At 32.2% G+C, this 72,089-nt stretch overlaps 1 protein-coding gene across 1 annotated transcript; it reads right to left on the bottom strand.

Annotated features, from left to right (window-relative positions):
- Positions 1-33,672: 33,672 nt before the first annotated feature.
- Positions 33,673-34,551, bottom strand: LOC129216756 (protein GVQW3-like). The gene has a single exon (XM_054850973.1). The coding sequence runs from the start codon at positions 34,549-34,551 to the stop codon at positions 33,673-33,675; it is 879 nt and encodes a 292-aa protein (XP_054706948.1).
- Positions 34,552-72,089: the final 37,538 nt, after the last annotated feature.

Raw genomic sequence — 72,089 nt, forward strand, 5'->3', positions numbered from 1 at the left:
TTCGCACAAGTTTTAACCCGAACGTTAATCAAAATTAATTTGTGTTATTAGAATATTAACATTTTCGATAATGTTACTGAATTCATTAAATTATATCATTTTCTTTCCCTTCAAAAAAATTTTGGTCACATTTTGGGGATCCACAGAGCTGCGGGGGGGGGGGGGGGCGGCTATGAATGCCTCTCCTGACGTGCCTGTTAGTAAATCAGGCCCTGCACATATGTGTCTCATAAAAAAGATTCAATTCAAAACTGATGAACCTTTATTTTTGTTTTGCACTTAGCATCCTTTTCCTTGAGGAACCAATTTATATTTTCGAAGTGAAGCAATTTTAAACTAAAAAGTTACATTTTTCTTCATTTCTGCCCGCTCCTTTACTTTTAGTACTCACCCATATTTTTCTGGAAACAAAAAGAAGCATTTGCAATAAGCCATTTTCCTTCGGGCTCCCTGACAACCTCTTTCCAAATGGTAATTCAATTTCTTGAAGAAAACGGAAAGAAATTGTCAAATTTTGTTCCTGATAACTTCTCAAACCTGGAGGGTAATTCCAATTAATATGTACCTGGACAGCATTTTTTTTTTTTTTCTGAAGTATCTACTGAGGTAGAGTTTTTATTTCGTAAAAGTTTCGGTCCTGACTCTATTTAGGTCTAAGTATTATGTCGCTGTATTCTCCATGATGCTGCGACGCTTCAGCGTTCTTGGTTTTGTTCTTTGGGAGTAGAATATCGCGATGCACCTGAAGGTACTGAGCTAGTAATATAATTTCCTGAGATGCTTTAAACTAAAAGCTTTTCGTGATGCAGCATATTCAATCTTATTATCTCCGGGTGAATTTTTGTACAAAAAGCAATATAATTTCTTTGTAGAAATTGTTGCTCGGTAGTCTCTAATATAATACGACGCTAGCTTTTAAAAATGGTTTAGTTATGTCATACTGAGGTTTTTTTTTTTGACGTATTGTCCATTTTAATTCTAAGAAAGAAATTTAATGCATGGAAATGTATTTCACCTCCATCGTATTTCACCTGTATATTTATGTGAGAGATTATACAGTGAAATTATACTTAAAGACAAATGAACAAAAAAAAAAAAAAAAAAAAGAAAGAAAAAAGCACAATTGAGACAGAGAGAAACAAATGGAAGAAAGCTCCAAAATTAAAAATGTGGAGATTACCAATACAAATGATAATAAAACCTCTTTTCTCTGTTTTGGCGTAAGATATACTAGTATCTTCTAAGATTCTAGTAAAATATAGTAGAAGTACTAGTATATGTTGCTATACATCATTACTTTGTAAAACTTTTTAATGATAGCCAACCTAGGATCGGAAATTTAAACGAGTTTTACTCAAAACTTGAAAGAAAATTTGCACTTACATCGCTTTGCTTCTCACTGATTCAATCACGGTATGAACTGTATACTTCTTTTTTTTTAAATAAATATTCCAGTTTAACGAACGATAAGAGTTTTCAGAATTTGCATTTGTTTCAGTGTATTATTTTTATCTTCAACGAATTCAGGAGAAAATATTATAAAAAAAGTTAAAATGCATCGTTTGAAGTCATATGAAACTGCGAATCTTGTTTTCTTTATCATATTCTTACTAATAATAAAGCTGAAAGTCTCTCTGTCTGGATATCGGGATCTCTGTCTGGATATCTGGATCTCTGTCTGAATCTCTGTGACGCACACAGCGCCCAGACCGTTCAGTCGATGTTCATGAAATTTGGCACAAAGTATGTTTGCAGCATGGGGGTGTGCACTTTGAATCGATTTTTCGAAAATTCGATTTTGTTCTTTTTCTATTCCAACTTTAAGAAAACTCTACCGAGCATGTTATCACAACGTGGAAGAGCTAATTACGAAATTTTCATAACGTGGAACCGTAATATTGGCGAGCAAATGAACACAGCAAATTTACGTGAAATTCGTCATCTATTGTTTGTAAATATACAGGCGAACCAAATGACCTATTAATTTTCAACTACGGGCAAAGCCGTGCGGGTACCACTAGTACTAATAAAAAAAGCGAAAAGTCTCTCTGTCTGGATCTCTGTGACGCGCTTAGCGCCTAGACCGATTTTACTGAAATTAAGCACACAATTAGTTTGTAGCATGGGAGTGTGCACCTCGAAACGATTTTTTGAAAACTCGATTTTGTTCTTTTTCTATTCCACTTTTAAAAACATTTTACCGAGCAAATTATCATTCCTTGAACGAGTAAATTATCATAACGTGGATGAAAAAAATTACCATAATAAGGGCGAGGAAATTAAGATAGCAAATTGGCAATAAATTTATCATCTATTTTTTGTAAATATACATGCGAACCAAATGACTTTTTAATTTTCTACTACGGGCAAAGCCTTGCGGGTATCTCCAGTAAAGAATGTAAAACTTGACGTTAATAAAACTTAGAAATAATAAAACTTAGATGTTCATCCATTCAGTGGATGGATAAAATGAGTACCAAATGTACTTGGGAACTAAATCCTTCGGGTTCCACGTTCGTTCAACCACCACAACAGAACATCTGTCTCGCCCAACAGAGCCCTTTTTTCTCGCAAACTGAGAAGAACATAGTAGGCTTTGGCCCACATGGGTTTAGTTTAGCTGTTGCACTACTGAACACTTAATTCAGTCTTCCATCAAAATCTGCTTGACAGTAACTGAGTAGCTCGGGCTCTTGCTTCAGAGAAAAAAAATTCTAAAAGCCGATGTTGAACAAAGTATTTCAAAAGCATAATTTCTCAATTACACTTTACCTGCAGTTATTTATGAATGTTTTTCATTAAAAAAAATTATAATATTTTAATTAAATATCGATAAATACTTTGGAAAATATCCAAGTATAATAGGTGAATTGTAGCACATTTAATTCACAAGTGTTACAATAATTGTAAAAATTTACTTTTGCTTCATTATAGAATTTGAAAAGATCAGTGAGGTAAGGTGCAAAAGTGTTTTGAAAATTTGATTTGCATGACTAAAGAAACCCATAATCCTCATCAGTATTGGCATTAAACCTTTTTCTGAGTTTGGTCTTATTTAGAAGCCTTTCCCATTCCCTCTCCTTCTCGAAATGTACCTAATTTTTAGAATGGTTGAGTACTCCGAATAACACCAAATGTAATGGAGTGAGTATGCAAAAACTCAGCTTTGGGATTTCATGAGAAATAATGTATGCAATTCATACCATAATTCATACCGTAAAAAATATGGACCAAAAAGTCATAAAGTTAGAAATTTAAAAGACAATTCGTATCTTAGATTAGAATCTGGCTTAAAACAGTAGTAATTTTACCTAAATAGTCTCTCAAATTAATGAAAAACGTAACCCTTTTCAGGTACTAATTTTACAAAATCAGTAAAATGTCAGTGATGTTCTTCTAATAGTGAAAAGAAATTTGATCGATTATGTTCTTCTAATAATTAAAAAGTACAAATATCATGGAGAAATGAAAGATTATCACTCACAGGATATCAGGAAAATTCGATATAGTTCTGTTATTTTAATTAAAATACTTTGCAAATCTAATAAGTTTTGACTTGCAATGTTGAAATCGTACATAAAAAAAAATCTTATTAAGCATGTTTTTGAAAATTTTATCATACTTATTGGTCAACGATATCGCAAAGAAAAGATAATACTGTTTTGTATTATTGTGTATTTCGTTGTTTAATGAGTGATATGTATTCGCTTTCCATAGTTAAAAAAATATATTAATTTTTAAGGCTCAATATAAATATTGCAAGAATATATCGTGCCCTCAGAGCAACAACAAACCATCTAATCCTAGGAATAATAGTAAGATATCATACTGCTGCTTTGAGGCGATGATACATGTATCAGTATTTATATAACTTTCGCAACCGTATATTGAGTTTATATAGATGAATGTTTAGCAAAATTTTTATATAGAAATTAAATAAGAACACATTTTAAGTTAACCGTTGTATTTTGAGAAAACATCGCGAAACTTAATAAAATATGTAATCGTATAAAAAGTAACTAATGCGTTTTTAATCTATAGGTGGTAACAAAATAGTTCAAACAGTTGATAACTGCTTTAAAAGTTTCAGATCAATTTTAGCATGAAAAGCTTATTTACACGCCTTATCAGAACGAGTTGGAATATAATTTGCATTTGAAAAGCATACTTCTATCGGTAAATTCTTAAACAATACCATCAAAAAATCAAAGTAATGTAAAAACAATTTCCTCGCCGTTTCAGAAGAAAAAGCGACAAAAGAATTTTTAATAACGTCCTACGGCTTTAACCACTTTCCAGAGAGATGACATTTTTCGTTCTTCAACCATCAAAACTCTCCAAGGAGTAGAGGGGAGGTAATAAAAATCCATTGGGGCATCTGTTGGGTATATATTTTGATTCTAGGCCTAATATTTTGGGTCGGAGGGTGAACATTGTCGCCTCTGCCAATAGATGAAATATTTATGCTGTCGCCCGCGGACGCAAAATAATAGGAAGATCTTCGGAGAGCAGGGTAAAATATATTTCTATTCAATGTTGGCAACAGGCAGGAGTGAAACGATGTCCACATGCCATCCGCCATCTTTGGTGGATTGTTTGGTGAACTAAAGTGGAAGTTTAAACGAAAGAACGTTCTTTTAAGATTAAGAGAGTATTAAATTAAAAGAAATAAAGTCGCCGAAGCTTATTTGCATAGAACAATATTTACTTTTTCCACAATTATTTTAATGCAAGATTTTACTTCAATTTGCCTTAAAATTCTTAAAATTTTTGCCCTCTTACCGTACCATAATAACTTCTTAAGAAAACTCTGTGCAATAATTTGACATGTAATTATATGTTTGTCTTATTTCAGTTGCATCTTTTAGTATTTAGATATCCCTAAATTTAATCATTAAACAGCAAAAATGAGATAAAATAGTTAAATGAAAGTAACAAAAGATAAACGCTCACACCAATTTCTTCACTTCCATTTTACACTAAACCGATTTCCCTGTCAAATGAATAATAGAAATAATTGGCCCTTGAGATTGTGAAATGCATAATATGTAAATTTTATGAATATTTTCTTTAATTAAACTGTGCACATAAATAATGTACTGAAGCCTAGCATTTTCTGTTACAATATTACTTTTACTTTATCATAATTAAATCATTTAACGAGTTATTTTTCTAGAAACATAAAATGAAAAATATTCTTTCTACAAAAATATAGCTAATCATTTTTAAGGTTTGTAAAAAATATTTTAAACCTAATCTCAGAAATTTATCATCGTAATTTTTTTTTTATTTCTCCTGGGAAAAAAAAAATGTAGTTTGGTTCTGAGTACCCAAAGGAAATAAATGCACACGCAGTAAAAACTTCTTTTTCTCTTTACTAAGCTAATTTCTGCATTATGCATTGATTGACTTTCATAGCTCTTAATACTATTACTGCTCAAATATTTATTTCAAAACATTACGTATTTCAAATATGCTTCCATTTTACTCGAAATAGAATGTCGGAAAGCGTCAAAAAGAACGACAGAACAGTCGAAACGCGGGAGACATCTTGGTTCCATTAATCTATAAACATCATCGAATATTCTTTCTTAACCCTTGCGGTTCGACTGGGACTCTGAGATCACGAGGCATGGAGGAAATTTACATAGATATATCTCGGTCCCTTCTTTTGATAGTTATTTTGCGTTAGAGTGTATCTTCATTTACATAAACGTGCGCGAAAGTCAATCTATTTCAAATTCCCTGTACGTCATTTTATACGCATTTTCCGTAGTATGTCAGACGGCGGTATTTGGTTAAAAAAACAGACGGAATATTGAGACTGTATGTTTAAGGAATATGGAGATTTAAATGTGGAAACTTCGGGTGGATTTTTGATACATAATACAAGATCAAAGACGCAAAAAGAAGCTGTTCAAATATATTTTTGAAAAGATATTTTGTGTAATGTATGCTGTAAAAACATTTTTTGGTGAATATTTTATTATTTTTTTTAATGCTATGAAAATGTCGTTTTTGCGTGTCGTAGAGTATCGATCAAAATCAGCGGAAATGTACTTTATCTATACAATTCTTTTTGAATGACTTTTTAACTAGCTTTTCTGAATACGATTCATTACCAGTGGCGTACCGAGGAAGGAAGAGAACCCAGAGGGCTCTTATTTTTAACATCATTGCCAATCCTAATCAGATGTTTCACATAAATATAAGGTCTATTATGTCTCCTCCCCCTCTCCGAGTAGGTAAACTCTTGCCGGTTATGTGCTCATTACTTATTTAATTTAACAGTTACTAACACGGTAAAACAAAATAAATAAATAAATGAATAAATAAAAATATAAATATATTTATGAGATATACACCAAGATAAAATATTTATTAAATATCTGCATGTACTACGTAAATTTATAACAGTAAAAATAAAAGACGGAAGAGATTCTTTGTACCTTACTTCATTACTTCGTTCATCTTTTCAGCATTTGCATGTTAGACTCATTGTTTTTTTCTAGTGAGATCGTTATTGGTTCCTCACCATGGTTGAGGTTTTTTTTTTCATTTACATTAATTTATTGATACATTTTTGTATTGTTTAAATCAATTTTAGCTCTTTAGCTTTGGCAGTTCATGTAATACAAGGTGTTTTATTCAATACTAAACTAGCCAACTTCCTGGTTTACAAACATCGACTTTCTAGCTTCTGGTCAATATTCTCTTAATTAGCTAAGGCGAAAAATTTTGTCACACATCTTTTTGTCATTTCAAGCTAATTTATACATGCAAAATGCGCTTATCTCATCTGATAAAATATATAAGTAAAAAATAGACAAACGAACAAAAAACTAAAAGCACCTTTTAAAAAATGCAGCTATTTTTTTTTTCAAAAATAAATAAATAAATAAATAAATAAAATAAAATAAAATAAATAAATAGATAAAATATTAATAATAAAAATAACATAAAAAAAGACTCTTAAAATAATTACATATTATCAAAATAATTTTAAAAAAAAACTTTTTTTCCCTTTCTTTTGAGTAAAAATAAAGCGCCTCGCGATATTTCCCCCCAAAAACGCTATTTTTCGCACAAAATTAAATCGTCTGCAAGACTCTATCTTCCTGTTAAAAAGTAAAGCCCTCAGAATTTTCTTTTATTTTACGCATAGACTAATAATAAGAGTAGACCGAGCTTTCTCATTCTTGCTGATGAAGAAAATTGGTTCATAGATGTATCATGTGACTAGTGGAAGGGCTTGGCGAAGACTTTGGCAGCATGGTTGCTAGATGGCAGCATTATTTATAGTTTGGCACTCGACATGTATTTTAAGACAATGTGTTTTCATTAAAAAAATACTTCCAGGTGCAGAGATTGAACTGTTTTTCTTTTAGTTATGCATTATTTTGACATTAGTAATAGTTTTTGATCAGTTTTCGGTAACTTTTACTTCATTTGGAGCTGTCAGCGTTGGCGTGAACGAAATGGCGTAAACGTTTTGCGTTAACGCAAAAATGTACTAATCGGTATCTTAAATTGAAACTGTAGGTAAAAATCTTACCGTTTGCTGATTCTTCTTGGTCGCTTGCATCTTTTATTGCTTAGAGAGTTATTGAAATTGACTAAAGAAAATGCACAATACTATCTAAACGAAAAACTCACTATATTAACAAAATATTTACAACTTAGAATAACAAATTTACAAATCGGACTCCATAAAAGATCATTCTTCCGTGTTCCATCAATTCTATTTATTTTATTTCGCGCTGGCGTTGATCGTCTGCTACGATTACGCCCGCTGTTGCTAGGATATCCTCCAGTCACATGGTTTGGTTTATGAGCAGCAAAAGGGTTGCCATAGCTCGGTCTACTATTATTATTAGTCTATGATTTTACGTTATCAAAAAGGAAACAAACTATTTAAAAGCTTGGAATGAAAATAAGAGCAAATCATCTGAGAATCGTTATTTCACAGTAAAAATCAGGGCAGTGGGGTCAAAGTTGGAAATGGACTAATTTTTGGCAAAAAAGTCGAAGTCTCGAAAATTTTCGGAGTTTGATTTCGACTCCGCAGTCATGGTAGAAATATTCGCGTTTTGATTTCTTTTTTTTTTTTTTTTTGCATTTTTTTCAGTCATATTTATTTCTGAGTAACGTCAATGTTAAATTTACGAGCGATGGTCTTCGCTTCTTATTCATAATTTTTTTCCAACTTCTTCAAACTAAAAATTAGACATAATTAGATTTTGATTTTTTTTTTAGTATCTTGACACCTTCTCCCGTACACGTCAGTGTCAAAACTTTTAAATTTTTCGCAAAAACCCTTAAAATAGCTAAATAAAGAAAGCATTCTCTACACATGGTCTCCATCAAGAGGTTTTTCCAACAAAATTTGTTTGAAACAAATCCGTATTTAAGTTTTGGGATCTATGTTTGCCTTAAATTTCCTCGTAGACGGACAGGGAACACATTTTTCCTATCTCAAAACCTAACATTCCAATTTTTATTTTTTCGATATTAATTTAATTATTTTATTTTTATTGTTTTTATTATTTATTGGTGACTAGCTGCGTTGCCCGGCTTTGCCCGGTCTATTTTAAAAACAAAAATTGTGTCAAGTGACGTATATTCAACAATCAGGCATAAATAAAAGAAAAAATAAATCATCATGCAAAATCCCCCCTCCAAACAACGACGACAGATATTAAAATACTTTTAAGAAATTAAAATAAAATGAGAAAGATGGATTTAAAAAGCGTAACCATGGAAACACAAAATGAAATAAGTTTCAGAATTGAAAATGAGAAAGATGGAAATGATGGATTCAAAAAGCGTTACCGTGGAAACGCAAAATAAAATAGTTAAAAACTTGAATAGAGAACAGATTTTTGAACTTCATTTAATTCGCTTGTAACTTTTTTTCTAATGGAGAGAGAGGTTTAAACTTCCGACCACAGGTCGCGTTAAATCTGGAGTAAAAAAGGTAGCTCTTTTCAATGGTGTCAAAAAGAAAACTGTAGGACAATTCCTTCACTTTCTTATTGATAAATTTAATGAAGAAAGTAGTGCCTAAATTTCAGCTAAGCCTAAACAAATTCGAGCTAAAAACGTAAATAACTCCCGCCGCAATTAAGTTAGAGCGTTGGAACAAATTGCGTAGAACGCGGACAATTCTTCCCTTTCCAACGATATGTAATATTAATATATGCAAGTAATTTTTCACCCTCATATTTGAGAATTTATGTGAAAATTGGACGTAAATTGGGATAAAAAAAGAACTATTCATCGAATTTTATTCGAACTGGTCTGCAAACCTTTTCAGGACTTAAAGGAACAAACTGTGAAAATTTCAGCGCAATCGACCGGGTAGTTCTCGAGTTTTGCGAGTTCAAACACACAGACGCTTTTTGGGGACTTCATTTTATACTTTGTAGAGATATTTTAAAGACGTATTAAGCCTTCTTTCACGCTTTTTTCTTTTACTTATCCAGGAAAGTCGGCTGAAAATGAGTATTTAAAATGCGTACAAAATACGGCAATCGAGAACATCGGTAAGTTGGGAAGTTTTTTTCTTTTGTTTGCTTTCACAAATTCCCAATTTATATTTTTACCTAAAAAGGTTAAATATGTATTCTGATGCCCTTTCATGCTCCTATTAACGTATAAAGAGCCCAAGTGTTAAACTGATATCATCAATTTACTTAACGATGCAAGGTAAATTATACAAAATCATCATGATCCTCATAAATTATACGAAATTTGCATTTTATAACCATAAAATATATTCCAGATACACAAATTTGAACAAAGTAATTATTGTTATGTCATATACATAAGATTTCATCGTGATTTTTGTGACATCATTCTCATATGTTTTGAACATTAAACACAAATAACTCTTTAAACATCTTTATTTACCGGTTTCATAAGAAGGTAAACAGGGATGCAATATTTTGATCCCTTTTGTGTATAATCATAAAGTATTCTCGCGACTGTTTAGGCCATTTAAGAACGTTGTTCAAACAAAGGAACGGAGCAGCTAATTTCAATACCAATACACATTCAAAGCCGATTTGCTTTTGCTGGTAAATATTTAAAAATCTTCATACGTAAACCGAAATGCATTAAAATATACTTTTGTCGGGGACGCATTTTTGAGTGAGGAGATTGACAATCTGTTCAACTTTAAACAAAATTTCCCTCGTCCGTTGAAGTGCATTGAATAATTTCCATGCGTCGGCGGTCTTAAATAAAAAGAAACATCCGTATCATATTTCTCCTAATATGTACGTCGCAAAGCGTCTTCCAAAATACATTAAAGAACCGAGAAATTTAAACACGGCGCTGGCTGTTTTCCCTTATTCCAACAGCAATCCTTTGTAAATGAAAAATAGCAAGAAGGGAAACTATTCGGGGGAACCATTCAAAACCACAGATGCCGGAACAACTCCTGTCGTGAGTTTTAAATTTCATAGATTTGTCTCAGAATCCGATTTCGTTCATTCCATGACACATAATCGGTGAAATTCTTGTTCCCCCGCTTACATTCTTCGCCGCAATTCTCCGCATAAAAGTTTTAGCCGAATGTCAGCACGCTTTCATATTTATCGACAGCCGCCTCGAGTTCGATCTGTGCGAGGATGCGTCATCTGCCATGTTTGCCCACTTCCAGCAAGCAGCCATAACAAAATCGTTTCAAAAATATAATTTGAAAATCAATTGAACTTTAATTCCAGAGTAGTTAAAACGAGTAGGTACCCGGAAACTTAAAAAATTAATAATAAATTTTCAGTGTTTATATATTTGAAATTTTTAAACAAAGAGCTTTCAAGCGACACCAAGTTGATTTTTCTATGTAGACTAAACACTAATATGGTAAGAATGCATTAAGATGTACATACTCGATTTAACTATCAATAGCAATTTGATCAAAACGTCAGTCTTAAAAACTCATGTTCAAATTTCTGGAAACTGATTACTGAGAATTTTTTTCCTTTCAATTTAAACTTTCATAATCATACTAAAATAAGATGTTTGTTGACCTTTTCTTTTTTCAAAGCAACTGATTTTATGGTCAAAAACAGTCTTCAGTTTTATTTTAAAACTGTTTAAACTGAAACAAACGGAACTGCACTTAAAATTTCACTTCAATAAAATCTTAGATATCTGTTGAATATGCTAGAAATTGTACCATTTTGTCATTAATACTTTTTGAGTAAAGGGTACATAAAATGTTGCAACTAACCATTATTCGTATGACTGGTATCGAGCTCCCATAATAAAAACAGAAGAAAAAATAATGGCGTAATTTTGGATGCAACTACTCAGCCAAATTGTCAAATCAAGTTTATTAGAATACTAAATCAAATGAAAAGAATATTATGACTGCTCAATAAATATATTCAATTTTCAAAACATTTCAATAATTTCAGTAAAGAAGACTTGACCTTAGACCCTTGCCAAAGGTTGAAATCTCAGGTTTGTTTTTTACCACTGAAAAGTATCTAGATAAAGTGAAACTATAGAAAACGGTGAAAGTTCTTTGAAAACATTTACATGGGAGTATTTAATCGGTATTTCAAAACAAAATTTTTAAGTGATAAAACAATTATAACAAATCTTTCCACTAAATATTTAGGAAACAAGTAGCAGAGTTTGTCCAATTGCCAATTGCCGAAACACATCTCAAACTAGACACTCAAATGCACATGTTTTGTAACGATAAAAAGCATACCTTTTAAAAATTAAAATGAAGTACCAAATTTAACTCAAAATAAAAAGTAGCTACTTTAATAATCGCTTTCTCAAAATGTTTCTGAGACTGCTGGAGAATTTATATAATCAGCAACCAGCATCTGAGAAAAAATAATGAAAATTATAAAATCAAATACATAGGTTTGTTGGTTTTTTAGAAAAAGGAAACCAATTGCTTTAAAATTCAAATGAAGTATCAAGTCCAACGCAAAATAAACCAAAACCAGTCTAATGATTTCTGAACAAACTAATGATGCAAATGCACAATCCGATTCAATCATTCGCAAGGAACCCGTCATTGACACCAAGAAGTAATCGAAGAAGTCTTCGGAACACCCACGAATGAGTGGCTAGTTGCAATTTGATAAATATTCCACAGTATTCTGATGAGCGAACGCCATTTCAACGACTCGAGCATCAGGGTATTCCACAAGGCTCGTTAATCACCCGTTCGAGCACGAGTTGGAAATTTATCATTCGCTGTGAAGACTCTCGGGATCCTCTTTCGATGACTAAGTTGGCGACTAAGTTAGCATTGCTTTCTGATTTCGGATTTCACAGTTTTCGATACACGTTCGAAGTATCGTGTGTGAGGACGATGATAATGGGGTCTTGGGCAGAGATCTGTTCGCAAGGTTCGTGGTATTTGGTGGACCGTGACGGAGTTAGTGTTACCATTTGCATTCATCAAGTTGATTGCAGAAATTGGGTTTGGACAGCGCGGACGCAATTCCCGGTCGAATGTGGGAAACAATCGTCAAAGTGAATCAGCATCAGGTGAAAATTATGTGTTTGTGAACAGGAAAACAAAGGGATGAGCGAATGTATAATGCATTTGGAAATTTGTCTATAAGATAAGCCAATAAGCCATAACGATCTTGGGGGGTATAATTTATTAAAATGATAAGAAATTTCACCGAATGAGTTATCTACATTAATGTTATAAGTAATGAAGTTCATTCTTGGTCAATGGAATATGAATAATGTTAGTAGTAAAATATTTGTTGATTCACAATTGTTGCATTTTCATCATTATTTATTTTTTCTGAAACCATACAATATTTCTCAGTTTTTAAACAAGTTTCAACTTCTCATTTAAAATAGAAGTATTCTCGTTATCCTACAAATAACAGCACAGCAATTTGAAAGAGTTGCTCTTCCCCCTAAAAATTTTATTTTAAAAGTATGCCAATCTAAATAATGAATTTTAACATTGAAACGTAATGAAAGTGGAACTGTTAGAATATATTCACCTTCCACAAACAAAGTTAAAGGCATTTAAATCAAGCTCAGCTTTACATATAACAGTGTGCTCCTGATGTGGCGGAAACCTTTGAAGTAAATAGAAGATTATCAAAGTAATTTGTATTCCCGCACGGCAAATTGCGTAAGAACGAATAAAACCACGAAAATATTATAAACACTTTGTGTATACTGGTAATAACACTAAAGAAACGGGTCCTAATGCATTAACAATTAATAAGATTCCCCATTTTAAACCAATTCATAACTTCGTAAAATCATCTGGCATTCTTCATTTAAAACCTTAACACATTATCATTAATTCAATTTAGCCTAACTACATTTCAAGGCTTCACAGGAATAAAATTTTATCTCATTACAGCATTTTCAAAGAATAAACCTTGTGCATATATGAAATCCTTCAAGCAACATAGCAGCACTTACTACGGAATGACACCATAAGAAATACGCGCCGATATCCTTACTCGAGCCTATGGATTCTTCTTATTTCTGTACTGCAATTATGTAAGCATTAAGAGTTAGCAGAATGGCTAATCTTTAACAAATCTCGGGAAAAGATATTGCTCAACTAGGATTCTCGTAGTCTGTACTCATTATCTGTAATCTGCGGAGATGTTTCGTCTGCTCTCTGCACTCTAGTTAATGTTCAGTGCTCTCTTAGTTTGGTTGTTGATTCTGCAGAGGATTATGCTTTCATTTACTGGCTCGGCTCGTTCGCAGCCAATGCATTCCTTCTGCGCTCTAGAAAATTCTGTTAGGGGTAATTTTAATGATGATGTTTTTAGTGGGAACCTTATTAAGAGAGTGAACAAAAATTGCTTCAATGAGCTAATATACATGGTAATTAATGTTTTAATTTGAAGGATTTGTTAAAACGAGATACCGTTAGAAAATTTTTATTTAAGTGCAGAAAAATGAATATTTTTTTTTATGTATTCGCCTTTATATATTTATACATGAATTATATATTTACAGAAATATATATTTATATATACATATTTTTATATTGCTATTTTTTTTCTGTATGAGTACTTTTTATTTATTTAGTTATTTATGTGTCAGAAAGAACTTGTGTGTTTACTACATTTTATAGAAAAGTAACGTTATTTAAAAAAAAAATAATGGATAATTTAAAAAATGTTCTTTTTTTTCTATTAATATGTGTCAAGGGGTTCTACACTGCTACTTACAGTGTTTGTGCAAAGTGATAAAATTATTATTAAAATTAATGTTTAAGCAGTCGCTGAAAGTAGTTCCAATTAAAGATTCCAATTAATCTAATTTTATTTTCTAGTAAAACATGGATCATTGCTCTACATGTATAATGTGTATCACTTTATGTCACTACAAATTTATAAAATTAGTCTAAACCTCCATTATACTATATTGCTATATTGAATAGTAAAATAGTAATTACTGCAACTACTTTAAAACCTCTTTACAAATCTACATACATAAGTACATCTCAGCAAAAGGGAAAAACGTATTTTTTCTTCTAAAAATTGCAATGTAGTATATAGTACCGTTAAGAAAGAATGTATACTTTAAGACCTTGTTCATTAAAAGACAAGTGTTTTCAACCATCATCATCATTAAAATATTACTGCATATTAAACGGAAGTCTTGAGGTCATTAAAACTCATTATATTAAAGAATATATACATACAACTATCAAAAACATTTTACTGCACTAATTGCAAAAGAAGAAAAAATAAAATTGATTGCTGCATGTAGTTTAGTATACGAAGTTTGAGCGTTACTATACATAAAATAATCACATGTATATTTTCATGTTTTTTTCTTTTTTTTTTTTTTTGCAATGATACACGTGCTACTCAAAAGCAGTTAAGGGTAAATATACGTTTATAGCAATAAATCATTAACTAATGTAATCATGAAGTTTTACTCTTTTCGGCTTACGGGGGTATTTTAGTCTAGAGGCGCGATTTTGCGGGCGTAGTAAAAAAAAACTGTAATCATTTTTTCTATGAATTTTTATCAGCTTTTTATTTAAACTTGAGAAGTGTAAAAATGTATAATAGTGGGAAAACAAATTCAAAATTGAAAACAGTAGAGACCGGCAAAGAGTGGGGACTAAGAAATAAAAATCGTCTACTGGTTGATAAGATTCCAATCCTCCTGGTGATCTGAAACATGAAATTAAGGATGATTCTTATCAAACAAAGATAAAGAATTTTATGGACGTAGGATCAATTAGGAAAAAAAATGAATAAAATGGAGTCTTTTTGAAAAACAAGGTCATTTTTGCCCCTTTTTTTCAATGTTAATAATTTTCAAAAAATATTAAAAAAAAAAGAAAACGAAAATACAGAAACTTCTACGTGGAGACAAAATTGACAGTATTAAGAAAGTCTGTACCCAATTTCAAATAAATCGGTGCATTAAAATTTGAGATATCTTATCAACCGTATTGGAAAAAGTAGTTTCGAGAAAAATACCTTTAAAGTTTGCAGTCGCATTTCAGGCAGTCTAAGTGGTTTAAATGGTATGCTATACTTATATTTTTTTGAACAGCTATCCCTGACTTATACATTGTTTCTTCCTATACCTCAAAAGCTACATTTTTGGCAGATCATTCAGCCATGAGAGAAGTTCTGCCTTCTTTTGAAGCTTTAGAAGCTCGTACCTTGTGGCGTTTGTCACTCTGTTGATCACGTTAGCTGGCTTTTTCTTTATTTTAACGAAATTAACTATAACTCTAAAAATAATTCAAATTTCCATACATTTTCTTAGAGACTTTTTCTTAAAGGTCTAAACATTGAAAATATGAAGAGAAAAATAATCTTTTATTGAATTTCTGGATTAGAATACCCCCTTAAAGTATTGAATCAAACTGCAGATATTAAAAATCTTTTGTTTTTTATACGTTAACTGAGGAAATTTAGTGTATAATTTCTCATCACTTCAAAATACCAGACCTTCGCCAGGTGCATAAGTTAATAGCAAAGAATGCATAACTAATGTTGAAAAATTATTTTAAAAACTAAAGAAACTGTCATGAGGAGAAAAACTGATTAAATGTAGGAAACAGTTGATTCTAAGGTGGGCTATAGCAAATCTAGAGGTTCCTGAGCATGCGTAACTGCTGGATCGCAAAAAGTAATGCGAGAACTTTACCAAAAATTGATATACAACCATGCTTTGTCGAGTCATTTGATCCAAAATGGAGCAAGTTATTGACATTTATTACGCAACTGTTTTTATAGAAAGTTTTACAGTTATTGAATGTTTTCCTCATTAATAGCAATAACAATATTATCAAAGCATAAAATGTACCGATGAAGCTTGAGACAGGGCAAGAAAAACCATCCATCAGAAGCATGCTGGATGGACTAAGGCTTGCAAGACACAACCTAACTTGCTCATTTTATTTAAACAAAACAACTTTCTAGAAAGTTTTCTTCTACTTAAAAAATAATGATGTATACGTGTTGCAACACTCATCGCGTACAAAGTAATATTTTTCAAGTAAAAAAAAGGGTAACATTTCGAAAAACGATACATAGGTTGCTTATTCTCGAATATATAGCATTTAAAACCTAAATTTTAAAGTTCCACGAATAAAGTGCTAATACATACGGAATTTTTTTTACTTCCGTACAAATAGATTGAGGAATTATATTGTTGACATCATTCGTGACAGCCGCTGCTTTCATCTTCGGTCCTTCTACAAATGGATTTCAAGTTATTAGAGCTGAAACAAATCGCAGAAAAATCCTTATTTCCTCTTATATGAAAAGCATTACATAGTTTTGCCAACATTTTTGGTTTGATAAAAGCAGTCAACAAAATTATGACATTTGTGAACTATTTTCATCACGTTAAGTTTAGTTCTAAACTTTTTCCGTTGAATTTCATGACCTTTTAGTAGCCCACAAAGCCGAAGAAAAGATTATTTCAAAAATATTATGCAGTAAGAGAGAAGACCTTTCTTTCGAAATAATGTTCAGGATAATAATTTACTGAATAAATGTCGCCATTACAGCATTAACTTTACTCAGCTTAAAATTTCACCATGGACAGAATAAAACCGCCTCCCTCCCTCTTTTTGTTGCTTACAACGCGATTTTGAACAAAAGTAAACGACACTCCAGGGGCTTTGAAATTCCGACCCTTTATCCACTGAATATCTGAGAGCATTGGGAAGACAGTGAAACGATGCTGAGGAATAATCCAGGAAGCGTCCATCCGTCCATTCAGGCGGAAAGGAGATGAGAATAAAAGGAAAAAAAATGCTTTAAAAAAGGAACTTGACTTCGTGATCTCCGGTTTTAGGCTCGGGGCAACAAAGGACAGCTCGGCAGTCATTTCGTGGGGAGGAGATTTGACGTTCCTTTTCAAAAGAACCTTCATCCCTGTGAAATTAAAATATGAAAGGAACCTAAGAAATAATAATGGGCAGGCAAGCGACGAAGAACCACTCGAAGAAGGGTCTCTGTCAGATTTAAATTGAAATGTGACATTCTTTTACAGTTGGAGGGGGTTTCTTCGAGCTTTGTGTTTTGGTTTTCTTACAAATATGAAATTTTTATTTGTAACAATGCCATTCACTTGTTTCAAAGCAATTTATGAAAGTAAATAGTCGGGGTTTTGCTGATGTTTTGAGAATTTAATATATTTGCCGCACCGGGGGGCTGTATTTAAGACAATTTTCTTTGAGAAACAACTTTTGCATTGCAGCAAAGTTTGCACTACTAGGCTGCTTGCATATGAATGTCAAACTAGTCTAAACCAACGATGTGAAAATATAGGGTTGTGGTAGTCGTTTAATATTTCAGTTCCGCCGAGGGAAAAAGTTGCAAGGGTTTTTCAAGAAAATGAACTGAGATAAAAATAAAAAAAATTATAAAATTTGAATTTTGACACGTTGAATTCAAATTATGTTTTTCGCAATCACGAGTGTGTGTGTGTGTTTGTATCTGTGTTCAGGCATGATTGTGTGGGTATGTGTGGGTGTGGGTGTAAGTGTGTGTGCAGGTGTGTGTATGTATGCGTGTGTATGTTGGATATGGACGCAACCTGTAGACGGTTTTCGCTACAAGAGCTGCATCGGGAGGGGCCTGTCGTCGATGGTGCTGCAGAGGGAGGCGGGGGGGAGGGAATAAAATCAAAGGAACGCCATTCAAAGACCAAATGAAAACAATAAGCAATGTGATTGTTCAATAAAGTGATAACATGATTTTTTAGTCAAAAACGGTAGGGCAGGGAAGAGTTAAATAAAAGATAGTTGTCCGAAATGATTTCATTTGATTATTTATGATACCTAAATAACTCATTTTAATGCATATAATGCCTGAAAATAAATTGTGAATGTCGTCGCCTTAGAGCAACAGTGAGGTATCTAAGTCTAGAAACAGCAGTAAGATATCCTACAGTTATTCTGAAGCGACGATGTGTCCTTATTTTTCTTGTTTTAATCTTTCCAAAATTCTGACTTTTTTTCTTCTTCAAAAGTGTTTTCAGGAAAAATGATTCCAAAAATACTTAAGTCGTTGTAAACAGTTTGTTTTCCAGTATATGTAATTTTATATTTGATGTTGTTGCATATTGTTTTGCTGATGATGTAAAAGTTATGAGGATTGTAGAAAATGAAAAGATATTTCTGCATTGGGAAGGGTTCAAAGAAGGGTAACAAGGATGACTAGACTAGTAAGGGGACTTTCAGATTTAGATTATGATACCAGATTTAATACGCCTTATATGTAAAGCTTGGAGCAAAGGAGGGGCAGAGGGGACATGATTCAGTTGTTTAAATTTATCAAATTGAATGATATTAATGGATTAAATTTTTGCACGGAAAGCAAGACGAGGGGTCATTGCTTTAAGCTATTCTAATCTCAAGTTAATCTGGGAATAAGGAAAAACTACTACCTTAGTAGGGTTGTGGGCACTTAGAACAGCTTACCGGAAAAGTGGTAATGAGCAAGGGGTTGGATAGCTTTAAGAGAGCCATTGATCTTCATTGGTTACTAATAAATTGACTAGGACCAGCCTAGCTGGGCCAAGAACCTGTTGCTGGTTGTCACATTTGTATTTGTATACATATTTTCTCCTTCTTTCCTTTTTTTTTTTTTTTTTTTTTTTAATGTTTGATTTGAAGTTAAATGTGCTTAAGTTAATCTTTTATTTTGCGACAATTCACAGATATTCATAAATTTTAAACTTATTTATAAAGAAACCAATAGTAAAAAATTCTCCGTGACTCTAAAGTAGCAGCTTCGTGTCGAATGTCGAAGGTAATGAGTTCGATTCTCACCAGAGTCTTGGGTGTTATTTATTCTTTGTGCTGAAAATCTATATCCTGTTGTTTTATATGTTAATGGCACTCCATAGTAATTATTAAGAATTACATTCCAACAACAACAACGACCAAAGGTCAAGATTTTTCTGTCATCTGGGCTTATATTAAAATGTTCTTCAAGCACGTTATTTGAGAAAACATTTGTTTCAACAAATTTTGTATCCTGGTTAATGCTAATTTATGCAGAATTCAGAAAAACAAATTTTACGGCCACAAAGTTCTTGATTTCAAAAATTCTTTTTCAATTTTAAAACATCAGGATAAGGTCTAAGACATTAAAAGATTGATGTAGGTTACTAAACAGCTTATTGTATCTTTTTTTAAAACTTGCCACTTAAAAATGAAAAAAATATATAATAATAACTTAAATTTATACAAAAACACTTGGAGGAATAACGAACGTTACAGGCTCGCATTCAAGAGAAAAAAAAACCGGTTAATAGTTTGAAACATCCCAATTAACTAAAGATAAAAACTCCTTCCCAATAAATTTCCCACAGCTAATCTCGGCCACCAGCATCCATCACCAAAACAGGTGTCTTTTCTTGTAGCCAATATCAGTGAGCGAGAAATAATGCCATCAGAAAAGGAACTACCAAACTTGGAATGTGCCTTGGAATGCAATGGCCGGCTTATAAAGGGAAAAATATTTCTCTCCCAGATTCCGAAACAGAAACTCTGGGAGTGGAAAAACGAGAGTGGAGCGCCCCTTTCGTGAGAGTGCAAGAGATTCACAGATCGGAATGTAAAGTGAGCAAGACGAAGAAGTCCTGTATCCTTTATTTCCGAGACCTCCCGACACAGAATGATTTTATTTTTCTGGCATATATCCTTCCTTGGGACATTGATGAATGTGCTGGCGCTGCTTTCTGTTAGCATAAAATATTGCTTCAATGTGTGTGCATCAACGTGTGCGTGTGTTTTGCCGATGTCGGAAGGCAATGGCATGGATTTGGTAGCGAGTAAAAGTTTTAGCATGGAAACATATTGTTGCTGGATTTGCATAATTTTTAGTTTGCTGCTGTTCCTTAGGAGTAAAAGATACTGGCGAATTGGGAAGAATATCGACTGTTATTGTTATTTTAGAAGGAAAAGAAATGTTTACGATAATTTTGCAGTACTTTGGTTTTTGCATTGCTTCTAATACTAAATACGTATTAACGTATCATTGTTTTGTTTTAGTTTTTTTATATGAACTTCGTGGTTGTTATTCCAAGAATATTTATTAAATAGGCAACTATCAAAGGCAAAGTTTTTATATGATGAGCACTATTCAGTAAATGAGCATAAAAAACAACCAGGCATTTTTCATGAACGTATTAGAGATTCACAGATCGGAATGTAAAGTGAGCAAGACGAAGAAGTCTTGTATCCTTTACTTCCGAGACCTCCTGACAGAATAATTTTATTTTTCTGCCATACATCCTTTTTTGGGACATTGATGAATGTGCTTGCGCTGCTTTCTGTTAGCATAAAATATTGCTTCAATGTGTACACATCAACGTGTTCGTGAGTTTTGCCGATGCTGGAAGGCAATGATTGGTACTGGGTAAAAGTTTTAGCAAGGAAACATTTTGTTGCTTGATTTGTATAATATTTAGTTTGCTCTTGTTTTTCAGAAGTAAAAGATACTGGCGTGTTGCGAAGAATATTACCTGGCATTGCATTTTTAAAAGGAAAAAATATGTTTACGATTATTTTTCAGTATGAGTTTTTCTTTTTGCACCCTTTCAAGTACTGAATGCATATTATTGTTTTGTTTTAGTTGTAGCATTGGTTAAAAACAAAGCGGAAAAAAAAACTCATCGATACTGATATATATTTTTTTGATCGGATTCTAAGAATATTGTATCAAGTGGGCAACTATCAAGAGTCAGTTGCTTATTTGACGAGCAAAGCTCAATTGATGAGCAATTCAACTTAATCAACGTGCCAAGGAACCAGTAATACTTCGGCGAGTGTGCAAGAGAGAAATTTGCCTATGTCAGAAGGTTATGGTATCGATTTGGCATCAAATAAAAGTTTTGGCAATAAACATTTTGTTGCTGGATTTGCATAGTTTATAGTTTGCAAGTGTTTCTCAAAAGTAAAGAATACTGGAGTGTTTCAACGAATGTATTATTTACTTATTGGAATAACATGCTGATATTGTATTTTCAAAAAGAATAGAAATATTTACGGTTATCGTACAACAAGATTTTCTTTTACACTGCTTTAAATTATAATTGCGCATAATTGTGGTTTATCCCTAGTTACGCCAAAATTTCATGTCCCCCCCCCCCATCTTTATACATCAAAAGGTATAATTAAACCTAAACAACAGGGGAGCTGGGTTGAAATATTGGCGAAACTGGAGAGATATCATAATTGTTTTGCTTAAGTTGTAGCATTGTTGAAAGAAAAAAAACATCCATACTAGCGATCTTCTTACATAGTAATTATTTACAATATTATCCTTCACGTTTAAGTCAAAAACTTATGCACACTTTTTGTGGTACAGTATTTGAAATCACTCGTCGTATTCTTGTTTCGACGAGATTTTTCAATTTAATTGCGTATTTCAATTTTGCATGTTCCCGACTTTCATACACGAAATTCAAAAGCAGTAAATACTAATTCTATAACCAAACTAAAAATAAAGTTAACTGTAGCTAAAACTTTACTTATTATCAGAAATACATTTGCAATTGAATGCAGAACGTTGATGTAAATTTTTAATAGCTTATCTTGGTTGTTATACCAATTTTGGTTTTAGTCGTAATGTGACAGCATTAGTTACCCTTTATTTTACAAATATTCGAATGAACCTCATATTGATGCGGTTCAATCGTAAAACAAAAGAACCTACAATTTTGAAAAATGAATAATTAATTAAAATTGAAAATAACTAAATTAATCAAATATAGGACATTACAATTGACGAGATAAAAAAAAAAAACACTTAAATAACATAGCATACCTGCCAACTGGATATTTAAGAATAATAGAGTCTCAAATTTATATTATGTCAAAATATATTCTCAATCAATGGCATAAAGAATATAATATTAATTAATTTAATGATCAATTTAATCTCAAGTGTCAAGTTTGCAAAAATGTGTAAGTAAACTGTAGCGTAGACAGTGCAATTTACAGTCAGAAGTGTATGTATTGCTAAATCTCAAGTAAACAAGCTATCAAAGCATCTTTTTAATTAGTTTTTCGTGTTATACGTCATGACGTGATTTTGCCTTTGCTAAGATTAAGAAATGTGGCTTGTTTAGGCATTAGTTTGTGTTTGAACTTTGTGCCTAAAGGATATAAAAGTACTAATTATTACAAAAATATACAAAATTCAAATTAGGATACGCATAAAAGACATTGAAAATTTAGCAATCTTCGCACATACAGCGTTAAGTGCTACAAGAAATTGACGAACCATTGAATCTTAGTTGTAAATTCTGTCGAATTGGTAAACCATCTCGTAGGCCGTACAATATCTCATCCAAAAAAAAAAAATACACAAATAAATCTTATCTAAACTAGTTATCAGAGCATCTCCGTAATTAGCATTTCTTTCAAATGTATTGATTAGATTTTAAGTCCTGTACTTTTCTTGCCAATGTACAAAAATGTGTTTTATTCATGCGTGGGTTTCCCTTTAATTTATAACTAAAGAGCATTAAGAATAGTTATAATAATAAATTTTTAAAAAATACTCACTCCAGACAAATTAATCTTAACATTTATGCCAAACATTTTGTACTAGGTGCTATATTTGAGCATTTTTTGAGCAAAGTATAAAAACTGATGACTTTACTGCTTTATCTATACAGTATACAGAGATTTCAGCCTTTTATGCTATCAATAAGCTACTTAAACATTGCAAGGATTACCTAATTAAATCTGTGTCGAGTTAGTTTTCAAAATCGAGTGATCACACACTCGTAAGTCATGCCTCATATTTTGAAAACTAGGGTCTGGTGGGGGAAAGTGGTCATAATTCAAATAAATGGCTATACCTTAAAAATAAATGTTCGAATGAATATGAAAATTTTATTTTAGAGTAGTGCAGTTAGAAACTACATTTTGAATACACAATTTTACAACTGCCAAAATTTTATGTGGTAAAAAAAAATATTTTGAGTGATTATGAATTTTTTCAAAATATAAACACCTTTTTTAACTTCCTTGGGAAATTTTGTTTGTTAGAATTATGAACAGATTGACTGCACAGGAAGCTTCCTACATGTCTCAAGAACTCATACTCATTAGCAGTTAGCTGAATCTATTTTGAATAATTTTTTAGAACAATTTTAGAAAGATGGGGTAAAGTGGTCATAATATTAGGCTTAACGAATATTGTTCTTTTAAAATCACTTAATCTTTAAGTATAAGGCAGGTATAAATTAAATATTAATTTCACTTAATATGTATTGTTTTTACAGTAAACAAGGTTAAATATATGAGTATATGCGCATGCATACGCATATACTCGTGTAGGCACGTATATATACTTATTCACATAAATGCACCAATAAGTACGTATTTGGGTATCTCGAAGTATTTTTTATCTATACAGATATACACTCGACTATACACGTATATACCCGCTTATACTCGTACATCTACGAACACTTATATACTCAAGTAGACACGACGTATATACACGTACATACTCGAGCTGACACTTACATACTAGCCTATGATATGCACGCATGCAGGGTGAGTTTAAACTCTTGGGCAAATTTTTAAAAGGTATTAGAGAGGAGGATAAGAAGCAAGAATCATTAGAAACATATGGCCACAAACTCAACGCTGACGCTACATGCACACAAAGCCAGAAACTAATGAATGCAAAACAGGTCACAAATTTATTACAAAAAAGACAATTTTACACAACGACTTAAGAAAGTTTTAAAGTCATTGATGAAACTTGCGGCCGGCATCTGTAATACATGCGTCGTAATCACTCTGTTGCAATTACGAGACTCTTGAAAAACTTTCATCAGTCGCTGCGCCTTTGTTGCGTTGCGTGTATTAGAGCTACTACAGGCCTTACTTTTTAACAATTGTCTAAATTGTTCTTAAGAACTGAAGTGTCGGGTAAAATCATCTTTGTGTAACAAATTTGTGACCTGTTTTCATTTCATCGATTTCTGGCTTTGTGTGCATGTAGCGCGTCAACGACCATAAGTTCCTTATGATTCTTTGCTTCTTGTCCTCCCCTTTCACACCACTTAGAGTTTGCCCAAAATCTTGGATTCACTATGTAAGCATACATGTATATTAGCGGATATACTCGTAGATATACGTGGATACATGTACTGGTGTTTACACGTAAATGTACGTATATACGTTTAACAAGTATAGAATCGTGTTTACACGTAAGCATACGTATATACTCTTGCTTCCACATATATATATATAGTAGACACGTACCAAACACGCACTGGATATATCCACGAATTAATTCGTGTATACCCGTATATGTATGTAAGTACACTACTGGCCGTTAAAATTGCTACACCAAGAAAGAATAATCTGAATGAAACAAAATTTTGCACACGTGATGGCAACATTGACAATAGAAAACGATTACAAAATAAAAGCAAAATGATCATTTATTACTGGAAAAATCTCATATGAATGGAGGTTTAAGCACGAGCCACCTCTAGTTGGAATTTAGGAACCGATACGGTCGAGCATTGAGGTACAGCAGTTTCGTACGATGTCTTACGTCTTCTCGTACCACAGTTGCTGTAAACGCGCCACTAATTTTATCAAACTTACAGGCTGTCCAATTTACCGTCTCAAGTGATCCCAGATATGCTCAATTTGTGACAAGTCACAAATCGCAGACCATAGCATCACGCAGACCAGAGAAAGTGATAATGCGGAAGAGGAAATCCCTTTACACCCTTGCTGTGCTTGACCGAGCATTGTCATGTTAAAAAATGGTTCCTGGGAGCCCCGTCGTGAGTGCTAACACGTAAGAGTTTGATCGAATGAGTGGCACGTTTACAGCAACCGTGGTACGAGATGACGCAGGATATCGTAGGAGACTGTTATGTCTCAATGCCCGATTGTTTCGCTTCAAGTACATCGTACATTCGCGCTAGAGGTGGCTTAACAGGGTACTTAAACCTCCATTTATTCGAGATTTTTCCAACCATAAATGATCAATTTGCTTTAATTTTGTAATCACTTTCTAATGTCAATTTTATTATCACGTGTGTAAAATTTAGCTTCATTCTGGCAATTTCTACTTGGTGTAGCAATTTTAATGGCCAGTAGTGTATCTATGTACACTTATATTTGCGTATATATGTCGACTATACACGTATATACTCAGAAACTCAGGTATGCACATATATACTCGAGATACATGTGCAAACACGCAAATGATGTTCGTTTTGCGCATATATACTCGCATATACACGTGACTCGTATATACTCGTGTAGACACGTACACACTCCTGTAGGCAATCACGTATCCATGCTTATACGCTCGTGTATACACGAATATACTTGAGTAGGCACATGCATGCATGTATCTGATGTATACATGTATTTATTCATATATGAACATGTTTACTCTTGTTTACACGACACGTATATACTCGTGCATACCCGCATATACTCGTACATATACTTGTAACTATAAAAATAACCGAAATATACAAATAATAGGGTTATTTGTAACAGTTTTGCAGCTGTTTTTAACTATGACCACTTTACCCCATGCTATGACCACTTTCCCCCACCCCATGGGGTAAAGTGGTCATAAATACAAAGGGAAATGAAAATGTTATAAAACTACTTAAATCAATATTTTTTTTCCTGAAATTCAATGTACGTGTTCTTTAATAATGCAATGTAAAATAATAACAAAAAAAGTTGAAGTATTTAAAGAATTTAGTGTATTTATTATCCACCTAAGTTGAAAACCTACGATTTTATGACCACTTTACCCCACCAGACCCTATTTAACCGGTCTTTTAGCTAATGAATCGTAAATTCCTTAGAAAGTAACTGATATTTCAGGTATACTGGTGGTCGATTCCTTACAAAATGGCGCAGGGCTTACAAATGTGTCGAGAATTGGTGTTTTGGAAAGTAATTTTGTTCTGATTTTTGAAAGGCATGCTTGGAAAGTAAAAGCTGTTCATTGATAGCATCAATGTATCAGTAAAAAGTATCAGTATCAATAATCAGTTAAAAAATATTCAAGTGTAGCTACTTCTTTTAACATATTATAGGAAACTCGTTAATAGTTTTAAAAAAAGTACAAGTCATTAGTGCGCGCGTACACATAAATAATAAATTACTCTACCAGAAATTAGTTAACAATTATATAGCCTATCAAAACATCTCTGTATGCTTAAGCGAATTAGAGATATGTGTAGATAAAGTCTCTAAGTATCACTTTGTATTTTCTAAGTAACCATTAATTTAAACACGAAGGAAACCTGTGCTCCGTTCTTAGGTACCTAATGAGATTGCAGATTATAATCTGTGATGCAGAGGACCACCAGTGTGACCCGACACAGTGACACGAAAAAGAAGGCGGCACGTTTTGATGAATGACTTTGGAGACAAGGAATTAGCCCCCATTCGTCTTTGTCTTTTCAAGACAATTTTCTTTTTTCACGCAACGAGGACTCTCAGGTGACGTCAACCACCTGCCTCAGTCCTTTAGCTACTAGAATTAAATTTTGAAACAAACAAACGACTTGAACGATGTCTCTTCAGAAGTTATCTTTAAATGTCTTAGCGGAGTTGAGGTAGGAATGTTTCTTTTACGTACATTCTAAAAGGCTTATTATCTTCATATGTGGACAGCATTTAAAGATGGCTTCTGTGATAGAAATAAAGATACTAAGTTGAAATTTGCCGGAACGTAAAATCTTCGTTTAATCTCAATTGTTGGACAGAATTTAAAGATATATTTTGTTTTTGAAAACATAGATATGCTGAGTATAATTTAGAAGTAAAAAGGCTTATGTTCAGAAGAAAGGGTATGCAACTAAGGAGTGTTCGGCTTTTAAACTACCTTCAGTGATTTGAAGTTCTATTTTAAAAAAAGAATGGAGCTGGTAGTTACTGACAATGTTACGGAGTCGAATGGAAAATAACCAGCTCCGACTCCGAGCACTATTTAGTTAAGCCTTCTCTTGAGCCTTCAACTCCAAATCATTTATCATCCAAAATCAGTCTGACTCAGACTCCAAGAGCTGGAAGAGTTGCGAACTTGGAGAGAAAATGAGCCACTCCGACTCGTCGCATATTAAGTTTTGACTATCGACTCCAACTCTTATACCTCAAAATCAGAACAACTCCTAGGTTAACAACATCCCTGGTTACTGAATGTAATTTAGAAGTAGAATATCTTATGCACTCAAGAACGGACACGGTAACTATAAGTATTTCCCCAGAACTTCTATAGAAAGTGTAAAATTTATAGATAATAACTGTAGTAATATGAAAACAACAGTTATAAAATTTGTTGCGTTTGTGAGTAGATAACTAATAAAAGCTCAACCAATAAAAGCTAATTTTGTTCGATAGGAAACGGGATCATACATTTTGCAAGATCACCTACTACGTAACTACATATAAATAAGTACTTTTGGAGCGATACTGTGCAAAATCATTGCATTTTAAAACATTTTATTGAGCAGTTTATATACGCACGCACGGCGTAATTCCAATTTAACCACACATGTACCTTTATATATTCTTCTGCCAAGTATCAAATTTATATATATATGTACACAGTATGAGACTCCAATTTTGGAGTACCGAAATCCGGAAAATTTTCCGTAAATATTTTCAAAAAAATAATTTTAGTTTTAAAAAAAAAGTTTTATTTTTAAAGTTTAAAATTTTTAACCTTCGCCAAGTAAAAAAATAATTCATAACAAATTCGTTAAATAAGCAGACCCTTCTTTTATTGCAGCAAAAAACAATATTCATTACAATATTACATAGTGTAATTACTAGAAAAAACTTTGTCATTTATAGTTCAGTTATAAAAGTATCGGGCTGTTGTCGCTCCAAGCACGCAGTGTTGTTTATTAAATTAGTACTATACTTTATTGTACGCTCTATACAAGGGTTGTATGTTTATTCAAAATAAAAACCGAATGATTTGTGTTATAGTTCAGCTCTAGATAACATGATTTATTAATATTTAAGTAATTATATATATTTTTTAACTGGATAAATCTTAGATCCGGATAAACAGGGGCTGGGCAAACGAGGTTCTACTGTACTTGCAGTTTACTTAAACTCAACACCAAACAATTAGGGAAAAAGGAACTAAATATATTTTTATGTTATATAATATTTTTTTTCCTCTCAAAAACTGCATACTTATCTTTCAGAAATAAATTTTTATCGTTAAAAAAATAGATTAAAATAATAAATATACAGTGTAGCTAAATTAAGAAAAAAACTTGTATTGTGTAAAAAAAAATGAGGGCAATTTAGGTCTTTTTTGATTCGTTAAAATTATAATGTAAACATAATTCTACTCAAATGAAACACAATGGATAAATATGTAACATCATACAAATGAACTCTTTGAAGGATTTGAAATATATGTACGCTACTATCTTCTAGAGATTAACTGTAACTATAAACATTTATTCCCTGATGTAATCTGGTTTAACGAGATTCATCTCGTTCAGTTCAAGCTTTGTCATCCACCGAAAGTTCCTGTCTTCATGGCGAGCAATCGACTCAGTTCTCTGAGGCAAATTCGTCAGCAAATGTTTAACGCGTCTGGACATTGACGGATGAGCATGTTCCAGTACCCTACCCCTTCCTCGGATCATCGCTGATTGCCCCAAGCGACCTCTAACTGCCCAGAATCCTTATCCTGCTCCGAAGAGGAATAGGGCAGCTCTTATTTTTTAATTAAATCTCGAGAATTATTTCTTTTTTCAACAGTTTTTTTTTATGTGGGGGCAATTTTTCGAAGGACATACCAAAGCGCTCCCTGTCTGGAGTTAAAGGAGTCACTGAAATCAAGTACGATGTGGAATGTGTTTATCTCTGACGGATCTTTTGTTTCACTGAAGCTCGATTAATATTGTTTATACTGCGCAGCTTATCTGATTTTGAAGGCAATTCATCAGATAATAGTCGTTCTGCAAAGAAGTAAATGGTTTCTGTTCTTTTTGTGTTTTTATGAAGTTGCAACGTTGATTGATCCGTATTCATTTGGAAAATGACAAACTTTTGATAAGAAAATTCTTAAAAACTACTCATTTTTGATATAAAACGTTATTCAGTTTTCAAGGTTTTCATTTTTCATAAATTCAATACATTAAAGAAATTTGCGAATGACTGCAAAGAAGACACAAATTTACAAGAGAAAAATATCAAAATGCTCTTCATTTGTGTATTGTATGTAACTATCATTGTGCTCGGAACATCTGACAGTTCCATAAAAAGTACCGATGTATAATAAACAATTATATATTTTAAAACTAATCAAATTTAGTTATGCATTTGATGTTCACTTTTAGCAGAAAGTATACATTGTCCCTGCAGGTAAAAGTCTGAGACATTTTATCCAAAAAACGCTGAAAATATATTGCGTAACAAAGTAAGAGCATTACACATCTATGTAAAAATGTGGCGGTGAGAGGCAAGGGGCTGAATAAGCGAAATTAAAAAAATTTGAGATAACCAGTACAGGATCCTCTCCTATCGAATGGGGCAAGAAGCAGGTATAATAGAGTACTCGTAGGTGATGTTATACAGCATAATTTAGAAAAACTTTTCAATGAAAGTCTACCTAGGACCGGAGCTTTAAACGGGCTTTATTCAAAACTTGAAAATGCCCACTTGCATTCCTTTGCTTCTCGCTGCCTCAAATGTCTTCTGCATATAACTTCCAAAGCGAGAATTATAACCCCTTTACACTTTCACACTAAGGAAAAATGATTAACAGTTTCTACTTGCAGAAAATGACCAAATATTTCCTAATACTCCTAGCGTATTTTTAGTTGTACATTTTTACGTATGTTGTACCCCTCCCATGCCATACCCTAAGGTAAATAGCGTTCGTAACTCAAATGCTAGAGATGTAAATGTAACTTTGCTACATTGTCCTTAAAATGTAATTTTGCAACATTATCCTTAAAATGAAACTTTGCTACATTGTCTTTAAAGTTTAGTCTTAATTAGTTTAAGTTCTTTCTTAATTGTTAAAAAAAATCTTTCTTCAAGCGTTAATTACGACCCATTGCACTAAACTGCATTATAATTTTTTAATCACACAAATTATGACTCAGATAATTATTTTTTTTACTAGTTGAAAATAAATTAGCGTTTTGTTTTCAGTTTCAGTCTTCCTCTTATTAGTTTTAAGTAAATCGTTTCAGTGAAAGGACGATTTCACAAATTACCTATATTTTGTAAAAAGTACTCAAAGATTATGTTTTGATAAATATAATTACTAAAACATTTAAAAAATGCATTGTTAATTTTTTTCAAAGGTTAGTAAAGAAATACGCATATATTTTTATCTTTCACAATATATTATATGAATAAAAAGTTTATTTTCAAAATTCTAATAACGATCCAATACATTTGAACAATTGTATTTGTCATACAGGTAAATTAAATGCTCAGACAGCATTTGATTATTTTGCATGAAATGCACTGGAAAACTCGCAAGTATGAATTGATCCACAGTTGTTAGGGTTAATTTAATTTTTCAAAGTACTGAAATATGTTCTAACGAAACAAAAGCATTATAGCGCTAATTAAAAACAGGACATGAAATGTAATTCAGAACTCCAGATCCTTGAAACAATTAATGAAATTAAAAATTGGGTTTGAGTGCCTATATACGCATCTATTTTAATTACCAAAACTCGTATTACGGCGGGAACCTATCAAAGCAGCTAATGAGATTAAAATTTTCTCCCTCGATGTATGTTCAAAGAAATATTTATTTTTAGTTAGTTAAGCTATTGAGAGCATATTTCTACCTTAACAACTGTATCGAGCATTAATTTTCAAAATGGAAAAGTTACTCTACGAAGTATTGAAGAGCAATTTCGGATGAAGTGATACTTTTTTATATTTATTTAAGACCACGGGAGAACCAAACCAAGGACCTAAGTTCAAAGTTTGTTTTTTGAATTATAGAATACAAATAGTTTATAGGGGAAGGGGGGGGGCACAATGAGACAAAAAACATATTTTTCAATTTTTGTACATTGGTAAGTTCTAAAGCACAGAAACATAATAGATTATATTAAATGTATCAAATTATAGTATATTGCATCAAATTTAGCCCATTTAATGTTAGAAAAAAAAGTTATGAGGCTTTATAAATTCGATGAAAAGTGTCTCATTGTGGCCCAGTTATAGGCCACTATGAGACATTAAGTAGCGCCACAATGGGACAGCTGCATAATCACTGTATGTTTACCTAAAGTTTGCAAAATAAGTGAATTTAGCCAGTTTATTAAATTCTGTACTGAATTATTAAAAAGCATTTTGCAACAGCATTTCAACATTTCAGTACAGCATTTAAACAATTCAGTAAAGTATCTAAACAAAAAAATAAGCAAAGATTAAATTTTAGTGTTTTTCAAGAGCATTAATACATGATGGAAATTGCATTATAAGCACTCTTCCTTCTGAATGGATATCTGACTGAGGCAGTTTTCCCCAGGATATGTTGGATGCTAATATTCAAAATATCGTTATCAATATAAATGAATTTGTTTTTAAAAGAGTTAAAACTCTTCAGGCACTGTATTTCTACCTCATTATCAGAACACTTTGTAATGACAGATATATCCCACCAAAAACATTCTGTAAAAAACTAGCTAAGTATCGATGGAGCTGCTTGTTTAGCTCGAAAAAGTAATGAAATCTAGACAAATTCATGACAAGTCGAAGGTTCCTTACTGCGATTTCTTTATTGTTATACTTAATATTGTGTCACTTGGCCGTTAAACATTCTTTATACGTTAGTGGGTACAAGTCAATTTTGTTTACACGTTTTCCAAGTGGCAATTTTCCATCGTCAATGGGTAGCGGTTTTGGCGACAGATTGGTGATATCGTGTCATGGAGCACCTGGTTTTGTACCCTTGTGTATCCTTTAACGGTCAACTCACACAACATTAACTATAACAATAAAGAAATCGCAGTAAGGAACCTTCGACTTGTCATGACTTTGTCTAGATTTCATTACTTTTTAGAGATAAACAAGCAGCTCCATCGAGACTTGGCTAGTTTTTTACAGAAATGTTTTTGGAGGTATTTCACTTCTTTTTTAGAAACATTTAATTTGTGTAATATTCGAGTAGACTAAAGTTAGGCTAAATTAAATTAGAAGATGTGTCCCACTACGCTGGACTTTTGCAGTGACAGTCGATTTTTTTATGTACCAATAGTAGAAGGGGGCATTACCATATCTCTATTACAGCTGAGACCATCTAAGGGTTCTTCATTAGATACTTCAGACATCAAATGAAGCGGTCCACCAAGTTGAATATTTTTTGTAAAGGCGGTATGTCGATCTCTAATAGTTTGGTTGGACTCTTGTGTTTTCTAATCAGGGTCACTCCAGATCTTCGATTAGCATAGTTTTTATAGTTTTCCCTTTATGTGGCCATTAAATCCTAACTCTGTACAAAATTTCACCTTTCTGAGTTTATGGGAAGTACTAGTTCTATTTTGATGATCATGAGTGAGTGAGTGAGTGTCATAAATGCGAAACTTTGCTTTCGCTTAACTTCGGAACTAAATGACCTACAGACTTGAAATTTCGGATTTTAAGTATGTGATTATAGCTTACTGGATGACGAAAATTTCTGCATTCTGGTCTCATCAGAAGGTTCTCAAATAGGGGCCTGAAAATGCGGCGAAATGGTTCCAGTAAAGGATGGTACGGCAGTGTTTGCTTCGCGCTCGACTTGGCGGGGGCACTGCCGTGCCCCCCGATATTTATAGAAACTACGTCGACTTGAGCTTTTTTCACTCATAAGGGATTGATCTAAGACAAAACCCCCTTCTTTATGGTTCCGGGTCTGACCTAGTTCAACTTCATCTGAATTTTCATAATATTCATCTGATGAATTGTCATCTACAGGGTTTGTCCGGAAAGTAATGAGCCTCATTTTTTAAAAAATACTTTTAATGATCAGATTCTTACAAATACTTAAAAATCTTCAAAGTACGACCCTTCTGCGTCGATACACTTTTGCCTGCGCGATTTCCATGAATTGAAGGCTCCCTGGAAGTCCTCGACCGATAAGCTCCTTAGAAGTGACGTCGTAGTAGACTGGATGGTGTCCCAATGTTTCCCCTTCAGCTCTCGTTTCAGTTTGGGAAACAAAAAAAGTCGGGCGGGGCCAAGTCGGGACTGTAGGGTGACTGGGGAAGCGCGTCGACGCGAATTTTGGTCAAGTAGGAGGTCACAACAAAGTTGGTGTGAGACGGTGCATTGTCATGATGGAGTTTCCAACAATTTTTGATCTCCTTTCGGACGTGGATGACGCGGTTATTCAGCCGTTGAAGCACTTCTTTGTAGAACTTACCCGTAACAGTCTTGCCAGGTGGGACGAACTCGTGATGCACTACTCCTTTAACATCGAAGAAGACAATGAGCATTGATTTCACGCGTGACTTGCTCATTCGAGCTTTTTTCTGGCGAGGCGACGCCGTGGTGTGCCATTCCGCACTCTGTCTTTTCGTTTCTGGGTCGTACTCGAATATCCATGACTCATCTCCAGTGATGACGTTGTCCAAAAAATTAGGGTTGTCCCTGCACATTTTTTTCATCTCCTTGGAGACTTCCAAGCGATGCGTTTTTTGAGCATCGGTCAAAACTTTGGGCACAAGTTTTGCGCAAATCTTTCGCATGCCCAATTCTTTCGACACAATCTCATGGACAATTGTTTTCGGCAAGTTCAACGAGTCTGACAACAAACGAACACTCATTCGGCGATCTGAGTTCAACAATTCGCGCACACAACTCACATTGTTGTCCGTTTTCGAGGTTGAAGGGCGTCCAGACCGGGCCTCGTCGGTGACATCCTCACGACCCTCTTTGAAAGCTTTGTGCCACTTTTTTGCCTGCGAATAGGACATGCAATCCTCCCCGTAACCCTCCTGAAGCATATCGAAGGTTTCCTTGGCAGTTTTGTTCACTTTGACACAAAATTTTATCGCGTAGCGTTGTTCAATCGTTCTTTCCATTTTTAGTATGACAAGAGCGCGAAACAGGGGTCTCCTTAAAATGACGTCCTCACCGTTTCAGAGCTCGGAGGCGACTGAGGCATGGCTCGCTGGAAAGCTTAGGGTTCCCCCCACCACTTCCAAGCGGTTGCGCCGCTCGGTGGTGTATGGTCGCGTCACAATAAAATAAGGCTCATTACTTTCCGGACAAACCCTGTAGTTCAAAAGAACTGCAACTCTCTTCCGTCTCAGAAACAATTTTAATTACAGTAAGGAAAAAAAAGGATTTAAAAACAGGAAAAGAATAAAATGATAAATGCCAAATTTTTATTAATTATTAACTAACATAATTATTTTATACAAATATTAATTACTAGTGGTACCCGCACGGCTTTGCCCGTAATAGAAAATTAAAAGTTCTTTTGGTTCGCCTGTATATTTACAAATAATGTATGGTGAATTTTCTCGCCAATTGGTTTGTGCCCATGCTACTACGGTTCCACGTTATGATAATTTCGTAATTTATTTGTCCATCTTATGATAATTTTGTTCTTAAAATTGGAATAAAAAAAGAACCATAATCTAATTTTCGAAAAATCGCTTCGAGGGTGCACATCCCCATGCTGCAAACTAATTTTGTGCCAAATTTAATGAAAATCGGCAGAACGGTCTAGGCGCTATGCGCGTCACAGAGATCCTGACAGACAGAGAGACTTTCAGCTTTATTAAAGAAAATTATCAGGTGCTTTGAAATAAGTACCATGTTTGGCAACCTTCTCAACACCTAACCGATTTCTAATTTTGTTTTGTATAAAGCTGTGTAGTAAAATAAAATGTTCACTTGTAATAATTAGTTTAAATATAAATATTTTTAAATCAAGCATATTTTTTATTGTTAAATTTCTTTTTTGCAAACTAAAACAAGTAGATAAGTATTTTACACATGCTTACTGCTGCTTAAGCCAAAATGAGACGTCTCATTGTGGCCCAAACAAAAAAAAAAGTTTTTTACTCCATATCATTAAAATAAACCATGAGTTAAAAGTATTATAGTTGAATAATAGAAGATTAAAGAGTCAGTAACAACATAAACTACATCACTTAGCTTAATTGTTGAAGTTTTTCAAGATTATAATTGATACAAAAAAATATCCAAATAACTTTCAGTGTGTCGAAACAGTAATTATTTTTTCTACAAAACAAAAGCGTAGAATAGCATGGAACTATAAATTCTGGGAAGCATTTTGGTTATGTTTACTCCTCCTAGGTGGTGGTAGCTGTCAGAATTGTATTTATATTTGAATTAACAATGTTTCATTGTGACCTATAATAAATTATAGATACTTAGATAATTAATTATAGATTTTTAAATGTAATTTATGCATGTAATCTCAAATAAAATACATTTGCATTCATACTCCCATGCTCCTATTTCTATTTAAGATTACAATTTAACTGAATGTAGGGGATGTCCTTAATTGAATCGTTTATTTCAAGAACCTGTCAAGCGGCAAAATTGCTAATTTTAGGTAATATCTGTATCACCATATTAAATTATTCAATAATGATTATGACATTGTTTATTGAGAGAGATATACCTAAATATTTATCCCTTTTAGTTTAAAACATTGAAATCATTATCGAAAAATTTTAATACCAAAGTAAAAATGCTTTTACAAAATTTTGGAGCTTGACTGGTTTTTGAAATAAAAGGTTCAATTATAAAGACTTTATAAAGGTAACAGTAAATTAAACAAACTTTGAAATAGTTGTAGCCTCGCATATATTATGAACTATACGCACATCAGACTCACCCAATTACTTTAACATCCTCAATCAATTTTCACAAAACTTGATAGTCATGTTATTTACTTCGTCCCTAAATACTTCTATTTATTAAAAAATGTTCATACTATATAGCAACGATTATGATCTTTAAACAAAAAAAAAAAAAAAAAAATGCACATCAAAGAATTAGCAGCTAACATTTTTCAGAAAGAAAGAAAAACGCTTAAGGTCAGAAACTTTTTGAATAAATGTTACTGTAAGTGGAAAAAATCCATGTAGTTAAAGCACAACTATACAGATTACTGTAGTTTTGTGCTATAATTAAGTTGGTTTTCTCCAGTTACTTCTCGCTATAAAAGTGCATATTAATTTCTCAAATGTTACTGAGCATTTTTTATTTCATTTGAACATCAAAATGATTACGGATGGACTAAGGACGGATTAATTGGACACTTTTAAATTTCTCACTAAGCCTAAACTTTCAATCTAAGATTCGTAAATGTTTTAAATGTGAAATCAGTTATAGAATACCTGTAAGCATAATTTCCAATTTTGAAATAATATTTTTTTCTTCTTTCCTCATTCAATAAAGTGATATGTTTCAATTTCTTATATAATTTGTTTTCAGCATTGCAGGTTTTGTTTAATATTTAATTGAAATAATCCTGACATGGCCAGAGAGATCTAAATTATAAAGCCTAAAAAATATCAGAATAGATTTTTCTTTTGTAATTTTCAACTTTGTATCTCTCATTTTCTTTTTTGCAATGCTTACCTATTAATGCCATATTCAATCAGCATTAAGTTTCTCAGGAAACAAAACACTTCGTTTCTTTATATTTGTTCTTTGACAAAGAAAGTAAATTTCAATTCAATGTTTAAAAAATAATCGTTGAAAAATCTCATTTAAGGTTTTGAAAAAGCAACTAAAGAAATTACATTCATATTGTTGCAGCAATGTCACAAATTTACTTCAAATTCTAATTAAGAAAGGGTGCAGTTGTTCTTTTTCATTTTTGTTACTTTAATATAAATGAGATTTACGAAAAAAACACTGCTACTTCTACTTTTCCTCATATACAATCAACAAATATCTAAGCTCATCAATCAAACTGACATTTTCTGTATCAATAGAAAAAAGCTCCGGTAAAAAAGCAATTTTTATGTGTCGTCTTTTTTGCTCGATAACAACGTTTTTATTTTTTTCAACGGAATGACTTTTCTTTCAAAACTAAAATGTTGCCTGGTAATTACTTTGAATTTCATGCTGAAATATATCTCATTTTTAAGATCGGGGAAAACAGTATGACTAGAATATAAATTAATGTTAAGTAGTGACGACTTTGAAACACCACCATGGATACCTGTTATTATTTAATTTAATTAAAAGGTTTATATAATATTTTCAAAACATTTAACTTAAAATAAAATTCATTCAAAACATTTTTTATTTACTATTAATTATAATTTTTATTTAAAAAACTTTTTCCTCTTACTGCTCTGATAACACATATCATGACAAAGTTAGTGACGTCATGTGTGTCACACCGGTCAACAGTCATAACGTAACAGATTTATGAGATCTCACAGGAACCACGCTGTAACACATTTGTGACATAATTTGCAGCATACAGCTTTACAGCGAAATCTGTGCAACAATTAATTTGTGTCCGTTCACTTTCTAGTCTTGTGAAAACGTCACTGCAACAATTCATTTGTTAATGGTTACTTCGTGATTTTGTAATTTTGTCACTGCAGCAATTCATTTGTGGCAAGTTACTTTCTGGTAGTGTGAAAACGTTACTGCAGCAATTTATTTGTGAAAAGTCACTACGTGATCTGGGGAAGACGTCACTACGACAATTCATTTAAGACAAGTCACTTTGAGATCTTCTGAACATGACACTGCATCAATTCATTTGTGACAAGTCACTTTATGAACTTGTGAAGATATCACTGCAACAATTCATTTGTGTTGCAGGTTACATTATGATTTTTTAAAAACGTTACTGCAGTAATGTATTTATAACCAGTCACTTGGTGATCTTATGAAGACGTCACTGCAATGTCATTTAGTCAGAATTCAAGAGTGACCTCTAAATCAGAAGTATTTTATAAAAAAAATAAATTGTTAACTTATTTCGTTAGGTAAAAAGTGGAAAACTGCGAATATAATTTTGCGTGCAAGAAAACAGCATTGGGAGGATATTTTACTGTAAAAAGTAAAATATGTTTAAAAATATATAATGTTCTGTAGAAGCAACCCAAATGATTAACGGTTTCATTAAATGACGGGAAATGTTCAGTCAGGAAATTTTGTGTCTTCCATCCCTTTTGACTTTCTTTTATCCAAGGAAGTTTTGATAATTTTTTATTCAAAATTCCTTTGTGTTTAAAACGTCGTCTTTTCCTCCTTTTTTTTCTTTTTGCTTCTGTATTAATGATAAAAAAAAACTTCCAAGACTGCTATGCAAAAATGTATTTTAGATGATCGCATTGGCTCGGGACAGCGCTTTGTCAATATCCGATGGCCATGTTATCCGGTGTTCAGTCAAATGAATCCACAACGCTTGGGTGCGGCCGGACAAAAACCACCCCCACCCTATCTGTCCTGCCTTTTAGTCTTTTCTTTCCGTTAACATTTTTGTTTTTCTTGTTTAGATAAGGGTTCAGAACCTAAGAAAACGATCAGACCTGTCAAAAAGGATTTTTGTTTTTTTTCTTTCTACTTTCCTGTTCTTTCTTATTCCATTTCTCGTCTAGATATGTCTTACTTAGCTCTTCAAGTTAATAATGTATTATTTCCTCTAGCATATTCCCTAAACTTTCATTTTATAATATTTTTTGTCTTTTATGTGGATTTGTTTTTAAAACGTTGATAAAAGTTGCCCCTCTCTTGCTCTTAATATAATTTTTTATAGGGGCATTTTCTTCCCTTGACAAGTATATATAATTTTTTAAGGCATCATCTTTTTCGCGCCTGTTAATTTCCTTGGATCATCAAAAAACGGGAAATATTTGATGCTTGAAATTTTTTTAATTACTCTTTACTTAAAATTATTTACACTTAATTAATCTTCAAAGTTGACAGTTTTAATTCAACTTTTAAATTTTGTGCATTTTGCTTTGCCAAGATCGTTGATTACGTTCTGTGTATTGTCTGCTTTTTGAAAATATTCTTGGCTGATAAGTGTTTTAAGGATGCCCCATCAATGTTATTGAATTAGAACTTATTTAAATATAACTGTAACTTATTTATGACGAGATTTCAAAAAATATTGGGGTGCGTTATTCATTACAGAAGTTCTAATAAAACTTCCAAAATCTGCTCAAGGAATAAATTACGATGCGAAATCTAGTGCTAGTTCCATTAAATTTCAGTTATTCCACCACATGTAAAAAAAATAGCACATTTAAATTTTTATTAAAATATCCGCAGTCTCCATTTATTTATCTCCAATTTTGCCTAAAGACTTCTTTAGCATAACTTTGACCTCTGTTCAGCCCTTACATGAACCCCCATTATTACTTGCTTTGAAAACCTAAGATATTTGCCTTCACAGCGCAATAGGGAATTTTTGTTGAGACCAAATTTAACTGATTTGTTTAAAAAGAATTTTTTTTATAGTGTGATATTTTGATCAAAAATTCAAAAACAAAGTAAACATTTTGAAAATATTCAATTTATGACATTGGGAATCATTTGGCAGTTGGTAGGGAAACTGTTCCATCATTTTTTTTTACAATACTAGATCAAGTCTTTAACAATAATCCGCCCCCTGCTCGTTTCATTCACCAACCTCAGTTCTTTACCTGCTGTGGCTCAATACCGCCTGCGGCGGGTGGCAACTGATAATTTTAATTAGTTTATCCCTGGATATCCTCAGGACATCCAAGGGGTAAGGACATCTTCATACAGGATGTCAGGCCCTTTCTCTCTGGCCACTTAAGGATTAACAAGGTGATAAAGGGCAAAATGGCTTCCCGTCAGTGTTCTGTGTAAATTCGTACCATTATTGACCTGGTAGATATTTTCAGTCCTTAGAATATAGGGAAACATACATACGTTCACATTTTTTAATGGTACAGATTAATTCGCAACTCCAGAGTTAGAATACGCTACCTTACGGTGATTAACAATACTAAAGAAAAAGGTAAAACATTCCTTTTCACATGTTTTCTTTGGGGTAAATTACAGGCTTCAGACAGTTTGGGGTGTATTGTAACTTTAGGAGAATAGAAAAGAAAGCTTCCCACAAACACGATGAAAAATTAGTCATTCACTTAGCGTCAAAGCGAGTTATAAGTTAAGGCATTTGTTTGTTTTACCTTTTTCATCCGCGATTAGACAGTGGTTGCAGCGCTCGCTATAGTTCATTGGAGTTACGAATAGTACAGGGTCTGATAATTCGATAAATGACGACCTTGGCAATGTTAACTTCGTTCGTTGAGGTTTCATGGAAAAGGGACGCGTTATTCGAATCTGATTTGGATTACTCTCGGAACAACACTACGAAAGAAACCAAACTCAGTGCCAATTACTCTTCCCTATCACCCCAAAAAGAGAAGCTTTGCCAAGGTCATGGCTCAAATTATCAGACCTATGCTATAGTTATTTTGAGCAATCACGATTGCTTATTGTTCTCATTTGACTGTTTTGATGTCCTATCATTTTATTTTCCCACCGCCACCCTCTGCAGCATCACCGTCGACCGGGTCCTCACGATGCTGCTCCTATAGCAAAAACCGTCTCCAGGTTGCATCTATGTCCTACACACACGCGCCTACATACACAACTACACACACACGCACGCACACGCACGCACACGCACACACACACACACACACAAACACACACATACACCTACACACACAGATGCAAACACATACACACAACTACCCACACATTCATGTGTGCACACAGACACAAACACATATGCCTACACACACATACCCCCCCCCACACATTCATATACACAACTACCCACACACTTATGCCAGCACACAGACACAAACACACATGCCTACACACAAACACACGTACCCCCACACACAAACACACACGCCTACATACATGCACTCGTGATTGCGAAAAACATAATTTGAATTCAAGATGTCAAAATTCAAATTATTATTATTATTATTATTATTATTATTATTTTTTTTTTTTTTTTTGCTTTCTAAGCAAGATTATTATTTGTTGGTCCCATAATAGTTATCAAGTTCAGTTAAAATAGTCTATCTGTGGGGTTAGGGATTTGAAATCATAACCCAAATGTGAGTTGTATAGAGTGCGCTTAGGGCACGGGAAGAAATACATAAATCCTACCCTTAATTCCGCTTACAAATATCACATTGCCTGCGTTTTTTTTTCGGTAGAAATAGTGCAATTCCTTAATTTCTATTTAAAGAAACAAAAAGCGTTTGCTTCAACTAAAAAAGAAAATGATCATGTTCGAAGTAACACTGCTTAGTAAGTTAACATTATATTCTTCCAGTTGAAAGGACGAACATAATAGTCATTACAACCAAATAAATTTAATGAACGTAGTTTTACATGTTTATCTAATAACACTTCATCATTTTTACTAAAATATTTAAAAACAACAAAATGAATAAAACATAACCTAAAAAAAGTTAGAAATAAAGCTATAAATAAAACTATTGAATTTGTAAAAACAATTTGTGTATAATAAACAAATAAGTTTAGTAAACAAAATAACAATGTTTCATTTATTTTAGTAAATGTTGTTTCATAGAATAGCTTATTGTGATATTTTTTACAGAATAATGTATTAAAATAATTTTTAGGTGTCTTCCTTCTTTCAAACATCTGTTACTTGCCTTTCCTGAAAGCTTGTCCAATATTGTGACGGAAATATGGGTGTCTGTCTCGGAAAAGTTAAGACTTACTTTGTTCGTTTGTACGCCCACATATTAGACTAAAACTTATCTGTCATACGAAACTAAATTATTTTCCGTCAACTGGTGTTTCTCAAGTACAATGGAGATGCAAAATAAATACAAAAATGTTATGTTTGTCAGATCCACCCGAAAACGTGATTGAAAAATCACCTAATTGAGCAGATCTTCTCAAAGCTAACCTTCTTTTTTTTTCTCATTCTTTTTTTTTCCTCCCCAGATTGATTTTTTGCAGTAAAAAAAAAAGCATTTAACGGCACGCACTTTTTTACTTTTAATAGAAAAATATCTTGTTCAGTAAACTTTTTGCATTTTTACTGTTACTTTCTTTGGTAAATGGCTAATTGAAACTTCCATCTGTCTATATAAGTTGAGCGAAATACCGGTACTTGCACCTGTCCATTGCCGGCCCTAACTAAGAGAGGCGATCCTGAGGAGTTTAACAGTTTACCACCTGCATATAATCGAAGCTACTGATTTTTTTTTCTTAGAAGTTCTGCAGGTGGATTTATTAATTTGATAAATTCACGCTATTCATTGAATAAAGCTGGATTTACTTTTAGCTTTTTCAGAATTGAATTTATACTGTACTTCTGGAACCTATACATGTGCATTTGGGGAGAGTGTTGTACCTTGGGACACTTTTCATATTTTAATTTTTAACATCAATTACTTGAATCAAATTTAAAATATAAAAGTCACATTAAGACACCCCCACATACTTCTATGCAATATAATTTTCAGATTCGTGGTTCAGGAAACAGCCGTGTAATTTAACTAGTTTTTCACCAGAAAAAAAATCATGCTAGTGAATTAAATTATGAATAATTAATTATGAACTATTATCTAACATTGAATTTGTTTAAATGACTACATAAGATTAGAACGTTGTTCCATGTTCCTAAACAAATCTTAATTATTAGGAACCATCTTGTTCCTTGGAACGTATCCATAAGGTAGAAAATGTTCAGCTGTCCCAAGGTACAATTACTGCATGGGTTACGAAAGACCAAACTCATGGTCAATGAAAATTCACGATCATTTTTTTCTCATGAGCAAACTATTTAAAGTACTTTTCTTCCATAACAAAATAAAATTCAGTTGATTAAACCTACAAAAACAAAGACAGAAAATGACATAAAAATAAAGAAAATATTTACTTCGGAATCATGAAATTTTCTTTCTAATAAAAAATCATCTATTTTACTCATTTGATTCTGATTTTTACTGTAACACCACTTAGTGATGAATGTTACTATTAGAGATTACAAAAATATGGCTGCTAAAAATAGATTCTTATAAATTAGCAGTGTCCCAAGGTACAACGTCCCAAGGTGCAACACTCTCCCCTACTAAAACTTTTTTATATGTAATAAATTGAGCTGTAAAGTGACAGATATCTGTGTTAAAAATAATAATAATTAGTTAAGAATTCATTAAAACAATAGCAAATGTAAAATTTAGTTTTTTTAACATTTTCAAAAATAAAACTGAGTTAATATAATTTATTTAAGAGGGCATGATTTCACATGCTTATTTTTTATTGCGCGTGCATTTGGTTTGACCATTTTAGTATTTTGATTTTGAAGGAAATTTTATTTTTCTCCATTAGAAGCCTTTAAATTTGTAGTTGTATAAAACACTGGGCTTAGAATTTAAAAAAAATACTCATTTACTCTTCAGCTTCTTTTTATAACATTAATTCGTATTATTTTTTTAAAATTATTTCTGAAGCTGAAAATAGTTCTGACCACTAATATGAAGCTAATTTTAGGTATCTTATGCATGTTTGGGAATTTCAGCACTTTAATAAGCTAATTGAGAATTTGCAGAGGAACCATTAAAACAAGCAACATGAAATGAATACTAATAAAGTAAACGTTTCATTCACGCTATAACATAATCTAAAATTGTAGCTAATAACTATCGGTATTACATAAAATAAATTTGAACTCAATATTATCGTGTTTGTAATAAGTGTAAAATTGTTTAGGAAAAACTTTAGATGATGCTACATTCTTTCAAGTACATGGAATGATCATACAAAGTAAAAATTGTCTTACTCTTCTAGTAAATTGCATTTAAAGCACTCTTTTTTTACGGGAAGGAGGAAAAAAAAAATCTCGATCAGCTTTCTGATCTTCTATTTTCTTTTGATTTTTTAACGCTGAAATTGAACTTCTTATCAGCAAGATTAGAAAGCTTTGAAATAAACACCACAAAAAGGAAAGAAAATTTTCTAAAAAAAGAAAAAAGGCAATAAGTAGAAAAAAAGTTTTTTTTTTTAAATTTGCGCTTTGTTTTTTTGTCTTTTGTTTCAAATCTTGTCAAATCAGAAAGTTTCTCAATTAAGTTTTAAAAATCTTATGTTGAAGAATAATTCATGAATTTTTACATATTGTTTAAACTTTCCAAAAAATCACGGTTTATTTCAGCTGCATGACTGCGTATAATTGCTTATAACTGGAAAGCAGGCTTTTATTGATATAATTTATTAATGTTATAATGCACCGAAAAAAAAAGGATTACAAAATGATAATCACTTTTGTAATTTTACATTATTAATTTTCAATCAAAAATTATTTATCCGAATCGGTTTGAAAAGCAAAAAAAAAAAAAAAAAAGATAATTCAATCATACTAGCACACAATCGAAGTTTTTTTTTTTTTTTTTGAGCAATCACGATTGCTTATTGTTCTCATTTGACTGTTTTGAATTCCTATCACTTTATTTTCCCACCAACACCCTCTGCAGCATCACCTCGACCGGCTCCTCACGATGCTGCTCCTATATTCGAAAACCGTCTAAAGGTTGCGTCCATATCCTACACAGACGCGCACAAACACACACGCCTACTCACACATACACACCTTCATGCCTGCGCACGGACACAAACACACACTCCTACAGACACACATACACACACACTTATGCCTGCACACAGACACACACATATGCCTACATACACACACACACACACACGAACGCCTACACACACGCGTGTACACACACAGCACTGCATACATAACACGCACACACATGCATACATACACACGCACACACACCCATACACGTGCGCCTACACAAACATACACGCGCATTCATACACACACACACTCGTGATTGCGAAAAACATAATTTGAATTCAAGATGCCAAAAATTCGAATTAATATATATTTTTTTTTTCTACAGGTATCATTATACGAACATCTACGAACATAGGGTACTTTTCAAGAAAAACAAACATAAATCAAAACTATGAAAGGAATTTTAATATTTTCTTGCACAAATATGTCTTTGACCCAAACCGTTTTTTTACTTCCTGAACTGAATTCGTCAAACCAGCAACGTGTAAGTAATGCTAATATCTACGGTAACGGGGCACATCTTTAAGCAGCTAAAAAAAACCTTTTAAGAAAAAAAAATCTGCCCACAACTTACATAATGTTATCTGTTCTTACTGAAAAAAGAAAGGTAGTTTGGAATAAAAGCAAACATTGGAAGACATGGCACTAAAAATTGATAGTTCCAGTAAAGAAAACAGTTCTTTTGTCAAATACTATCCAAGCGATGCTTTTTTACGGCAACGTGGGCTGAATATGATCAATAGCACTAAAAAAAAACCGTGAATAAATACCTGAAATTTTTTCCTCTGAGGTTACGCATAAAAAATAAACCCTTTAAAAAATGACGAAGAAAGTTGGTGCAGGGTCAGCGGTCAAAAGGATTTTTTTTCCCATCTGAAGAAACATTAAAAAGAAACTATCCAGCCACCGTACACGCTAATAAGTATTGGTACCATTAAAAAAATAAGATAAATTTTCACAAAGAAATGATTCCCGCAGGTTGGTCCTAAGTGGGAAAGAAATGTTCGAAGAAGGTAGACAAAGCAAGAAGAAAATTCCACCCATTGTTTATTAATCTTAATTAAGTACTTGCTTGAAATATGTTGTTTGGGAAATTGTCTTCTCTTGTTATAACACTTTTCAGAAGCGGATGTCTTTGGACCAGAGCAAAATTTATTCTTTTATGCTATAATTCGTTTTGTCCTATTATGTCTGCTTTGTAGAGTCAATGCGATAGACAAAGTGTTCGTGTTGAAAGCGGAACATATCTTGAAAAGAAAGAAGAAAAAAACACTGTGCTGAATTATTTTTATAAGAATGTCAAACATGCTATGTGTATTTATTTTTATTGCTGCAAGTTTGATATTTTGTATCCATGTTTTCTGATAGCAAATGTTATAGGTTTAAAGTTTAAGTATATCGCAAAGCGTAAATATTTTAATTCAAATAGCGGAAGTAATGAAAACGGATACGATAAAACTAAGAGAAAACAACATACAGTTAAGCCTGCTTATTAGAATATAGGTCAAAAGAATGTTCCGCTTAATGTAATAAAACTTCAATGTACCAAACAGTTGTTGTATATTGTTTTAATCTCGTTTTAAGGAATATTCTGCTAATTTTTAATGTTTTTTGACTACTTTCTTTTAATTTCAATGCGATTTTTTCCTATTCACAATACAGTAATATTCACTTGATATCTATTTAAAATTAACGGTTACATACAAATATTATATCGATGGTTTTACACTACATATTTATGCTACAATGTAGTTTTGTAAACATAAAAAACAATTTAAAAAAAAATCAAGTCATTTTTAAAGTTTGCACAAGAGTAAAAAATCAGTGAATTTGACAAACGTGTTACCACGGCTTCAAAATCTGACGGTTTTATAATTAAAAGCGATATTACGGTTTTTTTTAAAGATACCTTGTAAAGCGAGTACTAAATTGATAAAACATAATAAAAAATTCGCTTTTTGCGAATAGAAATTTAAACCAAATCATTTGATCAAATAAAAACAAAATGTTTAGAACAAAACGAACCTACTTTATCGTATACTGCCGTGTGCAGGTAAACGGCAGTATCTACAAAAATGAGTTTTCGAGATTATTGAAGAAACGCGTTTTTGATTTCCCACAAACATCAATAAAATATTGAAATTTGATTTTAGGCTATTCTATATGTTCATATCGAAGTATTTTTTGGGCAATCTGTTTCATTTTGATTTTGCAATCAAAATTTTAATTAAAACAGATACTGCCGTTTTACCTGCTCTTCGCAGTAGTAATTTTCATGCACTTTTACTGGTAATCAGCTGTAACTGCACAATGTACTATTGAATGACCAATAATTACAAATTCAACATAGTACGGAGTGGATATGTCATTACGAATTATATTTATTGCAATGTGAATAATATATTTTATTTTAAAAAATAAATAAATACCGTGTATACACTTGACATAAATTTAATATAAATAAATAAAATGTAATTTAAAAATTCAATAAAATTACTTTTTTTACACAAATGTTTTTATGCCAATATAAAAATAAATTCATAAATGTACATGTATATATATATATATATATATATATATATATATATATATATATATATATATATATATATATATATATATATATATATATATATATATTGGTTATAAATTTATTATTAAAGAGGACAGAATTTAAATAGGATATCGACCGACATCCACTTGATATAAATTTAATCCAAAACACATTTACTTACCTCCTCAGATACCAGATATACTTGCTGATTTAAACACTCCTTGCTACAACGAACTCATTTTTGTGTTTTACCTTTTTAAAAACTAGATAAAAAAAACTTCAGTAGATTTTTTAATTTTTTTTTTTAATTTTTTGCGCATCTACTAAATATTTTGTCATGTTTCTTCTTAATTGGAATTCCTCAAAATCGCGGACGAATGGGGGGGGGGGGATACAGACATAGAAGTCTTCAGATGAAAATTATTTTTTAGGAAATGAAATTCCTTGAACTGATTATCTTCATGATCCACTTTGTAAAAGAGATTCCGGGAACCTCGTCGAAACTCAACTTTGACGATGTCCTCTATGTACGCGTCTTGACATGGATTTCAGTTTCCACTGAGATTGTAATACAGGGAAACCACGGAAGTCATCTGTAGTCATGCTGGTGACAGTCAATTTGTTGTTGTTGGAGGAAGTCACAACATGTTCAAAATCTTGAAAATCAAATACATTTATTCAAAATTCAAATACTGACAACGAATAGTCGACAAGGCATATGTTTTGATTGCTTAAACGGCATTGTCGAAAACTCTTTGATGTTCCTGCGTTGTCACTTGGCAACTGGAAGATTCTTTAGGCATTTTTAAAACTACGACGAATCGTTTAATGTTCCGCACTTTGCATCAAAGCAATAAATATCCATGAAAATTTAGTCGAAAGAAATGCTTCGTGTGTTAACCATGGCTCTCATCGAACTACTAAAAGTACAGCAGCTTAGTATATATTAAAAATTGTGAAAAATATCGTCTGCGACAGAACAAAACAAATGGAACAGAATCGTTATGTTGCTACACGTTTACTTATCGTCTGCCAAGCATTACTTGTGTTTATTCGTATGTTATCTGCTATAATTGTACATTAGCAAAAAATAATTTTGTTTTATTGTTTTTAGAACACGGACATGAAGTGAAGAATCAAGGATTTTTTTTTTAATGTTTGAGGGCTGTGAAATTACAAAACGCTTTCTTCTACTTTATTTGAAATAAAGTATGATTATTTTCCCCAAGTATCTCCCCCTTTTAAGTATCTCTTTCGCTCAAGGACGAGAGACAGTAATTCCCAAATTTTGCCGAAAGGTAAAATACAACCCGGCACGCATACTTATATCTAATGAGAAGCGACTAGGAATCATTTTAAAAAATGCAATATTGTCTCTAAATTTGCCAAATCAAGGAAATTTTTGGGAGGTCACACAATGACCTCCCATCGGGGCGTTACTGCTTGCGATTAGTTGAGCTAAAAAGAAATCGCGAAAACCGTTTATGCGTCTTGGTTCAAGTTTTGACGGCGATTCATTTATGTTCCATTCTCCGGACAATAGTTATGGGCAGGTATAGAACATTAAGTACATACTGCTGATTACCTGCATAATGTAGCGATAATATCAGTTACTGCTAATCACCACTGATAAAAAAAGGCTTTTATTTAGCGCTAACCAAATGCGTACGGTACAACCTGTTTGCACCATAGGACTAAAAAAAATAGATTTGAAAAATTCCCAAAAAAAAAAAAAAAAAGAAGAAGAAGAAGAAGAAAGAAAATGGAAAAATTGCAGTTACTGCCATTTACCCTCCCACGGCAGAACGATCATGGGCAAAAAAAATCATGAAAATCGAAAAATTTGCAGTTACTGCCGTTTGCCTGCTCACGGGAGAAAGTTTCCGTTCTTCCGTATGCAGGTAAAGAGCAGTAAGTGCATTCTGCCAATTACCTGCAAAATGTAGCGACAAAATCAGTTACTGCCGTTTACCAGACCACGGGAGAAAGTTTTCGTTCTTCCATGGGCAGGTAAAGATTAGTAAGTACATACTGCCGACTTCCCGCAAAATGTTGCTAAAAAAGCAGTTACTGCTAATTACCATTGATAAAAAAATGCTTTTTTTTTCTGCGGCAACCAAATAAAAATTTTTGTACCATAAAACTATAGTGATAAAGATTTCAAAAATGCAAAAAAAAATGAAAATCCAAAAATCTGCAGTTACTGCCGTTTACCTGCACACTGCAGTATATCATCGTTAATTTTTATGAATTAATCTGTAGTTTAGTTCGTTGTTTACTTTAAACGTTTGTACCACATTATGATTCTTGAATATTTTTTACACTAATATACATTTTCTGAAATAAACTTTAAAAAAAAAAAAAAAACATTTACAGCAGATTTTTAAGTGAAATTTTACACGTGAAAAGTAATCGGGTAAATTTTTATAAAAACGATACCAAACTCATTTTTACAAACTGTTAGTCATCACGTTTTAATAAATTCTAATAATTCGATTTCTTTTAAATAGGAGTACTTTTTAATCAATTTTTTTTCCACGTGTAAATGGATATACATCGAAGATACAAAATGTACAAATGAATTAATAAAAAAAAGAAACACATACCCAGAGATATTAAATTTCCAACTTGAATTGGTAAAAAAAAATAATCAAAATAAATACTTTTTCTACTATATGCTTCTATAAAGAAGGCAAATTTTAATCAGATAATAAAGAAAACAAATTTCTGATTTCCTCAAGATTTAATTATTTTATTTTAACCGCTCCAAAAAAAAAAGTTCATTCCAGAAGAACTTTTACTTTCACTTTTTAGCCGCTGGCAACAAATTGGCAATATTAATCATAAATTGTTTTTTGAAAATATAAATTTTATATATCACTAACAGCGGTGCGAAAAATAAAATAGTTTGCAGTTTCTTTGAATCCACATAAAATGACTTAGTTAATCAATTTTTAAATTTCGTTAATTTTAAATCTGTGAGCGACTGTATTTACTTTTAATCCAATTCCACTTAAAACTTGAAAATGCTAATAAATTAAGCAAAAATAAAACAAAGCATAAAAGACGGCTTATAAAATTGTAATCATTCAAAAATATTGTTTAAAATGAGTTTTAAGAAAATATAAAAACATACATATAAAATCAAATAATTTCGAAAAAAAGGAGGGGTGGGGGGAGATAGTGGCAAATTTGGGAAATATATCTGTCGAACTGTTTTCCAAAGAACTCCCAAAGATTATAGATAATCTTTGGGAGTTAATTTTTTTGATTAAGGTCTTTTTTTGATAAAAATAACTCCTATATTTTCTTTTTCAATTTAAAGAGTTATTGTTCAATTTTGTAGTTCTGAACATTTTAAATCACCCATGGACATACCTCGAACAACAATCTTGAGCTAAAATGTGAATTGATCAAACGTTGGCACGTTTCGCTCGACAAAGAACATGTGCAAAAAATACATATCACAAAATATATATTTTTCAATTCGGACTGTTTTGAAAATATTTTTAACTTAAAAAAAAATCATAATTTTAACGGAAGATTTTTTTTTTTTTTCAAAAATCCAGCAACACTAAGAAATATTGCTTGGTATGGGCGATTTGAGAAAATTGAACTGGTTCCAGTACGTTATTAGTTTTAGGTTTCAAGAAGTATTTAAAAAGAAATCGAAACTATATTTCTCTTAGTCTCAACATTAGCTAAAGTGGTAAGTTGACATTAATTGACCCAAAGTGAAGTGATCTCAAATCATGAGACGCAAAAAATTAACGTGCAAGCTTTTCGTAAGAGTTTTTTTCAACATTTGTTAAAGGCCACGTTTTAGATCAGCATTAATATATATCTGAAATTTCTCAGTAAACGCTTATGATACTTTGTTGAACTGATCGTAATTGAATGAAAATGTGTTGAAAAAAATTTATTCAAGTATGAATATGAGGTATACTCTGTGATATTTTTTTATATTTCTTGATAGGTGTTTGTATAATCATTATTATTATTTTTAGAAAATTTTCTTGTTTACCATCCATTCTATCTTCTCCAAATAATTCAACTCCCCTTTTTGATTTCTTTTGCGGGCAAGCAGGAAAAAAACGTGCTCAAATTCAAACGGTAAAATTAACTTCCTACACTCATTTGGATTCAAAAGTAAATTTACTAAGACTATACAGTGCTGGCCAAATTATTAGACTAAGACTTTTAAAAGCAAATTCTTTATTGGTTACATAACTATAGACACAATAACGAGCAGTGAAATAATTATCTAATATTTAGCTTGCATTCCCTTGTTCTTGATGAGCATTTTAAGTCTTTTTGGCATACGTTTCACAAGGTTTACACCATTTCTTAACTTAAAAAAAAAAGAAGTTAAAAATTGTTTATACTCACTCTTATATATACTCACATACACACACTCACTAATTACCTAAAACTAACTTTAAATATAACAGAACACACTAATAAAAAGATCTAGTGAACTGATTAAGCTGATTGAGATTATGTTCTTGGTAGGTAGATAAACAAAGAACATAAACAAAACAGACAGTGCTGCCACCTGCAAACATTAAATTATGCTACAATAACGTAATAATCAGAGTAGAGTGTGTTCTGTTCTTTAACAGTAAAATAAATAGTATTTTAGTACAAATGGTGTACAAAAAAAAAAAAAAAAAAACTCTTTAGTCTAATAATTTGGCCAGCACTGTATATCCCTCACTCTGATGCATGCAACTCTAAGCATTTATTTCAAAATATTCTGCTTGACAAGTACTCGCTTATATTATAAAACCCCTCTTACATAACCCAGAAATTTCACTGGCTTCTCTATTGAACCAAAGAACTTAACATTCCATTTGGGTTTTATTTGCAGTTGAGCTCATCAACCATTTATACCTCTCTGATTGCTGGGGAGGCTCGATTGGTCAGCGAAGCCAAGCCACTGGTCGCCTTTTCCTGACAAACGCCCCGAGTTTTGCAACAATAGAGCTGGCGATGGAAGAATGGATCTGGCTACTGTTTTCCCCCAAAATAACAGGTTGTCAGAAAGAGGTAATTACTCCCCAGAAAGCGGAGAATTGATTTCGAACGAATATCTGCGCTCGCCAGAAACAATGAAATTGCAGGTCCCAGCGTTTGCCCTCTCATTTAGATGGTAATCGTCTTGTTTCAGTCTATGAATGCAATTTTTCTTCTGTTATCTCTCGAGTTGAGTTGATACATTGGATAACAAGAGAACTTCCACCATATAAAGTTTAACAAGGTGCAATTTAAAAATTTCGTGTGTTTTGAAGTAATAAGGTAGTTAAACATGAAGTTTTGTTTTGGGAAAGGTTTGTTGCCGATATTTTTCTTGTTGAATGTGTCAGAACTTCTTACAGAGATGATTCGTACATCTTCATTAGATCGTCTCCCCTATGCCGTATGAAGCATGAACGCTCCTTGCATGTAAATTGCTTACTTTCCTTTAATTTCGGTAGTGCAGCAATCAGAACTTCTGGAGTTATGGATTACATTTTTATCTGTCAATTTTGATTTAAATATAAGTAGTTCAAAAAGTAAAACAAAATTGATTCTTGACTATTTATTTTAGGTGAAAATTAGTTTCTAAAGAGATTTTTTAAATTAAGAAAAGTTTTCTAAAGAAGTGCAATTTCGGTGGCATCTCTAAATAGTAGGACGATGTGAAATACGTGATACTAAATAGGTACCAAATTAATTAAATTTGACAAGAGTAGATCTACGGGAATATACAAAGGTACAACAATACTATTATTATTTTATCAGGAATGGGATCACAAACATACGAACGAATCAATTAGAACACTAATAAATATGAAAAATTACGTAAAATCGCAGAAATAAAAGTAGAAAAATATTGAACCGTTTTGTATATTAACTGTTCCTTGGTTCTCTGAGTCTAGACTAATAATCTCGTCTCAATTAAGTTTTTTGGAGTTTTAACTCGAATAGAGTTCCAACTCCAGCTTCTTGAAGAGTTTTCATTTCTCTTTTCACTGAGATGTTTTAGTACTTTCGTATTTTCTGTTTTGGCCGGTCATCTTCACTAATATTATAAAGAGAAACTGCAGATTTTTGTGTGTTTATATGTTCGAGGTAATCTCCGGAACCACTGCACCTATTTGAAAATTTCTTTCACTATATGAAAGGTGCTTTCTTACTGAGTAACATAGGCCATAATTCGAAAAAATCCGATAAATAGTTCTTTTTTTATTCAAATTTAGGCCCAAATTTCACGTAAATTGCCTATTATTGGCTATTAAAGGGGTGATAAATTACTTGCACACATTAATATTATATATCATTGAAAAGGGTGGAATTTTCCGCGTTCTAAGGAGTTTGTTTCGGTGCTCTAACTTCATTACGACGGGAGTAATTTGCGTTTTTAGTTCGAACTTTTTTAGGCTTAGCTGAAATTTATGCACTACTTTCTTCATTAAATCTATCAATAAAAAGTAAATTAAATTGTGATTAATTGAAAAGTTGTGATTAATTGTGATTAAAACTGTGATCTATTAATACCTACAAAGTTGTTATTTGAATAGGCTTTGGTGGTTTCATAATTCATACTTAATTAAATCGAAGATCTTTTTTTTTTTGAAATGTTCAATAAAAAGAATAAAGTAGGAAAGAAGAAATGAAGTAGAGTAAAACATAAGAAAATTATATTAAAAAATGTTGAATATTTTGTGTCATTTTAAAGTATAGTTCTGTTTATGCGTAAAAAGTTTTTTTTTTCGTTTTTCCAAAAAAATATAAAACTGGATATAATCCGTTTTGAAAGTAAACTCCTCAATTATTGTTGTGCACATATCACTTACTTTCATTTAAAGATGTACACTTCATATAATGAATGTTCATTTTTAAAAGCAATGTCGAAAGCAAAGCTTTCTAAACAGCAAGCGAATTGAAGGAGCCAGCAGAACTAGAATGACATAGCACCGAAAGTATTTTTTGAAGTAATTTATAATAAAAAGTGCCCAAAAGTCCTTTTCACACATTAAAAAAAATCATAGAGAAGCATCAAATTGTCGTTTCATAATGATTCATGGGTTCGAGAATTTCTTTATGACATCGTAAAAAAAAAGGGATGGAAGTGTAGTTATAATTAGTTTACATTGACGGCTGTATTGTCACAGTAAAAAAAAAAAAAACATACGTTTGATGTTTTCAATGCTTTTATTAAACAGAAAGCAAAATCTTTCATTACTAGAATTCAATGTGGGCTCTGTATATTGCTCAAACCACATATAAACCATTAAGAAGAGATAAAATGAAGAAAGTAAGGACTTTCATTCATGAAACCCAAACCGCAAGTCACGTGACAGATTTTGAAGCTGAGCATTGGAAGAAATCGGGTTTTTTTCACTTGTTTCACGCAAAACGTGCCAACCTTTTTTCGTTGTTGAGTCACGTGACTTGGGGTCCTTGAGTCAGCTTTTGTTAAGTCAATGATTGGACTTGTTCCCTTCATTTCAAGTCCTGCTCTAAGATCTAAACGGTACTGGAAGTCATCCCATGTCCACAAACGGTGCACACATCGAACTCGTATTGCTTTCTGTTTAATAAAATGACTAAACAACCTCACATTGCGTTTGTTTTTCTTACCGTGACCATACAGCCCCCAATGTAAAATACTTATTTTTTCTTTCTTTTTCCTTCATTTTTTACGATGTCATAAAAAGTTCTTGAACCAGTGAAGTATTATAGTGCAAACAAGGGTAAAACAAGATTTATAATTTCACCACTAGATGTTTACAGCACGACAGTTTTCTTGCTCTTGAAACAATATTATACATTAATCTACAGCTTCTTAACTGACTTCAAAATTAACAAAAACCTTCAAAAGAAAAATTTAAACTCGTTCTTTTCTGCATGTCCCATTCAAACCATACCTTATTAGAAGCTTTATTAGTCTTTAATTTACCTCAGAGCTGGCTTTCATCATCATACCTTAACAGCTTTTGATTAATGCATCTGTCAGTTGCAGAAGTCAAGTATTTAATAAAACCCCCACTTCTTATAAACATACTTTTTACTTTCTTTTACGAAGTAAAGGAAGTATTGTATTCGCGAAAAATATTTGACCCTAAAAAAATAGACCTTAATTTCCAATTTGCTCGGCCCCGAATGAATGTTGATTTTTTTTTCAACTCGACCACACGTGGATATATGCCTAAGAACGTATAGACACCCGAAACATCCATTTTGATGATCCCCGAATTAATTGCAACCACTTTTCTCGTGACGTATGTATGAACGTATGTATGTGCATATGTGCTTATGTATATCTTATAACTCAAAAACGGTATGTTTCAGATAGTTGAAATATTGTACGTAGACTACTAGTGGGTCTATTTGTGCACCTCCCTTTTTGGTTGCATTCAGGTGCTCCTAAGGGAGTCTTTTACACATTTTTGAGGGGAAATCATTGTTAATATAAATACAAACGCAAGTAATGTTATAATTTGGCAAACACTTTTTTCGTCAACTTGGAAACAAATTTGGTGCTTTTTTTTTAAATTCGGTTTTATTTTGCCAATAATGGCGATATTTAGAGAGTTAACCATTGAATCACATTAAAATGTCCAATATTGGAAAAATTAATCTGTATAAAACATTTTTTGCTTCAGTTCGCAACAAACTTGTTAAGAATGAATTTGAAGCGTATTTTAAAATCAGCCACTTGCTTGTCTGATCGTTCATTCTGTTTGGAAGAAATTCACTCAGATAGCTAGAATTCTTAGATAGCTATGAATCTAAGTTTTGGATTCATGTATTTTTAGATAATAAAAAAATGCTGCATTTTCAGTTATTTTAGACATTTCAACTCAAAGATTTTATAGAGTAAACATTTTTCGGTAGAAACCTTCAAAAGTGAAATTAATTCAAAAGGAACAAAGAAAACGAATAAAAAGTGAAAGACAGGGGTATATAAGGAAAAAGAAAAAGGAAAACATAAAATTTAAGATTTTCTGCTACTAACATTTTTATTAGCTTTTTTAACATTGAAAATGATTAATACTCGATGAGAATGGAAACCGTAAAAAATGTAACTCTAATGTGTGTCTGTCTTCCATTTGATTTCTCTGTGCTAAAAATAATAGAACAAAATTATAAATTAAAAAACTCTGATTCAAAATGAACGATTTAATTACCACTATATTCAACCGTTTTTAACTTTCTCAAACAAGCCACCAATAAACTTATCTAAGCATAAAATTAGACGTAAAATAAGAAATTTGACCGCTTTTGTTCCGTTTATAATTACCTTCCCTTGAACTATGCTTTGGGCTCGTTTAAACTCCCCCAAAGTAACCGTAATTCTTCTCAAAACTTTTGTTCTTGGTTACCGTCTATTAAAAAAATGTCGTCAGAGAATGGCCAGCATGTAATTATGAGAAAACTTCGATGTCATCAATTTCCGCGGCGAAGAATTTTGTTCTTTCAAGATTGGAAAATGTAATAAGTAATTACGGAAACCAAATTATATCTCATGTTTTGAGAAGGAATTGCGTAACGTGCTTTTGAGGTTTTTTGTGACGGAAATTTTCAAGGTTGATAGAAATTCATCGAAAAAAGGTGGTAGCTTGCAGTTTCTTGTGTAACTTTTGCGCTCTGGCTTTATCCTCATTTTGGACTTTACTATATATATAGTGATGTAACTACTAAGCAAAGAAGAATTACTAGGTCGGAAAGTAGTCGACTTCAAAGAGTTTTATGCAAATTTTGCAAATAATGGTACTATAGAAAACCTACTATTTCCCCAAAAAAGTTAACGTGTTAACTTATACCTTGAATGTATCAGTAAAAAAATTTATATTTCATAATTATTTGTCAAACTATCACTATAGAAGTATAGCTACAGTAAAGTTATTCGAAATTCAATGCTTATACTTTTTAAGTCGTTTTCATTGAAAATAGTCTTCAGTTTGAAAAAGCGGAATATTATTTTATTCATATATAGAACAGGAGTTTCAGTAAAACTGTTTCAAGTTCAGTACATCGGCTTAGCTTATTGCGTATAATTAATGTACAAAAAATTCAAATTTCATTAAATATAGACTATGCAATATAAAAGCTGAAAATTATATGCATATGTTTTTTGCTGCATTTTCCTTTCCCTAGTCACTTTATGAAAAAAGTATTGCGTTTTGTTACATAAAAGAAATCACAAATCAAAATTATAGCACTTTAAAAAATACATCGCATATCATCAAAAATACCTTATTTTTCTACCTTTCAATGGTGGTAATTTTCTATAGACATGTTGCATAGACATTAAATGGAAAGCATTTTAATTTCTTGGTAATAGTTAAAGATGTAGTTAAAATTGTACAGTTTAATTATGATTTTAACCAAAAATAAACTGCCAAATAAGTTGTAACTTGCATTTGATGATGTCATAAATCTGATATTGAAATGTAAATTTTCATAATTAACATGTGTCTTATATACTTTTTAAAAAACATAAATCAATCGATGAGACGGTCCCCCCTCCCTCTTCACCGTCTTTACGGACGTGGCTTCAAAAAATTGATTGGAGGTATATGGAGGGATTAGAATTTTCGTGGCATAAGTCAAAAAGTTTACAAATTGAGATAATATTTGATTTCACCTTTAGTTCTTGTAAATGTGCCAACTGAGCAAAAAATAAATAAATAAATAAATTTGAAAAAAAAAAAGCCAACTAAAAACGCGCGACAATATTGTCTCTCAATCGAACCATTTTACAACACTTTCAATTACTCAAAACCGTGTTTTAGAATAACTTATGCCATACTCTCATGCTAATAACAACATACATATTGTGAAATATTCATAATGACCGAATAATGTAAAGTTTGACAACTAAATATAAATATCTGATACCTCGATCGAATTTGAGATGCGAAACTTGAGATAAAATAGTTTTATCTGAAAGGGAGTTAAAATTAAAATAATACATTTTTTTGTCAAATAAAATGTGCCATTTTCCAAAACCAGTAATTATTAATTGTTCTGTAAAATATTACCCCTTTTCCATAGCTGTAAGTCCAAGAGTTTTTTCTCAAAGCATAAGTGAAGTTTCTAGAAGTAATTAAGAAATTTATTAGATATTTTATTCCTCAACGGTCTAATTTATTAGTTTTCTTATATAGCACAAATAACTTACTATTTTCGATTTTTTTTTCATGATTAGTATTATTTAAAACACGTTTGGGTCATTATATAAAAAACGTAGATTTTTGAAGTTGTAATTCATGAAAAAAAAAAAATTCAATTTTTTTAAAAGTTACTTTATATTCTTCTTTTTAGGTACCTTTTTACTCTCACATAGTGTTAGTCACATTCGTTATTGGTTATTTTGTAACTTCCTTTCGTAGTTAAAATTTTGGATGTGAACGGAGGGTAACGGATAGTAAATATATATTTTAAATGTTATTTTTAAACTTTTCATTTAAATCAGCATTGTATCTTGTATGAGGAATACAATTTGAACTGTTTAAAATGTACACATCTTTCTTAAAATGGATTTTAAAGAAAGTTGTACGCATCATTTCTGATTGTATATCCTGCATTACATTACTGTAATGGAGGATTCAGAAACGGTGGATACAAATACTTATGTTTTGCTATGATCATTGTGTTGATTTAGGGTTAAAGCAACATGTTATTTATAATTTACTTAAAAAAATTGATTCAATTTTAACTTTTTTTTTTTTTTTGCACACAAACAATTATTTCCTTTTTAACTCAAGAACGGAGGATACCCAAAGTTAACGACTTATTTGACTTCAAAGAGAATAATGCTGACATTCTTTCACACTAAGTTCTTTAGCTTCACTATGGAGAGCCAGAGTTGGAAAGGGCTAACTTGTGATTCTAAACCTGTGTATTGAGCTGCCAGTACCGCCGTCTATAGGAAATTCTATTACTTAATTAAATCCTGAACGGAGGATGCAAGAAATACTGTAACAGTGATTCAAAAGATTATGAATGCTATATATATATATATTACAGCATAGCTCGTTTAACCCATTAAAAAAACATCAAATGATTTGAATTTCACTATTAAATCTGTTTTTTTTTTTTGTATTGAGTAAAAAAATGAAAAAGTAGATGGGAAGAAATGTGTTGGGACATGCAACGGAGGCATACAAGTATCCCTCCGTTCAGTGAAAAAACATTAAAAATTTTTTATAACATCATTAATTTGTATTGATCATTTTTTAAATTTGTTATACTTTTCTAAATCTCATAAAAAAGTGCTTAAAAATAAATATTTTTGAAACTAACCACCCTGGACTTAAAAAAGCGCGCTTTTTTGTAGAGTGACACGTTTAAATGAATTTCTCTGAAAGGGTGGAAAAGTTTCACTTCAATCCAGCAATGGTGACAAAAAATTTCGCACCCAACAATTAATCATCGGTTAAGCTTGCTCTTGCCCAAAATCGACCACCAATCAGCAATTATGTACCAATCCAATCAACAATTTTATTGATTGTTTCTCGACGTGCTCAAATAAAAAGAAGAAACACATTTTCGAGATAATATCTTCTACTAAGCGCCAGCAAAAGCGAAGTTCATTATAGCAGGCGAAAATCGCCCGCAGGGAAAATTTACAGGTCTCTTTCCAGTAATAAAATTTCGCCATCCTATAATTTTTGGGTGTCAGTTAGAGAAAATAACAACCGAAGGCGGGATAGGGATAGGATGACTTATGGGCCCTGGAGCAATGGCGGTCATTTTGATGGAACGCGTATTCTACTAAGACCCTTCTTAGAACATACATCAGGGGTGGGAAGAGTCATTAAAAAAAGGATTTTAGATAGTTCGCATGATTTATGAACAAGGCGCGCTTTAATTCAATTGTTTCTGCGTAGAATGTCGAAGAGAATACATTACAGCAGCGAGTATGTATATCTTCAAGCATAAAAGTAGGGGGGCTGTCAGGTCTGGGGGGGGGATTTTGCTTCGTTAAGGCTACGAGGTGAGGAAAGATCTGGCCCAACAAATGATCTTTTATTCCCCTTTTTGTTTATTTTTTTCCCACGCGATGAAGATGAATGAGACGTCGTCCCTAGCTTCGACACACACTTTCTGAGAAAGTGTGCTCCCCCCTCCCCTTCCTTTCTCCCGTAGTCATCCAATTTGCGTGGAATTTGGAAATTCTATAGCTTAGCGAGACAGGGTTTATGATATTGGGTTATTCCTAGTTAGAAGCTTTAAACGTGCAGTCTTGTGCATGGCCGCCATTTTGATGATCAGGCAAAAACTAAACTCTTTGGAACCAAGATACAAAATGTTTCAAATGCTTACGAAAAATTTATTGACCTGTCACAGTAAAAAATAAGTTAATTTTTGCAGAAAGGACCAGTTCATTAAGGGTTGTTTTTTTTATATTTTTTATTGTTCAGTCACTGCTATCTGTCGTATAAAAACTCATTTTGGCAACACAAAACAGTGCTGTGTTAAACATCTTTTTTTTTTTTTTTTTTGTTCATTCCTTGCAGCTTATAACAAAAGCAAAAGGAATATCATTGACAAAAACTCAAAGATAAATTTTTCGCATGCAAAAAAATTCAATCATGCACTTAACATAAAGCAATAAAAAGTTGCTTTGCCTAAATTATCTTTGTCTGTGAAGGACAAAACTCTTTACTGTGAATACGTCAATTTAAGCAATTTCTTTTAATTCACACATAATTTCAACACCTGGTCGACTATAGTTGAGGCAAATCTAAACTGACAGCTTTGCAAAGGCTATGCTGATCCTAATCATAAAGTAACGACGCTGCCAGATTTTGTTTGCCCCAATTATAAAGACTTTGGAAACTGAAATTATAACATAAATTTTTTAACACGGGATCACTTTGGTAACTGAGAACGAAATTGCTCGTTATTCAATAACAAGCTTTCTGAAAACTTAATGGTAATATAGAAACATACAAGCTTCAACCTCACTGCAGTAATGCAATTGTGTAAAACATTTAGAAACCAAGCATCGATTTGGAAATAATACTTGGAATATCATTGCGCTTTGGACATGATGCAGATATTATTCAACCGCATCTTTTTGAAGATCATTTTTTCCAAAGACAAAATGATACTGTAAAGTTTAAGAGTGGAATTTTTACAGTACAATTTTTCACCAATCTTATGGATATTCAGATTTATATAAGTAGTAACACACTCTGACTGCTATGTTTTTTTGAGCAATCACGATTGCTTATTGTTCTCATTTGACTGTTTTGAATTTCTATCATTTTATTTTCCCGCCAGCACTCTCTGCCAGCACCACCGTCGCGTCGACTGGCCTCACGAAGCTGCTCCTCTTACGAAAACCGTCTCCAGGTTCATATCCTATACACACACGCATACACCCACATGCCTACACACACATACACACACTCATGCCTACGCACAGACACAAACACACACTCCTACACATACACTCATGCCTGCACACAGACACAAACACATATGCCTACATACACCCACACGAACGACTACACACACACGCAGGTACACACACAGCACTGCATGCACAACACGCACACACATGCATACACACAGACACAAACACACACTCCTACACATACACTCATGCCTGCACACAGACACAAACACATATGCCTACATACACCCACACGAACGACTATACACACACGCAGGTACACACACAGCACTGCATGCACAACACGCACACACATGCATACACACACACACACACAACCCTACACACACGCGCGTACACACACAGCACTGCATGCACAACACGCACACACATGCATACATACACACACACACGCACCCACACACATGCACCTACACAAACACACACACATGCGCCTACACAAACACACACGCGCATTCATACACACACACGCTCGTGATTGCGAAAAACATAATTTGAATTCAAGATGACAAAAATTCAAATTAATATTTTTTTTTCGGAAAGATAAAATTCACGAAAATTTACGCCAGTGATTTCTTTGTAAATGAGGACGAAAATGGCGAATTTTTCACCCATTTTGCTAGAACCTTATTCTCTGCTACAGGGACTCCAACTGACAGCAATAATGAGGCGTACTTGATTTGAGTTAATCTCTGTCATTTTCCATCACAATATGACAGTAGCTTGTTTAGTATAGCAAGTGGTAATATTATGCTAGACGTAAAAACATGTCGGTGATTTATCTTTGTTTCGTGTTTTGATGAAGACGAGTATTTCAAGAATTAGGTGTTAGGCTTTTGGTGTTTTTTGAAGTAAGTCTTCATGAATTTTATCCCAGATAAGTTATTGAGTTTCTATCTAATCACATTTTCTTTATAAACGTATACTTTAAGGGATACTAGATTTTTTTTTATTGTTTTTTTTTTTTACGAATGACGACATAACTGAAATGTGTGTATACTTCATAATAATTTTCAATTGGCATGTATTTAGTTTCATTTAGCCCAATAATGTAAAACTTGTAAAACGTTCAATTTTTGCCGCAATTGACAACTGCAACATTGCAAAAAAATAAATAAAAATTCGTAGCTACTGTGGCCAATCAATTCTTTTTGAATTTTATAAGGTCTCCCCCCCCCCGAATATATGTTAGTATTGAATTTAGTATAACTTTGTTCAAAGTATATCACTGTATTCAGTGGATTTAAAAAAAAGTTAAAAAATAACCAGTTATCACGTTATCTTTCACACTGTCTAGAAAGTGTCGTCAAACCCGGAGCGACGCCTTAAGCGGAATCGATCATAAATGTATCTAAACATCATTTAATAACAAAATTACATGTATAATCAATTGATTAAAAATTTGGCCTTATTATCAGGTTCAATTCACGTAGTTTTGTGCAGTAGTGTTTAAAACAAATTTCTAAATCGTTTAATTTGAAAAAGTTAAGTCAGTTCAACTTTTTCACTTTGCCCTACCTTCTCCCATGTATAATATTTTTTATCTCATTTTACATATTAATATGTTCGCGTTGATGTGCCACTTTTAAATAAAAAACTAAAAATTCGCTTTCATATTGGTATTGAACTGGCTCAAGAATGACAACATTAGAGGCAATCAGCAAAATATATCTGTAGCATATTTTAGAACTTTTCGTGAGGCACTAGATTTAAAAATCATTCAAAACAACTAATTGATGGAATTCTTGCTTTACTAGTATTTAAACACAGGTATAGCATAAAAGAATATACGTATATCCCGGTTTAAAAAATGTATATTTCATAAACTAGTGCAATTAGCACTATTAATGATACATAAAAATAAAGATAAGCTGCGAAAATTTTGTTTTACGTGCGCAGCTTCTTAAACGTGCACGTCCTGCACTATTTCCGCCAGAATTTCCTTCTAGAGGGTTTTTTTTTTGGTCACAACAGTCGTTTCACGTGTATTAACTACTGTTTTAGGATTAGCAACAATGTTAAAACCAAGACATCTGGGGGATGTCCCCTTCCCCTTCCTCCTACTTCGCTGCGCCACTGAACTTCCAAAACGCTGGATTGGCCGTGCAGGTGTTGATGATTGACCCTTTGTGCGCTGGCTATCCAGATCCTCAAACCTGACCCCATGTGATTTTTGTACGAGGTTTCGTCAAAGACTGTTTTTGCACAATCATTTGCAAGCCAAAAATCTAACCTTGCCTTAAAAAACCTAATCAAACCAAACAGCATTGCAGTAACTGAAATATCGCATATGTGTAGCCTTACGAAAAATTAACAGTGAAACACTTCAAAATTTATGTTGTAGAAGTGTGTCACGTTACGAAAGGTGCACACATCGAACATTTGTGAGTGAAAAAAATATTTCACAGTTTATCTTGTTTTTTTATGTATCATTTACAGTGCTAAGTGTAATAGTTTATGAAATATAAATTTTTAAAACCGGGATATTCTTTTATGCTAGCCTTGTACTTGTACATTGTACAAGGTACTTGTCCCTTGTACTTATTTGAACTGCTCAAATAATTGCACAAATTAAGTAATTCGGAAAACTTCTATAAATGCATTTTACATAATTCAAATGCCACAAAGGATCCTTAACCCTGAGGATCCTTATCCGCAAGGGATTCTTATCCAATAATTCTTATGCTATTTTCAAAAACATAACTTAAACGTGTCACAAAACAATAAATATGCAACAAAATAAGACAATGATAAAGCTACAAATGAAGAGTCGCATCCGTTTTCTCTTCAATGAAAAATGTGTTTTCAAACTTTAAAAAACTTCACATTAAAATATTCAAAAAAAAAAAAGAAGAAGAAGAAGAAGAATATGGCTAGCTTGTTGGGGTTTTTTTTCTCTAAGGAATGTTTTCTTTTTATAAAAGAATTTCCAAACGAAAGGTTTATTTTTCAGCAAAGATTTCATTTCATGCAAAATAGGTTCCTATTAAAATCTTATTTATCATGGAAAAGGTGAAAACCCCATCACGCCATTACTGTGTTTGTTTGGGGATTAGTTGCACCCCAGGAAAGAGGAATTTTGGGAAGGAGAAAATATTTATTTTAAAGATTTTTTCCGGGGAAAATATGCAGATTTGAATACATTTTTTAGGTTCGTAATTGTTTTCTTTGCAGATAAAGTAAAATGTCATTCAAAGAACACGAAAATACATTTAATCTTCTTATGGAAAATAATTTATTCACGCAAAAACTCAAAAAAAGTGTTATGTTGAATAAATAAATACGGAATCACACGGTTGTCATATAATTGATACATGTTGCGTAACTCTTGTAAGATCAATAGGTTGGCCATGATTAAAGAAAGTCCCTCCTATTAAATATTTATAGGTGATTTTCATGAATTCAAAATTTCAATATATTTTGAGCTCAATTACTGTAGTTTTCGTAAAATTTTGAGCGTACATACTTTGGGTTTTAATATCATAAGGTTTTCGTGCTGGGGACTAATGTTAATGGGATGGTTTCCTTCAGTCAAATGTACTACTTTTAGCCATTGAAATGGATAGAATGAGCAGAAAAAAAAAAAAAAAGAACAATAACATGGACCCAGAAAATTCTTTCATTTTCCCAACCTTTTTTTTTTTTTAATTAATTTTTTAAAATGGCCGATTTTTCATCAAGGCGTGGTCTTGATGCCATCACAAATGATGTTCTTTGGCGCATTTTTCTACTACATTTCCAAGTTATGATAATCAAAAAGCGAATCAAAACTGCGCGCCACGCTTGCTATCAACCATATCGTTGCCAATACACGTGAGTAAAGATGCGAGTTAAATATTTTGCACTGTGAATGGCAACACTGAATGGCATTTCATCATTTGTGATGTCATCGGCAGAAGCCGTAAACAGTGAAAGCGCTCCGATTTAAATATTTTTTTAAAATTATTAAACGTAAACAAATTCATCAAAAAATGGTCAGATCTATGTTTTTAAGCATGCTCTTTCAGAAAAAAAATGCTTTTAAAATTTTGGAAACGACCCCATTTTGTTTAAAAACGGGGCGAGACTTACTCTTCAAGTTTTATGGTTGATCACAGCGAGTCACAATAGTCGAGCGTGGTGGGGAAAAAGTCTCACAGGAGTCACACTGCTGCATATTTGTGGATGTTTTATGTGATTTTACTGCGTTGTTACTGCATCATTTTATTTGTGACCGGTCACTTTGAACTTGACATAATGGAAGATGTCATTGCAACGGAACTTTGTGACGTCATTGCGAGCTGAAATTCGTTAGTTGCTGCAATCTTCTGAGGACTTAGTGACTTTTTGTGACAGTCATATGAATTTGCATTAAGGTTCAACTTTAGTCACCGTACTATTACGGCATTGTAATGGTCATGGGTATGGCAGAGTTGTTTCACCATTCGTGTGCAAACACGAAACTACGTTTGTTTCAGAGAATATTCCTCGTCTTCACTATGCTCACTTTTATAAAGCCAATTCATTTGATATTTTTGTACTAAATTTCAAATAGAACCACCCATTAGTGGGCTATAAAATCATCAAATAAAACTTAGTTATGTTTACTTCCCCTCTGCAAATCTCTTTTGATTCTGCTTCAGCAACCGATAGTTTTTGTCAAAATCTATTTTCTTTGCGATTGGTAGATATCGAGCAACGTGAATCTTCGCGGCGGCGTCCATGAAATTCATTCCCTCGAATGAAATATCATATTTTTTTTAAATCATGCATAAATATAGTGTTTTTTAAAAATTATTTATTTAAATTGGGTCATTCTCCAAAAAGTAACTTTTAAGTCACACGAACTTTACAATAAAAGCTTTAAAGAACAGTTCATTTAACAATATTTTTTACATTTCCCATAAATGTATCCATATAAATCTGTCAACATTTTTCGAAAAAAAAATAAAATAATAATAATTTTTTGCTTCACAACATGTGAATTCTCACCTCCGTGGCATATCACAAACCTGGTGTAGCTCATAACTCCATAATGATGCTTGTTTAAATAAAAAAAATAAACTTATTTTTTATAACTTTTTCTCATAAGGCTTTTTAAATCATGCATAAATATAGTGTTTTTTAAAAATTATTTATTTAATTTGGGTCATTCTCCAAAAAGTAACTTTTAAGTCACACGAACTTTACAATAAAGCTTAAAAGAACAGTTCATTTAACCATAGTTTTTACATTCCCCATAAATGTATCCATATAAATCTGTCAACATTTTTCGAAAATAATAATAATAATAATAATTTTTTGCTTCACAACATGTGAATTCTCACCTCCGTGGCATATCACACACCTGGTATAGCTCATAATGATGCTTACTAACTTGTTTAAATAAAACAATGAACTTATTTTTTATAACTTTTTCTTATAAGGGTTTTTAAATCATGCATAAATATAGTGTTTTTTTAAAAATATTTATTTAATTTGGGTCATTCTCCAAAAAGTAACTTTTAGGTCACACGAACTTTACAATAAAAGCTTTAAAGAACAGTTCATTTAACAATATTTTTTACATTCCCCATAAATGTATCCATAAAAATCTGTCAACATTTTTTGAAAAAAAAGTAGCTCATAATGAAGCTTACTAACTTGTTTCAATAAAACAATAAACTTATTTTTTATAACTTTTTTTCATAAGGGTTTTTAAATCATGCATAAATATAGTGTTTTTTAAAAATTATTTATCTAATTTGGGTCATTCTCCAAAAAGTAGCTTTTAAGTCACACAAACTTTACAATAAAAGCTTTAAATAACAGTTCATTTAACAATATTTTTTACATTCCCCATAAATGTATCCATATAAATCTGTCAACATTTTTTGAAAAAAAAAATAATTTTTTGCTTCACAACATGAGAATTCTCACCTCCGTGGCATATCACACACCTGGTGTAGCTCATAATGATGCTTACTAACTTGTTTAAATAAAACAATGAATTTACTTTTTATAACTTTTTCTCATAAGGGTACTTAATTTTTTTCTATTGTGATTTAATTCGTTTTAGTAGGATAATGAGGTCTGTCACACAAAAAATTCTCATCACCGGTGTTTAAACTTAAAATGCCACCCCTTATCAACACGTGGCAGAAATGACATCAACTTTTTTCCATGATACAAGGGAGCCCCCTTGTTTATTTTCAGCCATAGTTGAAGTTGTGAGATTTTTGTCGAAAAACAAGAAGATAGATTTTGCTTTAAAAACTCAGGATGGTTATTCTGACTTCTCACATCCGTGAACTTATATTTTAAGAATGTAAATTTATGTAAAAAAAGAAGCGAACATGCTTTCATAAGCTTAACATGTGCCGATTGTATCAACGAAGAAAAAAGAATCCCTGAAAAAGTTATGTATTAGGTCTATATTAATGGCAAATTCCTCACCTCCGTGACCGACCTTATCAATGTCATTATTTCTGAGGTGAAAATAAATGATGGAGGGGAAATACATCAATAATAGGCATTCTACCAAAATTATAAATTGCCAGTATATCTTCAAATTTACTAAATACTATTTTTTAACATACATTTGAAATTACTAATTAAGCCACACTTTAATTAAGAGGGTTTAACATTATATTCCCACTAATCATTAAAATATCTGATTATATGCATAGTTAACAAAATTACTACTTTGATATTGAATTGGCCTCAATTTTTAAATACTAAAAGTTTTTTTTTTTTTTTTTTTCATTTTTTTATTATTATTTCCGTGAACAAAGCATTTTATTATTATTTTTTTAAAATTGATGAGTTAAAATAATTGAAACTTAGCTGGCCCATTGTTTATGGTTACTTCTAGTAGATGACACTTTCATGAAAGAATGAAAAAAAAAAAAAAGGTTTTGAAATTGAAATGTATTTGCATTTAAAAGTTGAGTTTTCTGGAGATTGACAATTTATACAGTGGCTCCCAAAAGTGTTCGTACACTTTGAAATTTTTTAGTAAAACCAAAATAACGCGAAACTGAATTCGAATATGAAGTCCAATTTTTTTTCACATCATTCCTATGTCATTCTAAATAAAAACCTGTATTCTTTTAAAAATATTGACGGATCTTCTTTTTGAAATGGGTCAAAAAACGAAGAGACAAAGAAATAATATACCACAAAAGTCGTTGTACACACTAATATTTTCGAATAAATTCATGATTAAAATTATCATGTGTCGCTTTTTCATTATTTTTGCATTGTGTTGACCCTTAAAAGTCATTTGGCTTTATTTTTTGTTTATTTATTCCTTAATACTATGGTTATTACTTTAAAATAGCTGGTACTAGTAAAAACCCGCAAACACCATTCGAAATTTGGATTTTTTCCTCACAGTAGCGGTAAATTGGTTTGAAATGTCTCTAAATTAGTTAAATTATTCCATTCTATATTAAAGTGCTTGATAAAATGCTTTAAAGAAAAGAATCAGACCGAAAACAAGGTAAGAAAAGGTCAATCGGCAAAGTTGACAAAGCGTGATCGGAGATTTACGGTTAAAACAATTATTAAGAAAAAGACACATTTGAGTGCTGTAAAAGCTTCTGCAGAAAGAGTGTTAAATGAAGGTAAATGAAAATTTTTATAATTAATTTTCACCTAAAATTGTTCGCCAAGTTCTCTGATTAGCTGGATTAAATGGGACCTCTTCCCGCAAAAATTTTCTTGGCCGTAAAAAAAAAAAAAAAAAAAAAAAAAAAAAAAAAAAAAAAAAACGCTTTTGTTGCAAAATCAATGATAAATAAGCTCAAAACGTTTTGAAATTACGTCTTACTTACAGATAAAAATGAATTCAATATTTTTGGTTGAATTTTTGTATAATTGTAAATAGAAGAAAAAATTAGAAACTTAATCTTAAGAACTTAGTTGAACCAGTTAATCAGGACGGTGAAGGCGTTCTTGCGTGAGGGTGCATATCAGTATCAGGACTTGGTAGTTTGGAATTTTTTGATGAAATAATGAATTATGCTGTTCATTTAAATATTTTAAAAACCAATTTTAAACTATTAGCCAAAAATTTGGTTATCGGAAAGAACTTTGTTTTTTATCAAGACAACAATAAGAAGCACACGGTTTTCAACGTTTGCGTCTAGTGCCTCAAAAATGGTCCTGAAGTTTAGAAAATACAACCTCCATCTCGAGATTTGAACTTAATGTAACATATTTAGAGATATCTGGAGGCTAGCCACTGTAGATGATTTTTTAGACTACAGTGGCTCCCAAAAGTCTTCGTACACCTACGACTTTCAACGAAATAGACGCCAATCCATTGATTAGAATTAATATTTCGGAATAGGTATTTAATAATAAGATCTATGATCAATTTTCAACAAAACTACATAAAAAAATTTAAAAAAAAAATTTAAAACTTAATTTTTTAAAAATCAAAAACCAAAAAGTGCCGGAAATTTTATCTCACAAAAGTCTTCGTACACTTTATAAAATGTCTATATATTATTGAATAATCTAACTTTTGATTAAGTTATTAGTTGGTAGAATATCATGCAGTATTCATAGCACCTTTTAAACGTCTGAGAATAAATTTCATTCTTTTTCTTTCATTTTTTTTGAGTAATTTCTGAGTAAGTGTTCAATCACACTTCGAGTCTTACTGTTTCTAACTCTATTTTCGTATTAAAGCCCTATTTTCGTAATCTAGCCTCCATATATCTCTAAATACGTTTCATTCAGTTCAAATCTGGAGATTGCGGGGGTATTTTCTAAACTGCAGGACAATTTTCGAAGCACTAGACGCAAACGTTGAAAACCGTGTGCTTCTAATCGTTACCTTGATAAGAAAACAAAGTTGTTTCCAATAACCAAATTTTTGGCTAAGAGTTCAAAATTAGTTTGTAAAATATTTAAAGGAACAGCATGACTCATTACTTCATCTAAAAATTCCAAACTACCAAGTCCTATTGCTGATATGCACCCTCACACTAGAACACCTCCACCGTCCTGATTAACTGGTCCAACTTAGTTCTTAAGATTAAGTTCCGAATTTTTTCTTCTACTTACAATTAAACAACAATTTAACCAAAAATGTTGAATTAATTTTTATCTGTAAATAAGACGTAAATATAAAACGTTTTGAGCTTATTTATCATTGATTTTGTGACGAAAAGCGTAAGCTTTCTGCTCTTCGAACGCCCAAGAAAATTTCTGCAGGAAGAGATCCCGTGTAATCCAGCTAATCAGAGAACTTGGCGAACAATTTTCGGTGAAAATTAAATCTAAAAATTTTCATTCAACTCTGCAGAAACTTTTACAGCACTGAAATGTATATTTTTCATAATTTTTTTAACTGTAAATCTCCGATCACGCTTTGTTAACTTTGCCGGTTGACCTTTTCTTGCCTTGTTTTCGATCCGATTCCTTTCTTTAAAGCATTTTATCAAGCACTTTACTATACAAACAAATAAATTAACTAATTTAGAGACATTTCAAACCAATTTACCGCTACCGTGAGGAAAAAATTCAACTTTCGAATGGTGTTTGTGGTTTTTTACGAATACCAGCCATTTTAAAGTAATAAGCCCAATATTAAGGAATAAATAAACAAAAAATTAAAGCCAAATGACATTTAAGGGTCAAAACAATGCAAAAATAATAAAAAAACGACATATGATAATTTTAATCATGAATTAATTTGAAAATATTTGAGTGTGCGATGACTTTTGTGGCGTGTTATTTCTCTGTCTCTTCGTTTTCTGACCCATTTGAAAAAAGAGATCCGTCAATATTTTGAAGAAACCAATGGTTTGTATTTAGAATGACATAGAAATGATGTGAAAAAATATTGGACTTCATATTCGAATTCAGTTTCAGGTTACTTTGGTTTTACTAAAAAATTTCAAAGTGTACGAACACTTGTGGGAGCCACTGTATAACTATCAACTTAGCGATATTTTTTATTCATTGTCTTTTTAATTAGGAAATTTCTTTCGGATTGGATAGTTTCAAGTTCTTTAGTTATTATTAAACTTTAAAC

Source organism: Uloborus diversus, chromosome 2, assembly GCF_026930045.1.
Source record: "Uloborus diversus isolate 005 chromosome 2, Udiv.v.3.1, whole genome shotgun sequence".
Taxonomy (NCBI): domain Eukaryota; kingdom Metazoa; phylum Arthropoda; class Arachnida; order Araneae; family Uloboridae; genus Uloborus; species Uloborus diversus.

Coding starts and splice junctions, on each gene's coding strand:
- LOC129216756 (XM_054850973.1), bottom strand. CDS start 34,551: ATGGAAAGAACGATTGAACAACGCTACGCGATAAAATTTTGTGTCAAA.